Consider the following 72089-nt stretch of genomic DNA (forward strand, 5'->3'; position numbering starts at 1 on the left):
GAAGAAAGAAGCAGAGGCAGCTGATCGGATTGTCTCAATGTTATGGACAGAGAAACTCCATGTGCTCCTCACTCTTGTTGTTGGAGGGGAGGATGGAGGAGACAGGATAATGGACAGTGTTTTTATCTCCAAAACAATAAACAAAACATGTGATAGTGATTCTAACAATAAGTGAACAAACCTGTCATATTTATCATTTGTCAAGAATATTAAAATATACAACTGAAGTTCAGGTTTGAATCCCAAGTCAGTAGAGGTTGGCTCTGAATTCAAGAAAAAATAACTGGAATGAAGAATCTACTGCTTGCCATGGAACCATTGGGGATGTTTTTCTGTCATTGACAATGTCCTTCAGGGAAAGAAACCTGACAGTGGCCCATTGTATTAATCACTGCACAGTCTCAACAAAGGAATGAAACTGGATGGACCACATTACATCTACCAATGCACTGGAAAATACAACCACACAATCAGCCCTCTTGACCCTGCAACTTCTGCCTCACTGTGGGCCAACAACAGCAGAACTGCACTCCAGCCCAATCTGAAATCTCATGGCCTGATATCCCCCACTCAACCATTAACATCAAGCCAGGGTAATCAACCCTGGTTCAATGGTGAATGCAGGAGGGCATGTAAGGAACAGTACAAGGCATACCTAAAAATGAGGTGCCAACCTGGTGCAGCTACCAAACCTGCATGCCAAACAGCACAAGCAACACCAAATAGAACTAAGTGCTCCCAGAATCAACAGATTAGATCGGAGTTCTGCAGTTCTGCCACACCTAGTCAAGAATAGTGATAGACAATTAAACAACACACTGGAGGAAGCATCACAGATATCCCCACCCTTACCGATGGAGGGGTCTCGCACATTCATGCACCAGATAAGAGGACAGCATTAGCAGCGATTTTCAGCCAGCAGTGCCAAGTGGATGAGCCTTCTCCATTGGTCCCTCACATCACAGGTATGAATCGACTTGGTTGAAAACTCATTTCCAATCAGATCAAGAAATGGATAAGCGGTGTAAAGGTATGGGCCCTGCCAATATTCTGGCAATTATACTGTTGGCTGTGCTCCAGAACCTGCTGCCCAACAAGGCAAATACTGCACCAGCACTGGCACCTACTGACTTTGTGGAACATTGCTCAGGGATGTTCCAACACAACAACACAGGGCAGATCCAACTCAGCCAATTCCCCTCCATCAGTCCACACTCACTCAGCAGTGAAGTGATGGAAGGTGTCATCAACAGTGCTGTCAAGCACCTGCTCAGCAATAACCTGCCCAGCGATGCCCAGTTTGGGTTCTGCCAGGGCCACTCAGTTCCTGAGCTTGTTACAGACTTGATTCACAAACTGACAAACAGCTGAATGAGGTGAGGATGACAGGCCAGACCCACTCCAAGACCACTATTTCGACTTCAGTGATATCACCTGACCTCACCACAGTCTCAGCTCATTTGCTGAAACTCTCATTCATTCCTTTTGTTAACTCTAGATTTCATTGTCTAAACCCACTCCTGGCCAGCATCGCACATTCACCCTCCCGATAGTCTCAAGAATATTGAAAACTCTCCTGCCGAAGTGCTCACTTGTACCAAAACTTGCTGATCAAAAGACTCCCATTTGTAAGCAACAACAATTTACTTTCGCACCTTTGAATTAATTCCTGGCTGGAATCATTCCTATCTCCCTGTACCACACATCTTTTCATATCTCAATAACTCATTTTAGTTCAGACTCTCAATGATGTGTTTATTTTTGAGTTCACCTGTGTGACTGTTTCTATAGACTCCAAGGGAACATGGTCGGGAATCCTCACTCTAACCCTCTAAGATCTACTTTCTTCCTTTAAGGCATTCTTGAAAAACTGCTTATTTGGCAATGGTTTTGGTCACTGGACACAATATTCTCCATCTGTAGCCTTATGTCAAAACTTCTCAATAATATTTTTGTGAAATTAAAACTATGATGATTTGTACAGATATCTTCTACTCTTCAATATCGCTGAGTGAATAATCTGTAATGTCTCTTACCTAACCACGTTGTGGGAGCACCTTCACCATGCAAACTGCAGCAGTACAAGGCAGTCAAACATCACCCTCTCCAAAGGCAACAAGGCTTTGGGATTGATCACTGGTTTCTGTGGAAGGAGAAATACACAGTTGATGTTTCATGGAGTGCAATATGAATTACAGGGAATGAAAATGGTGCAGAATTTGACTGTCAGAAAATTGAAGGAAAATGCACTCGCGTATTGGAAAAAAAGAATTCTTGACTGTCAAAGATATTGTGGAAAAAATGACCTGATCATGGAACAGCATATGGTCAGGAGCCGGGTAGCAGTGGACAATTCATTTACATTCCTGAAGAAGGGCTTATGCCCGAAACGTTGATACTCCTGCTCCTCGGATGCTGCCTGGCCTGCTGTGTTTTTCCAGCTCTACATTTTTCAATTCATTTACAAAACAGCTGTGAAGGTAATAGTAGAATACTATACAGAGCAAAAATACACCCACGAGAGACTGAGGAAGCTAGATAATGAACAAGTGGACATCAGAGAACCCAGAGGTGAACCAGAGCAGAGTTCACTTTTATGATCCCACAGTCAAAGATGTCGAGCACAGAAATAGACTTCTTCGGTCCAACCTATGCCAACCAGATATCCTAACCTAATCTACCTAAATTAAATCCTTTTTGCCACTCCTCAGCCCATTGGCCCATCTGATCAATATCCCACTGTACTCTGAGATAACCTCCTTCATTGTCCACAATACCTCCAATTTTGGTGTCACCTGCAAACTTACTAACTATACGGCCTCTATTCACATCCAAATTATTTAAATGAATGATGAAACAAATCCAGAAAAAAAGTCCATTTCTCTGGGTTTGAATGTGCTCTGTGTAAATCCTGCCCTATGGCTCTTTTTACCAGGGAAGGCTGAACATACATCCCTCTGAACTTTGCCCCCTACAAAGCTGGCGGCCGCGCACGTGTCCAGTGACTCATTGCCCCGAATAAAGATGGCGGCGCTCACTCGGACTCAACGAGGCATATTCCCGTTTGCTGTAAAAATTGGACTGTAAGTTTCAAATTTGTATCTTCCGATGTGTACCAAATGATTGTAAAACCTCTCAGACCATACCAACACCATTTCCCTCCCGCTTCCTGCTGTTTATTTCTTTCCTTACCGACAGCTCTCCTCGCAGACATTCCGAACATCCGCGCCCACCGCGAGGATGATCACGTGGTATAGTCTAGTCCCGCCCTCATTCACTGATTGGCCGGAGGACCAACTGCCCCGCCAGGTCCTCCAGCTCCGCCCCTGCCTATGCATTGGTCCGCCGCTGACATCAATCACTTCTTCGGTCGATCCGGTTTTTGCCAACCATTTATCCTAACCTAATCTATCTAAATTAAATCCTATCTGCCACTCCTCAGCCCATTGGCCCATCTGATCAATATCCCATTGTATTCTGAGATAACCTTCTTCATTGTCCACAATACCAAATGTTGGCTGGAGCTTGCGCACTGCTTCGTGGCTTTTGTTGCTGATTCTCAATTACAAGAGTGAGCGACAAAGTTAAAATCACACAACCATTTGATGAAGGACCAGCAAAGTAGTGCTTCCAAATAAACCTGTTGGACTATAACCTGGTGTTCTGTGAATTTTAATTTTGTCCATCCTAATCCAACACCAGCATCTCCAAGTCACGAGTGAGGGAGGAATGCATAACATAAGAAGAAAAGATCTTGGAAAATAAGAAGGCCATCTTGCCCTTTGAGCCTGCTCTACCATTCGATAAGATCATGGCTGATCATTTTGTGGATGCAGAACCATTTACCCACGTTCTCACCATATTCCTTAATTAGTTATTTCTTTTTTTAAAAAAACTAACTTAGCTTTAAAAACGTTCATTGAACTAGCATCAACTACTTCCATGGGCAATGCACTCAATCGAGGTCAAGACATTCCGTCTCAATTCACTCCTAAATTTGCTTCCTCTAATCTTGTGGTGATGCCCTCTTGTCCTGGCTTCATCTGCCAGTGGAAACATCCTCTCTACTTCTATTTTATTCATTCCATTCATTATTTTATATATTTCCCATTCTTCTGAATTCCAATGAATATAATCCCATCTACTCAGTCTCTGTTAAGCCAAACCCCTCACCTCCGGAATCAACATAGTTAATCTCTTCTGCACCCCCTCTAGTGCCAGTACATCCTTGAGCACGTAAGGAGGTAAAAACTGCATGCAGTACTCCAGGTGTGGCCTCACCAGAACCCACTATAGCTAGAACATAACCTCTGCTTTTAAACACAATCCCTTAAGCAATGAAGGACAAAATTCCATTTGCCTTCGGAATTGATTGTTACACCTGGTGACCCATCCTCCTGCAGAAGGATGTTCAGGTGCCTCTGCTTAGCAAATAATGTAACTTTTTTTAAAATTCAAGTAATCATCTTTTTATTAATGTTACTCCAACCAAAGAGTATGACTTTACATTTATGAAAATAATATTCCACTTGCCAAACCAGTGCCCACTAACTCAATGTATCTATGTTCCTCTGCAAAGTTTCCCAGTCCTCTGCACACTTTGTCCTGCTACTTATCTTAGTCTCATATGCAAACTTTGACACCCTACATGTGGTCCCCAACTCCAAATCATCTGTATCAATTCTAAATAATTGCAGTCCCAACACTGATCCTTGAGGCACACTACTAGTTACTGATTGCCAGCCAGAATAAGGCTTATTTATCCCCACTCTTTGCTTCCTGTTAGTCAACCAATCTTCTATCCATGCTAATACTGTATCCCATGCACCCTTATATAATGCAACAGCCACTTGCGTGGCACCTTGTTGAAAGCCTTTTGGAAATCAAGGTACACCGCATCCACTGGGTCCCCGTTGTCCACCTTGCTTGAAATGTCTTCTTAGAATTCCAAACGATTTGTCAAGCATGACCTGCCCTTCATGAATCGATGCTCTGTCTGCCCAATGGGACAATTTCTATCGAGATTCCCTGTTATTTCTTCCCTGATCATAGACCCACGCATGTTTCCAACGACAGAGAATAAAGTAACAGGTGGAGAATTCCCTATCTTTTGTCCACCGCCGTTTCTTACAGTCCTTCCTTTTCACTGAAATATGCCTTTGCTGAGCACTTCCTAAAACGGCTTTGAAAATCTTTCACTGCTCATCAACTGTCCCACCATAAAATATTTGTTTCCAGTCTACTTTATCCAGGTTCTCCCTCATTCTACTTTAGTTCCCGTGTTCAAACACAGGACCAAGTATTAAATTTTATCTTCACACTTTCCATATGTACTCTAACTTCAACCATACAGTGATCACTTCTTCCAAAAGGATCCCTAACTCTGAGGTCATTAATTATTCCTGTCTCATTGCACGGGGGCCAGATCTTGGATAGCTTGATCCTTGTCAGTTCCATTTCATACTGTTCAAAAAAACTATCATGGATACACTTAATGAACTCCTCAAGGCTACCCTGACTGAGCTGGTTTGACCAATCTACATGTAGATTAAAATCATCCATGATAATAGCCGTACCATTTTTACAGGCATTAGTTATTTCTTTGTTTATTGTCCATTCCATTGTGATGTTATTATTTAGCCTACACACTGTGCCTATCAGTGACTTTCTTGTTAGAATTTTGAAAGCATCATTCCTGTTTCTCTTAATGTACAGCAATAACAACAACTACTTGCTTTGTATGGAATCTTTCACAATGGCAAATCTCCGAAGGTGATTCATGGATGACCAAAACATTGATTAAGGAGAATGATTTTAAAATACATCTTAACGGAGGAGAGAGAAGGTTAGGGAGGGTATTCCACAGACATCTGCCCTTGATAGCTCCAATTGTGGAGTGATGCAGGTGGGGTGGGTTGAAAAGGGAACGTGCAAAGGGGAAATGGAGGAGCGTTGCAGTACATAATTTCTTAAGGACAGAGGAGGTTCCAGACTGAGTCTGTCTGTCATAGACAGTATGGCTGCCTCATGAATTTGAAGCACCGCAATGGGCCCATGCATGTCATTTTAGTCAAGGATAGTATAACAGTGGCTGAGAGAACATTTGATGAGGACTTGTCTACTGAAGTAGTGTGGGCTGAGGTTAGAAACAGGAGAGCGGAGGTCACACTGCTTGGATTTTTTATAGGCCACCACAGAGTTCCAGGGAGGGGGAAGAGATGATTAGCAAAATTACTCTGGGTAGGAGTGAAAGTAACATGGTGGTCATTGTGGGGGACTTTAACTTCCCCAACATTGACTGGAAATAGTACATTGGATGGATCAGTTTTTGTCCAATGTGTACAGGAGGGTTTCCTGACACAGTATGTCAAAGGGCCGACAAGAGGGGAGGCCACATTGGATCTGGTGCTTGGTCATCAACCGGACTAGGTGTTTGATTTAGTTGTAGGTGAGCACTTTGGAGAGAGTGATCATAACTCAGTTATGTTTAGTTTGGCGATGAAAAGGGATAGGTACATGCCGCAGGTGAAGACTTATCGATGGGGCAGTGGCAATTATAATGCGATTCAGCAAGAATTAGGATGCATAGGATGGGGTACCGAAATACAGTGGATGCAGACAATGGAAATGTGGAGCTGGTTTAAGGAACAGATATTGCGTGTCCTTGATAGGTATGTCCCTATCAGGCAGGGAGGAAGTGATAAGGTAAGGGAACCGTGGTTTACCACGGACATTGCATCTCTTGTTAAGAAGAAGTAGGAGCTTATGTTGTGATGAGGCAAATGGTACAGATGAGGTGATGGAGACTTACAGATCAGGTAGGAAGGCTTTAAAGAGAGTTAAGAAGAACAAAGAGAGGACACGAGCAGTCTTTAGTGAATAGAATAAAGGAGAACCCTTAAGCTTTCTATCGGTATGTGAGGAATAAAGGATAGGGTAGGAATTGGGCCAATCAAAGACAGAAGTGGGAAGTTGAGTGTGGACACTGGAAATCAGGGAGGTGCGAAACGAATATTTCTCATTGGTTGTCACTCAGGAAAATTAGAATTTTGTAGATGATAATGAGGTTGAAGATGTTAGACTAGAAAGGATAGAGGTTAGTTTCGAACAGGTGTTATCAATTCTAGAAGGATTGAATGTACACAAGTCCTCTGGGCGAGATGGGATTTATCCGTAGATTGTCTGGGAAGCTAGGGAGAAGAGAGCAAAGACTTTGGCTTTGATATTGAACTGTCATTGCCTACAAGTTCAGTACCAGAGGACTGGATGATTGCAAATGTTATGCCCTTGATCAAGAAGGGCTGTAGAGATGACCCAGGTAATTATATACCAGTGACCCTTACTTCTGTTGTAGGAAAGGTTTTGGAAAGGATTATAAGAGACACTATTTGAAATCATCTGGCAAACTACAATATGATTTCAGATCATGAATACGGTTTCATCAAGGGCAGGTCATGTCTCACAAATCTCATTGAGTATTTTGAGATGGTGACCAAGCATATAGATGAGGGTAGGGCAGTTGACGTGGTATACATGGACTTCAGTAAAGCCTTTAACAAGGTTCCACATGGTAGGCTGTTAGAGAAAATGCAGTGACATGGAATTGATTTAGCAATTTGGATTAGAAACTGGCTTTCTGAAAGAAGGCAATGAGTGGTGGATGATGGAAAATAATCAGCCTCCAGTGCGGTTATTAGTGGTGTGCCACAAGGATCTGTTTTGGGACTACTGCTGTTTGTCATTTTTATAAAGGTGTTAGACGCAGGCATAGGTGGATGGATTAGTAAATTTGCAGACGACATCAAAGTCAGTGGAGTAATGGACAGTGTGGAAGAATGTTACAGGTTGCAGGAGGACTTGGATAAACTGCAGAATTGGGCTGAATGTAGCAAATGGAGTTCAATGCAGCTAAATGTAAGGTGATGCACTTTGTGAAGAATAACAGGAAGGCAGAGTACTGAGTCAATGGAAAGATTCTTGGTCGTGTAGATGTGCAGAAGGATGTTGGAGGCCATGTACATAGATGCCTGAAAGTTGCCACCAGGTGTACAGTACTGTTAAGATGGCAAACAGTGTGTTAGATTTCATTCGTAAATGGATTGAGTTCTGGAGCTGCAATATCATGCTGCAACAATCCAAAACACTGGTGCGGCCATATTTGGAATATTGTGTGCAGTTCTGATGCCCATATTTCTGGAAGGATGTGGAAGCATGGGAAAAGGCGCAGAGGATATTTACCAGGATGTTGTGTGGTCTGGAGGGAAGGTCTTATGAGGAAAGGTTGAGAGACTTGAACGTGTTCTCATTGGCAAGAAGAAGGCGAAGAGAGGATTTGATAGAGACATACCAGATGATCAGAGGCTTAGATAGGGTAGACAGTGAAAGTCTTTTTCCTAGGATTATGACATTAGTGTGTATAAGGGGTCCTATCTCCAAATCGAGGGGTGATAGATTTAAGACAGATATCACAGGCAGGTTCTTTACTCAGAGTGGTTAGGACATGGAATCCACTACCTACTAATGTAGCTAACTCAGCCACATTAGTGAGATTTAAACAATCCTTTAGATAAGCACATGGGTGATTTCAGGATAGTGTAGGGGGACGAGCTGAGAATAGTTCATAGGTTGGCGCAACGTCAAGGACCGAAGGGCCTGTTCTGCTGTATTGTTCTCTGACTATTGTGCGACAAGAGATTTTTACTGTCTTAAACAGAGTGATGGATCTTGTATTGTGGGCTTACGAAGTGTCACTGATCTCTACCAAACATGTAGAGGTGGAGAATGCTGCCTGACCTGCTGCGCTTTTCCAGCAACACATTTTTCAGCTCTGATCTCCAGCATCTGCAGTCCTCACTTTCTCCATGTACGAGGTAGAGTCAGGACAATAATAGGAGGCTGCAACAGGAGGGGGACAGGTAGCTCCATACAAAACCCGACTCCTTCTCAACAGTTTTCACCACAAAAACCGAGCGCCTTCCAGAAAAGCACCTCTATATCCCACCACAACATTTTGCCCCCACAATCGTGGTATCTGGCTGTGCACTAAGAGGCGTGCAACAGTCTGTACTGGGACCCTGAAACGCTTGGTAAAGAGTCAATCATCTGAGCATTGAGAGCCCCACCACATTGCATGCATTTTCTATTGTTTTCACTCTGTTCCCGACTTCCCTTGTTTTTCTTAATGAACTTGCTAAAACTTGTTATTACACACATCTGCACAAGCTGTGAATTGAACCCAGGCCTCTCGGTCCAAGATTCGGAATATTTTCACCGCGTCACAAAACATCGACTCGAACTTCCCTTGTCCCTTGCCTGCTCAGTCACGCCTGAATCAACTCTGCAATTGGGAGGAAGGGACGGAACAGGAGGACCGAGTAGCGGCCGGTCCTCCAACCAGAGTGAATGAGGAGAGGGGCCAAAGCATTCTCGGGAGTGAACGCTTCAAGATTGGTGGATTGATCATTCTCACGACATAGTGGAGCATTAAACCTCTCTTATAAATTAATGTGAGACTTTAAGAAATACTGTAGTTGAAATGTAAATCTGATAACGTACATATTTCCAATCGATTTACACAACTCGAGTAAGAAACTTCTTTTCAAGCTCCCAGAACAACTGGTAATTTACATACCTGGCCGTTATGGTTGATTTGGACCGGACAATCTATTTGACTGTTAGACATCTCACTGACTATAATTCGACAAAACAATTGTTAATGAATAATATTTTACCCATCAGGCGTTGCAGTTATGAATATTCTCTATGAATTCACTGATAACCTCAGACGCATGCGCAGTTTGGTTTCAATGCTGAGCATGCGCAGTGTCACATTGGTCAGGACAGGGAGAAATGGAGCTGCTTTCTCCGGCAGCGGCTGCGATCGGCTTCAGAGCCGGTGTGCGGGAGCCTCGCTGGGAGAAAGGAGCGGAGAGGATTCACAAGTCCTGGATAAAGGTTAAAAAAATCGAAAAAGTCCCTCCAGGCCCGGGTAAGGAGGTGGCGGTCTCTGATCAGGGAAGTGGTCCAGGGTCACGGCCGCCATTTGTTTGAGGGAAGAGTGAGGATGGTCAGGGCCGCCATCTTGAGAAGGTCAAGGTGCAGGTGGGCGGGGCTCTCGGGGTCTGTCGAACAATCAGAGGAAAGGGAAGACCCATTGTTATTGATTAATTCCACGAACACAGCTTCACTGGGCGATCCTGCAGGAATATCCTCTCTCAGTCCTGCTGGGATGTTTCACCCCATCAGAACCACCAGCTCTCCTCCTCTCTCAGCTCCCCTTCTGTCCTTCCTGCAGCATCTGTCCCCTGGAACATTGAGCTGCCTGTCCTGTCCCTCCCTCAGCTGTTGTTTCTGTAATACCTGTGATATCCCAATCCCATCTTAGATTACTTCACTAAAGACAGGAATGCACCCGATGGATTTTTCTTAACATCAGCAATTGTTTAATACTCACTTACCTGTTTTTAATTATATCTTTTTTGAAGCATTTAATTCACATTCAATCATTTGCAATGGCGGGATTTAAAACTGTGTCCAGAGAACGTTTGCTGAGTTTCTGGATAAATTGCTTCACAATAATGCCCCTAGGCCATAACTTCGTCTGCTCACAGGTTGCGCATCCCAGTACAACATGAATCAAAACCCTTTCTTTGTGCACAATTATTTGATGCTGAACTCTGGTGATGTCACTCAGTATCTCTCCATGTGGTATCCCTCACTGTGTGGGTCTAATTGCTGCCTCTGTCAGCGTCTCTCACTCTTGCAGCTACTCCAGATCCTGAGCCAACAGAATTCTCCACTCCAGAGAGATGAGGCAGTACAGGCCAGGAATGGAGACTGGGATTTTCCAGATCTCTGTGGGGCTCAGTGCCAATTTACATGTGTAACCCTCACAAGCATCAGTCTAATTTCCCATTCTGCCTATTTCTGTGTCTTCTACAGGTACTGAAGGAGTTACTGACTCAATAGACCTGCCAACTGCTGGTTGGGAAGATGTTTGGTCAGCCAGAGAGAAAAAGGTCAGGGAGGTCGGGAGCCTTATATAAATCCTGCCGCCAGGTAAGATTACTCACAGTGCACAGAGCAAAGAGCAATGAGAGGGCTCCAAACATCAGCTACAGGCCATGACATAGATATAGTGCTGGAGGGGGATCAGACTCGCCTCAGGCTCAATCACCACTTCTACTTTAAGTTTTATTCTACTGAGACAGCATCGGGAGTTCCCAGTTTTCAATCCAGGCGTGTGCTGTCTTGTTGAGCACCAGGACAACAGAGGGGAAAACAGGCCTGCAATGAGAGAGTGGTAATGCTGCCTGAGATCTTTCTGTTAACTATTCCCTCTCCAATACTGTATCTATGGCTCATCTTGTGGACCAGTGTCTTCAATCATTCTAACTCCTATAACAGTTCCTATCTCTGTCATCTCCTCACCTCTCACCAATTTCTTGACATATTTGAAACCTCCAGTCCAGACGACCACCCGTATCGCTGTAACTTGCTTCAGTCTCTACAAACATGCCTTGTCTCGAAAGTCTCCTCCAACAACAACTGAAGACATTGGGTCTGTTTCTGTGCTGCATTACTCTTTGTTTGATGTTTCCTAAATGGAATGAGTTGCATTTGCCTGTGTTTGGCCCATATCCCTTCCAGTCTTCTCCTCTCCATGTACCTGACCAAGTGTCATTTCCATGTTGTAATTGGACTTGATTTCACCATTTCCTCTGGCAGTCCGTTCCATCTATGCACCATCCTCTGTGGAAAATGTTGCCCCTCAGCTCCCTCTTTAAATCCTTGCTCTCTCACCACACGTTTATGGCTCTAGATTTGGACTCACCTACCCTTCGCAATTCACCTTACTTAAGCCCTACATTGTTTCATACACCTTTATAAGGTCAACCCGTGGCCACCTCTGCCCAGAAGAAATATTGACGACAATGTTATAAATATCTCCAACTCACGTACTCAATGTTCTGGCCAATGATGACAAGTGTGCCAAATGCTGCTTTCCCCTCCCTGTCCCCCTGTGATGCCACTTCCAAGGAACAATGTAACTGCACCCCTTGATCTCCCTCTGTTCGACAACACTGCGCAGGTCCCTACCATTAACTGTTTTAGTCCTCCCTGGTTTGTCTGAACTAAATCCAACACCTGAATTAAATTCCATCTTTCATTCCTTGGCCCACTGGCCCAGTTGATTAACATCCCCTTCAATAACTATATTCCCTGCCCACTCTTCCACTAATCTTGGTATCCGCAAAAATGCTAACAGGGACTGCTACCTTTTCACTCAGCTTGTTTATGTAAGTGGTGCACAACAGTGGTCCCAGCACCAATCCTTACAGCACACTGCTGGTCAGAGGCCCCAGACCGCACAACAACCCTCTCCCACCACCCTCTGTCTCCCACTGTCATCCCATTTTGTATCCAGTTGGCGAGCTCTCCCTGATCCCTTGTGACCTAACCTTACGAACCAATGTATCATGCTACACCCTGACCAAAGGTTGCTGAAGCCAGAAACAACGTCTGTTGCTCTGCCTTCATCTATCTTCAAGTCAAATTTGTGAGGCATGTATTCCCACGCACAAAGCCATACTGGCTGCTGTAATCGGTCCTTGTCGTTCCAAATACCACCTACCTCTCAGAATGACCTCCAACAACTGACGCACTCTGATGTCTGGCTCATCAGTCTGTAGTTTCCTGGCTTCCTCTTGCAGCCTTTGTTAATTAATGACACAACATTATAATCATAGTCAGAGAGTCAGATCACACTGTTCGGACAATGCTAACCATACTCGAAAACTGATCTTGTCCCACCTGCCAGTACCTTGATCCTATCCCTTCAAACCTTTCCTATTCATGTACTAATCCTAATGTCTTTTATACATTGTAATTGTCCCCACATTCACCCCTTCCTTGGGAAGTTCAGTCCACACACAATCTACCCTCTGTGTAACAATGTGACTCTCACGACTTTTTTTTTAAATGTCTCTCCTCTTACACTTAAAAATGTAGCTTCTAGTCTTGAAACTCCTCTGTCCTTGGGAAAAAAGCAGCTCCCATTAACTCTATCTATTCCCCTCATTATTTTATAAACTTCTACGAGGTCATCTGTCAACATTCAGGTTTCAATGAAAAAAATACCAACCTATTCAGCCTTTCTTTAGAACTGAAACCTTCCATACCCAACCACATTCCAGTAAATCTCATCTGAACCCTTTCGAGCTTAATAATATCCTTCCGATAACTGGGCGACCTAAACTGAACACAGTATTCCTGAAGAGGACTCACCAATGGCCTGTATAATCTCAATGCGACTTCCCAACTCCAATATCCAAAGTAATGAAAGCAAGTGTGGCAAGTCCCCTTTTTAACTATGCTGTCTCCATGTTGCAAACTTCAAAGAATTATGTACCTATACCTCGAGGTCCCTCTGTTCTACAACACGACTGAAGGTCCTACCATTAATTGGATAGGCCCTGCCTGTGTTTGTTGTACCAAATGCATTCCCTCGCATTATACAGATTGAACTCCATCTACAGTTTTTCAGCCATTCACACATTTCATCAGGATCCCTTTGCAATCTCAGAAAACCTTCTTCACTGTCCACAATGCCACCCTCCAGTCTACCTGCCTATCACACATGGTACAGATATCTCTGCTAGGGGCCCTACCATTTCTTCACCAGCTTCCCACAATGTCCTGAGATACATTTAATCAGGGCCTGGGGATTTATCTACCTTTGTGGTTTAAAACCTCCAGCACCTCCTCTTCGATAATGTGGACTCATTTCAAGACATTGAGTTATAGAGATGTACAGCACAGAAACAGATCCTTCAGACCAACTCCTGCATGATGTATCTAGTCACATTTGCCAGAATTTTGCCAATATCCCTCTAAACCCTTTTTATTCATATACCCATCATATAAAATGTATTTCTATCAGCCTGCACTATTTCCTCTGGCAGTTTATTCCATAGACTCTGCCGGAACCAGTTTTCCTTTAGGTCCCTTCGAAACATTCCCCTCGCACTTTAAAGCTGTGCCCTGTCAGTTTGGAATCCCCCAGCCTGGGAAAAAGACCTTGTCTATTGACCCTATCGATGACCACCATGATTTTAAACACCTTTATCGGTTAACTCCTCAGCCTCCCACGTTCAAGTGAAAACAGCCCCAGCTTATTCAGGCTTTTCCCTGAAGAGCAAACCCTTCAACCCTGGCAGCATCCTTGTTCATTTCTTCCGAACCTTTCATGTTCCACAACATCCTCCCGATGGCATTGTGACCAGAATTGCACACAGTATTCTAATAGTAGTCGGGACAAACACGGTTTAGTCCCCTGAGCGCCCCAGTCTTTATCCACAGGAAGTTCCAAAGTGAAATGTTTGTTTCGGATCCTGTAGTTGACCACATTGTTGGCTTCATTGATCATTATGGATACCTGTTTTGTCCCTCACTCTTCTTTTGCTCTTAATACACTTATAGAATCTCTTTCAATTCTCGTTAACTTTCTCTGCCAAAGCTATCTTATACTCCCTCTTTACGTTCCTGATTTCCATCCTAAGAGTATTTCTACAGCCCCGATGTTACTGAAGGGATTCACTTGAGTCAGCCAGTTATGTGCTCCCCTGTTTTCTTGACCAGAGCCTTGAAATTCAGCCAGTATTTCTTAATTCAGTCAGCATTGAGCTGCACACTAACAGGAACATGCTGGTGCTGAACGCTCCTTTTATCTTGGTTTTAAAATATTCCAATTTTCCAGACTTCCCTTTAGGTGCAAATAGCCTCCCAGATCTACTTTTAAAATTTATGTGTAATACTATCTTGCTCCGTGGTATAACTTGAACTTGTGGACCAGGCCTGTCCTTTTCCATCGCTATTTTCAAATTAATACAATTGTGGTGACTTTCCAAAGTGCTCCCCCACTAACACCTCAGTCCTGTTCCCTACCTTGTTTCCCAAGGGGAGGTTAGGTTTAGCCCCATTCTCCAGTTGGGCCATTTACATAATGACTGTGTACCTGTGCTGACATCTTCAGACATCCAGGGACTTGCCCACCAAGGTCCCTGTGTTCCTCAGTTCTCCAGGAGGACCTACAATTCATGATGTATACTGTTCGCTTATGAGAATCCCCACAGTGCATTACCTCACAGTGATCAGAAGTAAACTCTGTCTGCCATTCCTCTGCTCGGTTTATCATCTGATCGATATCAGACTGCAGCCTGAGACTATCCCCCTCACTGTGGACAACACTCTCACTTTTCATGTCATCGGTAAACCTACTAATGATTCCTTCTGCTTTCATATCCGAGATATTAATGTACATAATAACCAGCAATGGTTCCTGCACAGATCCCTGTTGTACATCCACTGGACAAAGGCTTCCTATCATAAAAACAATCCTCCACCAATTGTGGATACAATTTATCAACTTGCCTTGGATCCCATGGGATCTTCCCTTTTGGACCAGCCTTCCATGTGGGACCTTGTCAAAGACCTTAATGAACTCCATGTAACCCACATCATCTGCATTGCCCTCATCAAAATCAGAGGACAGTCCTCAAGCGAATCCATACAGACAATTCCTAATATATTCCTGTCCTTTCGAATGTTGATTCATCGTGTTCCTCAGAATTGTTTCCAATAATTTCCCTCCCCCTCCTATCAGACTATCTTCTCTGTAATTACCTGGCCTAGCCCTGCTGCCTTTTTTGAAGAAAGCAACCACATTAGCGATCCTCCAGTCATTCAGCACTTCACCTGTGGCCAGCAAAGTATTAAATATATCCGCCAGGGCCCCAGCAATCTGCCCCATGACCTCCCATAGCAGCTTGGGATATATTTGATTGTTACTGGGGATTTCTCCACCTTTTTGCCTGTGAAAATATTTAATGCCTCCTCCTCATTGATCTTAACATGTTCCTGAACCTCACCATCCCTGGCTTCAATGTCTTTCCCCTGTGCGAATACAGATGGGAAGTATTCATTGAAGACCTCACCTTCTTCCTCTGGCTCCATGCACTGATTGTCCCTTTGGTTTCTAACAGGCCCCACTGCTTAGTTGGGAATTCTCTTACTCTAACTGTACTTATTAAGTACTTTGTGGCTTATCCTTAACATTATTAGCTAAGGATATTTTGTGACTGTTGTTTGCCTGTTCATTTTTAAGGACTACAACCACCACCCCCTGCATCCACCCCATCCCCCCTGCCCCACACACTCTAGACATTTGAATGGCTTCGTCTGTTTTTATTGCTCTGTATTTTCTTTCTCAAACTCACAATATCGCTTGATCAGTATTTGCTAAATGTGCTGTTTGAGCCATTCACTCCTCGCAAAACACATTTGCTCTGAATTCTCACTGCATCACATTTAACATCTCCCGTGTTCCAAATAGAGACTCCAACAAGTGTAGTTCCTTGCAGTCGAGGCTTGCCAGTCTAATGATAACGTTGAATGACAGTGATAATCTCATGATAAATGGCCTCCCCAAGTTTAGATACTTAGCTTCTGCATTACCCTTATCTTTTTCCATAATGTCTTTGAAGCTAACAGTTATGGTCTCTGTGCTCAAAACAGCTCCTCATCTCTGTCATCTTGTCCAGAACCTACAGCCCACCCTGTCTCTAACATTCTCGAATCCTTACCAACCTCCCCATCTGTGCACCTTCCTCCAGCCTGGAGAGCACATGATATCACTGTAACCCTCCCCAGTCTTCACACCACTCATGCATTCACCTATTTACAATAGTGGAATTTGAACATGGCTGAGTTTCTGGATAAATAGCACAGCGATAATACCACCAGGCCATCACTTCAACTTCTCACAGGTTTCCCATCCCTGAGCACTGACACCAGAAGCAAAATGAATCAAAACCCCTTCTTTCTACGCAATGGTTTGTTACGAAATCTTCCTGCGCTCTGCTGATATCACTCAGTATCTCTCCATTTGGTATTCCTCACTGTGAGGGTTTAATTGCTGCCTCTGTCAGTGTCTCTCACTCTTCCAGCTACTCCAGATCCTGAGCCAACAGAATCCATCTATCCAGAGAGATGAAGCAGCACAGACCAGAGATGGAGATTGGGATTTTTCAGGTCAGTATGGCAATTATTACCATTCTGCATGTGTTTCCATCACCCTAATTTCAGAGACTGTCTATTTCTCTGTCTCCTGTAGGTATTTAGGAAGTTCCCGACTCAGTAGTCTTCCCAATTGCTGGGTGTCTCATCCATCACCTCATTGAAGATGGTTGGTCAGCCAGAGCGACAAAGGGCAGGGAGATCTGGAGCATTCAATAAATCCTGCAGTGAGGTAAGATCACTCACAGTGCACAGAGCAGAGAGCAATGAGATATCTCCAAACATCGGCTAACAAGACATGACACAGATACAGTGCTGGAGGGAGAGCACAGTACAGACACACCTCAGGCTTAATCACCACCCCCACTGTAAGTTTTCTTGCACTGAGACAGCATCGAGAGTTCCCAGTTTTCAGTCCAGGCCTGTGCTGCCTTGGTGAGCATCTGGACAACAGAGGGGAAAGCAGGCCTCCCACGAGAGGCTTGTAACCGTGACCAGTCTAAAGAGTCCTTGCTAACTCTGCAACCCTCAGTATTGCTAACTTCATCCAGTCTCGACAACCGAGCAGAAAGCAATGAGAAGGCTCCAAACCTCTGTTAACAAGACATGACATCGATACAGTTCTGGAGGGGGAGTACAGAATATCCCCACCTCATGCACAATCACCACCCTGGCTTTACGTTCTGTTGTACTAAGACTTGCTACTCTCCAACGCTGCATCTACGGCATGTCTTGTGGACCAGTGTCTTCAATAATTTGTAACTCCTATAACAGATCCTATCTCTGTAACCTCCTCCTATCCCAATCGTCCCTCCACATATTTGAAATGTACTGCATTCCAGACTACCATCCCTGTCGCTGTAACTTGCTTCAGTGTCTACAACATGCCTTATCTAAGTAATCTCCTCCTCCAATCACTGGAGACAGAGTCATACAGCACGGAAACCGTTCCTTTGATTCAAATAGTCCATAATGACTGGAGACCCTGAACGATTTGAGTTTCCCTGCATTTGACCCAAATCCCTTCAAACCTTCTCCTCTCCATGTACCTGCCCAAATGTCTTTTGCATGTTGTTATTGTACTTTGCTCTACCACTTCCTCTGGAAGCTCATTCCATACCTGCATCATCCTATGTGTGGAAAATGTTCTCCTCCAATCCATTTATGTCTTTCTTCGCTCCTTTCATATTTATTCCCTCTAGAACATAGAATGTGGCAGCGCAGTCCAGGCTCTTTGACTCTCGATGTTGCGCCAAGCTGTGGAACAAATTTGAAGCCCAAGTGGCTGACACTATTCCATTCTCATCCATATGATTATCCAATGACCATTTAAATGCCTTTCAGGTTAACAGATCTACTCCTGTTTCTGGCAGACCTGAGGAGAGTCAATACAGTGTGTGAATAATCCTGACACCTGAAGATAGTCAAGACTGTGTGTGAATAATCCTGGGACCTGAGAATGGTCAGTACAGTGTGTGAATACTCACGTGGCCTAAGAATATCAATACTGTGTCGCGTATGATTGCCCCAATGATGTGTGAACAATCCAGTGGCCTGAGGATGGTCAATAATGTGTGAATACCCCTGTGGCCTGAGGATAGTCAATGCTGAGTGTTAGTTATCCTTTGGCCTGAGGATTGTGAACATAGATTGTGAAAAATCCTGCGGCCTGAGAATTTCAGTACTGTGTGTAAATAATCCCGTATCCTGAGAATGGCCAATATTGTGTTTGAATGATTCTTTCCTGAGGATGGTCAATACTGTGTGCGAATAATCCTGGGAACTGAGAATGCACAATACTGTGTGTGAATATTACTGTGGCCTGAGGACGGTCAATGCTGTTTGTAAATAATCCTATGGTCTAAGAATGGTCAATATAGCGGGTGAAAAATCCTGCGGCCTGAGAACTTCAATACTGTTTGTAAATAATCCTGTAGGCTCTGGATACTTAATACTGTGTGTGAATTAATCTTACTGAGTGAAGATGGTCAATACTGTGTTTGAATAATTCTCTCTTGAGGATGGTCAATGCTGTATGTGAATAATCCTGGGAACTGAGGTTCGTCAGTGTGTGAATATTATAGTGGCTGAGGACGGTCAATGCTGTTCGTGAATAATCCTGTGGCCTGAGGATGGTCAATACTGTGTCTGACTAATCCTGTAGTCACTGAAGTGTTGTTTTTTTGATTTACAACTGGTTGATCCTCTCCTTCATATGTCCCTCCACATTGCTGCAAACCCCTCCAGCTACAGCAATCCGTACTGGCTTTGTTACACTGTTCAGGCCCTGATGACTCTCTGTAACACTCTCAGCACATTCGTCTCTCCCTGATCCTGTCGTGTCATTAAACGCTGACAATGATTCCCCTTCCCACAGCCCCCCCCCCCCTCCCCCCTGCTAGCAGACCCTTTGCAATCTCTTTAAAACTTACTCCTAAAACACACTCTCACTTTAGGATTTTAAGTACTTTTTGGTGACCTTCTCCACCTCATAATCTAATATGATCCATTTTGTTCTGAGTGAGGGACTGGTGGGAATTTCTTGCTGAGGATTTGTCTGTTTCAATGAAATGTTCTTTTGTTGAGTGTTTTACACTGTTCTTTCAAACGTTTTCCACTGTTCGTTTACAGACACATATTTCAGTCCGTTGAGCCTGTTAACCTTGGTCAGTTCTACTGTCAAACTTATGTGATTGGCTATTTTTGTTTCTAGTTGTAGCTTGGCCTTTCTGTGATTCACTGAAATGCTTTAAATTAATTTAAATTACACTTTATCGCAATTTCCCAGAGGATCTCTCCAGGTGACGTGACTCATTCACTAAGTTTCATCTCACAACTATTTATCTGAGATAGTTACATCCCTAGCCAGTTGCACAGTGTGTTATTCAAAGAAACACTGAAAAAAATCTCTTTACTCCCCTTCCAATATCACACTTATCTGTGTGATTGTCCCAGATGATGCGAATATTGAACTTTCCCAAAATTATCACAATACATTTGTTGAAAAAATTCCAATGAATTCCTGTGCAATGCAGTGATGAGCAATGAAATGCTGTTCTGTGGCTAAAACTGTTCTGCTGCTTGTGTCCTTGGCAAGTACTGGCCAGAATTTGACTACTGGCTGACTCTACTTCATGATCTGAGGCCAAATGATTTCTCCGTAATGCCGTTGTTATCCATTATTATTAGTATTGCCCATTTCGCCTGAGTTTCTGCAAGGTTGTGTATCATTGAATATTTATGTTCCATCTTTTGTTCGCCTGGAAACCATGTCTCCCTGGGTTCTAAATCTCTTTTAACTTTGGGTCACAAATCCATCTACCTTATTGATGAGACTTTGTCCATTCCAAAAAAAAATTGCTCTTTCCCACAACTTCCTGTCAAAAACCGATTCACTGTTGTGCGACTTGAGTTAAACCTTGTCACATCCTGTCCCTTTCTGCTTGTCTTCAGCCACATTCCCATGCTGTTCTGATGCGCCACCTTTTCTCTTTGGATTTGGAGAACTCCTTTCACCTGAACCTCCATCCTCTGGGTCAGTTTAAAGCCCTGTCCATAAACCTACCAACATTATTGACCAGGACACTGGTCCCAGCACAGTTCCAGTGGGACCATCCTAATGGATTATTTATTAAATCAGGTATGGGATGTGGGTGTCTCTGGCTGACCAGCCTTTCTTGCCCAACCCGAGCTGACCTTGAGTTGAGTAACTTGCTCAGCCATTTCAGAGGGTCATTGAGAGGAAAACACTTTGCTGTGAGTATGTCGTGCAGACCACGAGAGGATGGGCAGATGTCTTTCTAAAAGGACAAATGTTTGGATATTTTGTACATCAGCAATGGTTTTATACTTATTTATGGATTATTATTATTTTAAAAACTTTTGATTTCAAATGTCTCCATTTCAGATGGTGGGATTCAAATCTGCCTCCCCTGAAGATTAGTTGAGGTTTTGGATACATTGTGTAGCAATAATACCACGAGGGCATCACTTCACCTTCTCACAGGTTGCTCATCCCAGAGCACTGATACCAGGGCACCATGAAGCTAAACCCATTCTTCTGACTCAGTTGTGTGATGCGGACATCTTCCAGCAATCTTGGGCTCTTAATTGATATCGCTCCATTTTCCAGATCTCTGTGGGGCTCATTGCCATTCTCTATGTGTAACCCTCACTACATCAGTCTAATTTCCAATTGTGTCTATTCCTCTGTCTCCTCTTGGTACTCAAGAAGGTCGTGACACAATAGATTTCCCAACTGCTGGGTGTCTCGTCCATCACAACATTGACGATGTTTAGTCAGCCAGAGAGACCAAGGGCAGGGAGATGTGGAACCTTCAACAAATCCAGTAGTGAGGTAATATCACTTACAGTGCACAGAACAAACAACAACGAGAGGGCTCCAAACATTGGCTAACAAGACATGACATAGATAGTGTTGGAGTGGAGGCACAGTACAGCCACAACACATGCTCAATCACCACCCCAACTTTAAGTTTTGTTGTACTAAGACTCACTACTCTGCACAACTGTATCTATGGCATGTCTTGTGGTCCAGTGTCTTCAATAATTTGTAATTCCTATAACCGAAGCTGTCCCTGTAAACTCCTCCCTTCCTGATGGTCCCTCCACATATTTGAAACGTACTGCATTCCAAACTACCATCTCCCTATCTCAGTATCTACAACATGCCTTATCTCGGTAATCTCCTCCTCTTTAACTGGATAGAGTCATGCACCACAGAAACGGTTCATTTGATCCAACCAGTCCATGCAGACCAGAGTCCCTGAATGAGATGCGTTTCCTTGCATTTGACCCATATCCCTTCAAACCTTCTCCTCTCCATGTAATTGCCCAAATGTCTTTTACATGTTCTCATTGTACTTTTCTCTACCACTTCCCCTGGAAGCTCATTCCATACCTGCACCATCCTCTGTGTGAAAAATGTTCTCCTCCAATTTCTTTGAAGTCTTTCTCTTTCATTTCATATTTATGTCCTCTAGAACATAGAACATGACAATGCACTGCAGGCCCTTCGGCCCTCAATTTTGTGTTAATTTCTGGAACCAATCTGAAGCCCAACTAACTGACGCTATTCCAGTCTCATCCCTATGCCTATCCAGTGACCATTTAAATGCTCTTAAAGTTGGTGAGTCTACTACTGTTGTAGGCTCTGCATTCCACGCCCCTACTACTCTGAGTTAAGAGGCTACCTCTGACATCTGTCCTTCATCTATCACCCTTCAATTTAAAGCCTCTGCTCGGCATTGCCTTCCAAGGGAAAAGGCTCTCAACCCATCTTAGATTATCTTAGATGTCTCAATTAATTCGCCTCAAACATCTTCTCTCGAACGAAAACAGCTTCAAGTCCCTCAGACTTTTCTTCTAACATCTTCCCTCCAGAACAGGTAACATCCCAGTAAATCTCCTCTGAATCCTTTCCAAAGCTTACATATCCTTCCTGTAATGTAGTGACCTGAACTGTACACAATACCCCAGGTGTGGCCACCCGCGAGTTTTGTACAGCTGTGGCATGATCTCATTGTTCCGAAACTCGCTCCCTCTCCTAATAAAAGCTAACACACCAAATGCCTTCTGAACTAACTTATCAACTTGAGTGGCAATTTTCAGGGATCAGTGTACGTGGACATAGAGATCTCTCTGTTTTTCTGCCAAGAAACTTACCATTAGCCCAGTACTCTGTGTTCCAGTTACTCCTTCCAAAGTGAATCACCTCACACTTTTCTGTATTAAACTCCATTTGTGAACTTTCAGTCCAGCTGTACAGCTTATCTATGCCTCTCTCTAACCTACAACATCCTGCATCACTATTCGCAACTCTACCAACCTTTACTAACTCATCCTTCAATGCCCTCATCCAGGCCATTTATATCAATGACAAGCAACAGTGGATCCAAAACAAGATCGTGGCGTTACCCCACTAGTAACTGAATTCCAGGATGAATATTTCCCATCAACCACTACTCTCTGTCTTCGTTCATTGAGCCACGTTCTGACCCAAACTGCAAAATTACCAACAATTTTGTTCTGATTTGGAGATGCCGGTGTTGGACTGGGGTGTACAAAGTAAAAAGTCAAACAACACCAGGTTATAGTCCAACAGGTTTAACTTGAAGCACTAGCTTTTGGAGTGCCGCTCCTTCATCAGGTGATTGTTCCAATTACAATCACCTGATGAAGGAGCGTCGCTCCGAAAGCTAGTGTGCTTCCAATTAAACCTGTTGGACTATAACCTGGTGTTGTTTGATTTTCAACAATTGTGTTGGTATTGACCTCTGTATTGTCTGCAATAGCTTACCGTGGGGAACCTTAACAAATCCAAAAACACCCCATCAACTGCTTTACCCTCATCCACTTCTTTGGTCACCTTCTCAAAGAACTCAGGTTTGCGATGCACGACCTACCCTTCAGAAAACCATGTTGACTATCCCTCATCAATTTATTCATCTCCAGATGGTTATAATTCCTATCTGTTATAAGCCTTTCCAACACTTTACCCCAGAATCAAAGTAATGCTCACAGCTCTATAATTACCAGGGTTTTCTCTATTTCCCTTCTTGGACAAGGGGACAATATTTGCTATCCTCCATCCTTCTGGCACTATCTCTGTAGACAATAACAACATAAAGATCAAATCCAAAGACGTAGCAGTCGCCTCCCTGGCTTCCCAGAGAATATGAGGATAAATCCTAATAAGCCCAGGGGAGTTAGCTAGCTTTACACTTTGCAGAATTGCTAACACCTCCTTCTTCTGTAGTTCAATCCCTTCTAGTTAAGGACTCCACTACCCTGGGGTAAAGACGTTGGCTAATCAACTTACCTGTAACCATCATTGTTTTATAAACCTTTATGAGGTCACCTCTCAGCCAACTACGCCCAGTGGAAATAGAAAGAACGATGATACATGTATTTCTGTTAACGTTCCCAACACTACTTTGCCACAATGTACTGGGATACACTTGTTCAGGACCTGGGGCTTTCTCTACCTTTGTGTTTTAAGACCTCCAGTACTAGGTCTTCTGTAATGGGGACTTTGTACAAGACATCACTGTTTCTTTCCCTTTGTTTCCTAGTCTTTGTCCACAGTATGTTCTGACATGAAATATTCATTTAGGGTCTTGCCCATCTCCTGTGGTTCCATATTTGGATGGCCTCACTGATCTTTCAGGGACCCTTTTGTCTGTCCATTTGCTTTTTTGTCCTTGTGTGCTGTAGAAAATTCTTTTGCATTCTCCTTCAACTTATGTGCCAAATCTATCTCACCCTCACTCCCCTCCCCTCCCCCCAACGACACCACCCCGCCCAATGTTGTTTTCCAGCTTATCCAGCCTCTCGGATTTTGTCAAACCCTCCAGTATCAGTAACGTTTTCGTCAATCTTTGCTCCATTTACAGCATCAGTAAATGCTTCTTAAACCGCGAGGATCAGAATTCTACGCAGCGTTCCAAAGCTGTGCTGTCTATCCCTAAACAATCCTCGCCTTTGCAAATGCATGTAATTCCTGTTCAGCGGAATCGCTTCCAACAATGTATGCATCACTGACATCAAGCTAATTGGCGTTGATGTCCCTGGCTTTTCCTCACAGCCTTTCCTGAGGACTGGCAAAACATCAGCCACCCTCCAGGCTTCCAGCTCCTCAGGTGAGGTGGGTCCAAAACTAGACCACCTGGGTTTAAGTTGTGAGGGGAAACATTTAAAAGGGATCTAAATGGCAACGTTTTCAAGCTGAGTGTGACGTGTGTATGGGAGGGGCTACCAGATGAAGGAGTGGAGGCTGATAAAATCACAACATTTCAAAGGCTTCCAATTGGGTACATGAATAGGAAGGGTTTTGATAGATACAGGCCAATAGTTGGTAAATGGGAATCCATTAGTTTAGGATTCCTTGTTGGCATGGACGAATTGGACTGAAGTCTGTTTCTTTGATCTCAATAAATTAAGATGCATTCCTCTATTTTGTGGAGAGCTAGCTGAAGCACAGATAATTATCCTTGGAGCTGAGAAGGTGAAGCAGTGATTTCGATCTGAATCAGATTTGGTTCCAAGGTCTTGAATTTGCAGAGAGAGAGAGAGAGAGAGAGGAATTGTGAACATTGTCACAATTTTTAGGAACTACTTTCAAGTAATTGGCAAATAATACAAGGTGAAAATGTGAACACTATTTTACTCAGTAAGTTGTAAGCATCTGGAACAGTCTGAACGACACAGATTCAGCAGGTATTCTGAAACAGACTTAGAAATTTACTTTTTCAGGAAAAATTTGGGGGGCTATGGGCACATGGTAGAGGACTTGGGACAGATTTGCAGCATCTCCAGGGGGAGAGAGTACAGCCCCAATAGGCTGAATTGCCCCCAGGCCCTGTGCTCTGTGATACTGCCCCATTCACTGTGAATGATGAAGCTCATCCCAGGGCAGAGAGAGGGATGAGCCCTCCGCTCTCATCACAATGGGGCCCAGCTAATTGACGGCAGCTCCAGACCAATGGGAGGAGAGTCTGTGTGGTCCTGCAGCCAATGGGAGTGAATGAGGGGTGTGGCCAACAAGATGACACCTGTCCATGAGCTGTGCAGGTGCAGTGTCACTGTTTGGGGTTGGGAGAGACAGCAGAGACTGGGACAGAGGCTGTGGGACCTGAATTACAAACTCCCGGTAAATTAGAACCAAAAGAACTGTGGGAGATGGAAATCAGAAACAACAACCAGGAGGTTCTGGAAAAGCTCACCAGGTCTGGCAGTATCTGTGAAGAGAAATCAGAGTTAAAGTTTCAGACCCAGTGTCCCTTTCTCAGGACAGATGTTACTGAGAAAAAAAGTCAGTTTATGTGCAGAAGTTAGTGTGGGGGGAGGATAAAAGGAGTAAAGGATAGGTGGGGATAGAGTGAGAAGAACGGTTGGGTAAAGGAGTGGATAACGATCTGGCTGGGGGAGGGTGATTAGCTGTGAATGGAGACAGTTAGAGGCTAACCATAGGGAGTGTGTAATGGCAGGCTGTGACAACAAGGCCTGGTGTGTGGGGTAGGGGGCTACGACATGAGGTTGTTAACTTATGGTTAGCCACTAACTGTCTCCATGGTAAGCTGTTGCCCACCTTTCTCACTCCACGATTGGAGCTGCCGAGGACACAAACCTTTGGAATATCCTCCATAACTCCCTCTCTCCGCCTTAAAGATGTATCTAAAAATCGTTCTCTTTAATCAACATTTCCATCATGCGTGAAGCATTTTCGGAGATTTGTCAATGTGAAAGGCTCCATACAATGCAGGTAGTTGTTGTTGTTGTCTGATATCAGGAGAAACATGGATGACCCTCTCTCTCATACCTGATGAACAGCAGCAAAAGCAGGAAGCACTGAGCATGCTCCAGCCCACAATGAGCCTCGGATTATTGATGTCAGCGCAGGACCAATAAGAGTGGGAGAACGGGTGCGAGAGGTGCTAGTTGGTCCTTCAACCAATCGGAGTGAATGACGGGCGGGACAATACTCAACCACGTGATAAACTTCATTGGCAGCACAGGGATGTTGTGGCCAAGGCATTGGGAATGTGTGAAGGTGAAGGGCAGGGGAAAGGAAAGACATATTGAGCAGGAAGAGGAGGAAATTTTCATGGTATGGGATGAGAGGTTTTACAGAACTTAGTGCACATCGTAAAACACAAAGTTGAAAATCCCAAATTCTGCACCATTTTCCCTCCCTATAATGCATTTTGCACTCCCTGAAATATCAACTGTGTGTTTCTCCCTCCACAGATACCAGTGATCAGTGCCAAAGCCCCATTGCCTGTGGAGAAGGTGATGTTTGACTTCCTTATACAGCTGCTGTTCGTGTGTTGAAGGTGCTCGCACAGTGTGTTTGGGTAAGAGCTATTATCGATTATTCACTCAGTGACAGTAAAGAGTTGACAATGTGTGTGCAAATCAACAACAGTTTTTTTTAATCATGTTTATAATTCCACAGAAATACTATTGAGAACTTCTAACATAAGGCCACAGATGGGGATATTAAGTCAGGTGATCAAAAGAATTGCCAAATAATCAGGTTTTCAGGAGTACCTTAAAGGTGGAAAGCAGGTCTGAGGGGGTTAGGATGGGAATTCCAGAGCGCGTTGCCTTGGCAACAGTAGAAACAGCCAGACAGGTGAAGCAATGAATAAACACATCGTTGGGAGTCTGAAAGAAAATGAGTTGTTGGGTTCTCACAGGTTTTGTGGTGCAGGGAGACAGGGCTGTTCACAGTCAGGAATTACATCAATGGTGAGAATTTTAAATTGTTGCTTGTTGATCCATCAAAAGGCCCCTATTAACAAGTTTTGGTACAAGTGAGTACTTGGGCAGTAGGGTTTTAGATACTCTTGAGATTACATGTAAATTGAATGTGGGAGGCTGGCCAGGAGTGTGTTTGGATAATGAAGTCTGGAGATAACACAGGGATGGACGAGTATTTCAGTAAATGAGCTGAGACTAGGGTGGAGTTGGGTGATGTCACTGATGTAGGAATAGTGCTTTTGGAGTTGGGCTGCTCCTCCTCCTCATCACTCCCCCTCCCCATTTCACAGATATTGTTCCTTGTTCTACCTGTCTCTCTTTTCTGGTTATGTCCTTCTCTCCCATTCTTCTACAAACTAATATTTGACTCCACCGTTGTTGGAAAAACCTGCTCCATCCCAACTCTCCCTTTCCTTTCTGAATTCCTTGTACTTGGTGTCCCTTAAGGATCTCTCCTTGGTCTCTCCTGTTTCTCACCTACATACTGCCAGGAGGTGACATCGTCCAAAAGCACCGTGTTAGGTTTCACATGTACACTGACAATGCCCAGCTCTCCCTCCCCATCATCCCTCTCCATTACTCAGTTATCAAACTGCTCATCACACTCCCACTACGGGATTGGCTGCAAATTCCTGCAACGGAACGTTGCAATGTTTAAACCCATTGCCTTCAGTTGCTATTACAAATTACTTTCCCTGACTGCTGAGCCCCTCCCTCTCCCTGGGAACTATCTGAGAGAGAACCACACTCTTCACAATATTGCTGTCATATCTGACCCCAAGGTGACCTTCTGATCAGACATCTACACAATCACAAACACCAGGAATTCCAATCTCTTCAATGTTGCTCGTCTCCACCTCACACCAGCTCCATTGCTACTGAAACCCCTGACCCGTGTCGGTGTTGCATTAAAATTGACGAATCAAAAACAGGACCCCTGATTCCACGACTATCCCAGAATCTGGTTCCAGACTCCCTCATGATGGGAAACATCCTCTCAGTATTTACCCTGTCAAACTCATTAAGAATCCTACATGTTACAATGAGATCCCCTCTCATTCTTCCCAAATCCATTGAGTAGAGTCCCAACTTCTTCAGCTTTTTCTTTAAAAGATAATCCCTGCAAACCAGGGTTCATCCCAGTCAATTTTCAGTGAAATGCCTCTGATGAAATGATGTATTTCCTTAAAGGGACCAAACCTTCTGTCATTACTCCAGATGAAGTAATGTTCCTCTCAGGTATATATTCCAAACAACTCCCTTTAAACTTGCACAGATGTTGTTGGAAATGCTCAGCAGGTCATGCAGCATCTGTGAAGAAAATCAGTTAAAGTTTTTGGTCTGGTCACCCTTCCTCCGATACGTTAACTCTAATTTCTTTTCACAGATGCTGCTAGACCTGCTGAGCTTTTCCAGAAACTTCTGTTTCTCTTCCTGCTTTTCAGCATCTTCAGTTGGTTCGGTTTTCATATCCTTTAAACTTGCCATCTCTCTTCGAGAATTTGTCATTTCCACCTTGGAAAAAAGATTCACATTTGTTTGGATTCCCCTACTCTGGGGGAAAAAAAGAAACGATGGCGAGTCACCCTATCATTGCTCCTCATAATTTTATAAAGTTCAATAAAGCCACCTAAAGTGTCCAGTGCTGCAGGGAAATAGCCTCAGCCTATTCAGCCTCTCCCTATGGTTCAAATGTTCCAATACTGGCAACACCCTGGAAAAAATTTTCTGAACTCTTGCAAGTTTCCCAACATCTTTCCTTTCGCAGGGAGACTGGAATTGAAAGCAGTCTGAGGATTCCAAAAGTGGCCGAGCCAATAAACTGTGCAACCGAAACATGATCTCCCAACTCCTATACTCAATGCACTGCCCAATAACAGCTAACATACCAAACACCACCTTCACCGACCTGTCTACATTCAACGACACTTTCAAGGAACTATCAGCCCACACTGCACGGTCTGTTCGTCTGTCAACACTTCCCAGGAACTTGTCATTAAGAGGTTAAGTCCTATTCTGGTAACACCTTTCTGAAATCAGGGAGACCACAATTGAATACAGTATTCTAAAACTGGCCTCACCAATGCCCTACTCAGCCACAACGTGCCCTCCTTACCCCGATACTCAGTGACAGAATCCCTACAGTGTGGAAGCAGGCCTTTCAGCCCATGAGACCATACCAACCATCGGAACAGCATTCCACCCTAACTCTGTAACCTACCATTACCCAAAGCTCATCCAGCTAACCTGCATGGCTTTGGATTTGTGGGAGGAAATTAAGAGCACCCAGAGGAAGCCCACGCAGACACACAGGGAGAATGTTCAAACACCACACAGACAGTGGAATCGAACCAGAGTCCATTTATTGATCAGCATGTTCCATTCAATGTTCGTGTCCTAAATGCCACGTTCAGAACCTGATCTCCCTGAAACTCTACTTTCCAAGAACTACACAGTTGTTCTGAGCCCTTCAGAGGGAATTAAAGTGAGGAGGAGAAAACAGGAACAGGGTTGAGTTTTAGATCTATAAAATAACTGCCCATCTTCCCCTGCTCTGTCTGCTCCACCCCCCCCCCCCGCCTACCCCCACTCGTGTCTGACCCCCCCGTCGTCCTGTTCCCCCCGCCCCTCTGTCGGCCTGACTCATCCCTCCCCCCCCCCCCCCATCGGCCACACCCCCCCTCAACCCGTTGGCCTGTTCTCCCCCTCTGTCGGCCTGTTCCCCCTGCCCCCTCCCCCCGGTCTGTTTCCCACTTTCTGTCAGTCGCGCCCCACCCTTTGCTCCCCCTGTCTGTTCCCCTCCTCTCTAATCCCACTTTCTGTCCTCATCTGTCTCTATGCCACCCTTCTCTATCCCCCCTCTCTTTCTCCACCCATTTCAGTCCCACCCCTCTCGATCCACCCACCCCCTGTCTACCTACCTACCGTCCCTCCCAGTCCCCTAGTTCTGTACTCCCCCACTGCAGGGCAAATATCTTGTCTATTTACCCTATCCATGCCCAGCCTGATTTTAAAAATCTCTTTCAGGTCACCATTCAGCCTCTGACGCTCCAGGGAAAACAGCCTATCCAACCCTGGCAACATGCTTTAATTCTTTTCTGATCTCTTTAAAGTTTAAGAGCATCCATCTGATAGGAAGGAGAAAAGAATTCTATGGAATATTGATTCGGCAACTTTTGCAATGTCCTGTACAGCCACACTATGACCTCCCAACCCGTATACTCAATGCTCTGACCAGTAAAGACAAGCAGACCAACTGCCGCCTTCACGATCCTATCTACTTGCTCCTCTACTGTCAAGGAACTATGAACCTGCACTCCAAGGACTCTTTGTTTAGCAGCACTCCCCGGGAACTTACTATTAACTGTATAAGTCCTGCTGAAGTTTGCTTTTCCAAAATGCAGCAGCTCGCATTTTTCTAAACTGAACTCCTCAGTCCATCAACCATCTGATCCATATCCTCTTGTACTCTGAGGTAATCTTTTTTCACTGTCTACTACATCTCCCATTTTGGTGTCATCTGCTAACTTACTTACAATACCTCTTATGTTCACATCCAAATCATGGATATAAATGACGAAAAGTAGTGGATCCAACACCGATCCTTGTGAGTCTCCACTGGTCATAGGCCTCCAGCCTGAAAAGCACCTTCTACCTTCGGGCCAGTTTTGTACTCCATGCGATCTAACCCTGCTGACCAGTTTCCCATGAGGAACCTTGTCAAACACATTACTGAAGTCCATGCTCTGACCTCAGCAATCCTCTTTGTTACTACTTCAAAAAAACTGAGTCAAATTCATGAGCTATGATTTCCCATGCACAAAGCTGTTATTAGTATCCAGGATTTAAATCTGTACATTGGGGTCTGCGTTGCCCAGTTATAGGTATTAATATTCTGGATGAAGTACAAGTACACCAGCATTTTGTCAGTGAGTCTGTACTGAGTCTTGTTAATGTCACCAACACAGGTGAGTTCCTTTTGAAAGGCAGTCCCTGTACCCTTGCCCACCAGGAAATAGTGTAAGTGTCCTTACCCCTGGACTAGGAGGATCAGGCTCAGAGTTGAGTAACAGCATCTTTGAAGAGGCTGATTAGTAAACCTGCCCAAGCCACCAGGCCATACTGTCTCCCAGCTGTCCCTGCCTGAGCCTCCACACAGAACCATCCTGTAGTTTCTCTCCTGTCAGACTCTCCCATTGCTCAGTTTGTCCAGGATCCCCTCCTGCTGCTGCACTGATACTGTCCCTCACTGACCTGTCCATCCCCCAGTGTCCTCCACATTTATTCGTCGTTTACAATCCAGTTGTCCCAGTCCTCCAGTCCCACCCCCTCCACTCTATAGAGAGGGCTCAGTGGTTAGCACTGCTGCCTCACAGCACCAGGTACCCGGGTTCGATTCCGGCCACGGGCCACTGTGTGGAGTTTGTGCATTCTCCCCGTGTCTGAGGGGGTTTCCTCCCACAATCCAAAGATGTGCAGGGCAGGTGAATTGGCCATGCTAAATTGCCCATAGTATTAGTTACATTAGTTAGTGGGCATGGGTCTGTGTAAGTTACTGTTTAGAGGGACAGTATGGACTTGTTTGGCCGAGGGGCCTGTTTCCATACTGTAGGGATTCTGATATATTGGCCAGCAGCTGCTGTCAATCACCCGGACTCCTGTATGATCGGGAGCACGTGCTGTCGGAGGGGAGGCCAGTGCATGGGTGCAGTGCTGTCAACTGTGGGAGTATGTGCAGTATAGGTCAGTGCCTGGGAAGGAGGCTGTGGGTGTGAGGGATTAATCAATCATTAGCAGCTTCATCCCTCTGGGAGCAGGACCCAGGGGAATGGCCCCTTTCTTGCTACCCTGACATGTGATCAGACTATCAGTGGTGCAGCGTTTTGCAGAAAGTTATCAGAACTCTTTTGTGAAGATTCAGGGTTGTTATGGAAAGGGACAAGGATGGGCCTGCAATTAGAATTCTAATTTGGCTCATTTTAGTCAGATGGGTCTTGGCCAGAGTGTGCAGGAAGCAGTGTATGCAGGATGGTTCTCATCAGGAGCTAGGAAACTGAATTCGAAGAGAGAGTGTGTGAGAGAACTGGGTGTGGAGGAAAGGAGTGGGGGGATTGGTTTAGATCTCAGTTCACAGAAGAGAGAAATTGTGAGACTGAGGTTTAAAGCTTTGGGGGAACAAGGAAACTACAGTTTAATACTACAATTGTCTTATGAATTTCCATCCTGTATTAACAGTGGTAACTTGTGTGCTCTGTTGTATGGTACTGAAAGGGTCGATTTGCGGATGAGAAATTCAAATTGAACTTCATGTTCAGATCTGATGGTTACTTGATCCGTGCCGATTTGAATATCATTGGCCTTTTCATCTGGAAGGAAAGGTGTGCATTCTGTCCGTGGGCGAATATTTCAAATCTCAATGTGACTGCAAAAGTACTGAGACACAGCCAAGTCCATGTCAGCATGGTGAGTGTGGAGAGAGATTTCATTTGTTTTTGAAAGTCTGTTAAATCATGGCACATTTCACAGGAACAATTAAGCCACAACTTTGGTTTGTAGAAGGACAAGTCTTTAATTAACCATGCAACCAGAAAGACACAAGGATACCTGCACCATGGGAAACCTATGAAAACGGGATTGTTGTAAAGGACTTCATTCTCGATCATGGATTGTAATCCATTGGTATTGTCACGTCGGTTCCAGCATCATGGGGAAATACTGGAAATATGATGAATGTAATGTAGGTTTCAGGGTCTGAATTATAGGGAGAGGTTGGACAAGTGAGGATTTTATGTTTAGAGCAGAGGACACTGAGGGGGTTCGTTTTTAGAAGTGTATAAGACGATGAGAGGCATGGATAAGGTGAATGCGCTCAGTCTTTTTCCCAGGAACTCAAGGATTGGACGGCTTGATTGGATCAGTTTAAGGTTAGAGGAGAAAGAAAAAAGGGAAGCTGAGGGGCAACTGTTTTACACAGAGGGTGGTATGTGTATGGAATGAGCTGCCAGTGGAAGTGGTTCAGGCAGGAACACTCTCAACAGGTAAAAGACATTTGGACAAATACATGGAAAGGAAAGGGTCAGAAGCAAATGGGCCAAGTGCAGGGAAATGGGGTTAGCGTGGATGGACATTCTGATCAGCATGGGCCAGTTTGGGCCAAAGGGCCTGTCTCTGCTGCAGGATGTTATAACTCTAAATGCATTTGCTATTTCTCCCCCTAACTGAGTTGGTATCCTGGGATGTATTCCATCAGGGCAATGAGACTTGTCTACCTTTAGCTCCATTAGCTTGCCCAGCTCTAACCCTTTCACGATAATATTTATTATCGAGGTCCTCACCTTCCTTTAGTCTCCTTATCCATTACAGCCATGTTCTTCGTATCCTCCACTGTGAAGACTGACTGCTGTTCACTCACATTCCTAAACCCTGCTGGATAGGAATAACTAGGCACAGAACTCTGAGAGGTCCTCTTTGAGTCTTTATTGATGAAACATGGCAGTTACATGGATAGTGTACATACAAAACACCTTCAGGCAGCATCAGGTAACTCCCTGCCTGTCCGATGTACAGCTCCCATTCTGGTTTGGGACTTTGAATAGAGACTGTCTCTCTGTATTATCTCCATGGCAACGGCAGTTAGAAAGTCTAGTTCAGTTCAGCATTTTGTGGTTAAACCACACACCTCCTCCCACGCCCCCTCAAGGATGTGACAGGCGCTTCAGTTTCAGTGGGGTATCTATCAGGATTCTGATGTGGAGGAGCCGGTGGTGAGGTGGACAAAGTTAAAAACCACACATCACCATGTTATAGTCCAACAGGTTTATTTGGAATTACAAGCTTTTGGAGTGTGCTGTGATTTTTAACTTGATCAGAATTATCTCTGGTAACTGTTAAATGCTTCAACAATTATGTTCACCAAACAATAGGTTTCCCTCTAACAGTGTAAACTGCTATTCTGTCCCTGGGGATAGCTACTCATCACTTTTTATCCCCAATTCCATCTCGCTTTCTGTTGATCTTTAAAGTGTTTCTAATCTCCATGGTCTTTGCCAATTTGTATGCATTCTATTTCAGTTTGATAGACTCCCTTATTTCCTTAGCCACCCACGGCAGATTATTCCTTTTCCTACAGTCCTTCCTTTTCCCTGATATATACTTTTGCTGAGCATTTCAAAAAAATGCTTTGATATTCTCGTACTGTCCGTCAACTTTCCCACCATAAAGTCTTAGTTTCCAGTCTACATTAGCCAACTCCTGCCTCATCCTATTGGAGTCTCCTTTTGTTTAAGCACTGGATCTTGGGAGTAGATCTAATCTTCCAGCTTTACATCTGCGTTCTAAGTTCAACCAGACTTAGCAGAAGCCTTTCATCACATTACGAGGGGAGGCGATGTTTCCTGGGAGTTTTGGTTTTCATTGTCAGAGACCTTGGCTTTGTAATAAAGTACAGAATAGATATTCACAACAGAGTATTCTGGACGTTGTGAATGTACTACACAGTCTAAAACCATAAATCACCGTCTCCCCTTAGTTTGAAATTGCAAAATCATTATCTCCTACACGCTTCCTCACTATCTAAGCTTGGAACGTGAATCCACCTGACTATCTGTCATTTTCTGAAAATCTCCTTTGGTGAAGGTGGTGAGTTTTTGATTCAGCTTTCCAGTTATTACCGTAAGAAGATAAGCACTGGGCACTGGAGAACCAGCCCCACCAATTAATACGATGATGATTGAGCTCACATCGTTCTCAGCTAGATTTTCCTGCCTGCTCTCTCTCACCCTTCATCTCATTGCAAATTCAACATCTGTATCTCTTCATTAAATTGGCTCATTGTCCTGGCATCTACCGCATTTTGAATAGGGGATTCCACAGATTCACAACACATTGAGATAGGTACTTTCTTTATCATGATAATAGAATAGAGTCCCTCTCGTGCAGAAAGAGGGTATTCATCCATCGAGTCCACACCAACCCTATGATGAGCATCCCATTCAGACCCACTCGTTCCCTGTAACACTGCATTTCCCATGGCTAATTGTCTAACTGGCACGTGCATGGACACTATCAGCAATTTAGCATGGGCAATCCACCGAACCTGTACATCTTTGGACTGTGTGAGGAAACTGGAGAACTGTACGAAACCATGCAAACATGGGGAGAATGTGTAAACTCCACACAGTCGCCTAACGTCCCTGACGCTGTGAGGCAGCAGTGCTAGCCACTTAGCCACCTCTGCTTAAAACCTACTGCCCCTTATTAACCTCCCTATCCCCCAATTGGCTGAATCTATGTTCCTTACGTCAGAAATCAGGTTGTCTAAGCGGATGTCTCAGTAAATCCCAGTGACAGCCCACATGTCCTGTGTGTCTGAATGGGGATCCGATACACAACATCCTCCATCCCATACTTTTCATTCACGTTCCAGAGACAGGGCTCCACTGGCTGTATGAGGACTGCAACTCCCAAATTCCGAGGCAGGGACCATACGTCTGTGGGGAAACCTGGCACTGCACAAGTACAGAATGTGGGTGAGTTTTGGAGCATGTGCTTTGGGGTAACTAGTGGAAAGTATTTCACACTGTGATTGTCTGGAGTAGGAAAGTATTTGCTTGTAGTATTGATCTGTTGGAGGGTCAAAGTGTCACCACACCCACAATGGGACCAAGTTACATTCGCAACTTGTAATAACACTGGAATTGACCAATGAGAAACAAAAAAGGGTGTGACCCATTCTCCCAGACTGAAGGTTCCTCTTCTGTCCAGGATCTGCCACCTCCCTTTCTGTTTCCTTTTGTTTCATTCTGCTGTTACATTATTGACCTGCAGCAACTGAAGGGAAAGGAAGTTACACTCAGAAAGGGTGCAGAGTCTAACCAGGGACGGGAAGTGATGGCATAGATCTGTTTATCAACAACTCCATGAGAATGGGGAGGGTGTACATTAGGGGGCAGTAGAGTCAGAATGGAGGGAGAGAGTAAATGGGCTGGAGGGTTACAGCTTTGGGGGAAGAAAGGGGAAAAAGATATTCCAGAGAAACTAGAATTGTCTGTTCTGAATTTCTAATCTGTACATATTCCTTTACACTGGATGCTAGATGGTGAAGATTTGCAGACTGAAATCTCAATGTGCCGATCGTGATAAAGTATTTGAAGAACCAAAGATGGAGAATCACTCGGCCAAAATCCTGCAACACTCTCCCTCCCAGCATTGTCGGTCTATCTGTGACAAATGGACTATGAATGGTTCAAGACAGCAGCTCACTACCATCTTCTCAAGGGTAACGAGAGATGGGGAATAAATGCTGGCTGAGCCAGTGATGCCCATATCCTTGAAACGGGTTCTATCTCTCGTTGCTGAAACCCAGTTGATGTTACTGCAGGATAATGAGGAACGCTGAGTGCATCCTCCAGGAGGCAGCACCATCACATTACCCTTGCCTACACCCACACAGTAACACCACAACGCCTCTGGAACAAAAGGCAGTGAAGCCCAAGGAGGGCTTAGATATAGTTCTTCAAGGTAAAGTCATGAAAGGCGATTGGAACACAGCAGGAACAGGAGACTGAGCTGGATGGTCAGCTGTTTCCCATTGAATGGTGGAGCAGGATTGAAAGGCTGAATGGCCTCCTGCTGCTATCTCCCAGGTATGTATGTAGTCACGGAGCCTGGGTAGGAAGAGGTAAGCAGGGCAGGGATTCTCCAGGAGATTGCACCTCCACATCAGTTTTCAGTGAGGGATGGTTTGATGGATTTTATTTAACATTTGTCTTTAACACAATGTTTGTGAATTTGGTTTTAAAATATTGTAGCTGTTTATTCCACAATAAATAAAACAAAAAGAAAAGAAATGAAACTATCTGAATATAACAGTTTTTAAAAATTTCAAACGCCTTGTAAAACAAAATCCTGTCTATTCCCGGACACCATCACTTTCCAGTTACTCAAACTCCAGGGAAATATTCCCTCCCATTGGTTTGATTTAACTGCTTTTGAGTTCTCCTTCTGTGAGCTGTGAAGTGTTCTATCCCCCCATTTCTCCGACCCAGAAGTGTTAGCTTAGATTACAGATTAGATTACATTACAGTGTGGAAACAGGCCCTTCGGCCCAACAAGTCCACAACCCACCCAGACCCTTACATTTACCCCTGACCTAACACTAGGGGCAATTTAGCATGGCCAATTCACCTGACCTGCAAATCTTTGGACTGTGGGAGGAAACCGGAGTACCCGGAGGAAACCCACGCAGACATGGGGAGAACGTGCAAACTCCACACAGTCAGAATTGAACCCGGGTCTCTGACGCTGTGAGGCAGCAGTGCTAACCACTGTGCCAACCACTGTGCCACCATGCTGCCCATCACACAGCTGTGTGAGTGGGTCACATACTTCTTTGTTTCTCATTGGTTGATTCCAGTGTTATCTCTCACAGCTGAGCAACCTTCCCACGTTCATTATTACGCCATTTTGGGTTTTGTTAATATATAATCACCAGCAGTAAACCATCCATGTAACCAATTCAATAGTTACAAACAAAGCCCATTACGGGTAAAGCGAACCATTACAAATGACACAGTGGGAAGGGACCAAATCAAAGTAGAGTTAGGGGTGAGGGGGAAGCAGTGGGGGTGAAGCACTGTATCCCTTGCGATGCCCACCTCTATCTAAAGGCATCGAGAGCATTGATACATACCACATGCTCCTTCTCCAAGGACACTCTGCTGTGTAGCCTTTATCCTCAATCATAGAATAGAATCCCAAAAGTGTGGCAGGAGAGCATTGGCCCATCAAACCCGACCAACAATCCAAAGAGCATCCCACCTGGAGCACTCCATCCCTGTAACACTGCATTTCCCATGGCTGATCCACCGAGTCTGCATAATCCTGGACACTGTGGACAATTTCGCACAACTGATCCACCTAACGCACAAATATTTGAACTGTGGGAGGAAACCACAGCACCTGGAGGGGGCCACACAATCATAGGGGAATGTGCAATCTCCACACAGGCCGTTGACCAAGGCTGTACTCCAACCTTGTACCTGGTGCTGTGAAGCAGCAGTGCTATAATCCCAATTTAAATCAAAATAGATGATCCCTGCTCATTGTCACATTGCTGTTTGTGGAGACTTATTGCCTAGAGAGACATCCTGAGATTCAGAAAGAGACAATATAAATTCAGTCCACTCCATCCGAGTTAATGTGATTAACAACAACATCAATACTCCAACAGTGCCATCAGACCTCGTACTTACTCTATCATTTACGATTTTTAACCCATGGGAAGTTTGTTACCAGCTTCGATGACAGCCATAATGCTCTGACCACTTTGACGGAGCCAGTGCAAGTCAGTTCTAATAGTTATCAATAGATTGAATCTAAACAGGATGCACCACAACAGGAAGTGCTCTGACACTCAATGCCCGTAAGCCAAGGTCATTTTCCTAAAACCACTCATGTCTGGCAATACCATTAAAAATATTTTATATAGTAACCTTTCAGTGTCAATTGTCAGTTCCAGTCCATGAAGCAGCCAGTAACATGCACCAGTGAATTGAATTCTAACAGCAGCATTGCCCTGGCAGGAGAGATTGAGGAGCTTGAAGCTGTCTTCTCTGGAGGATCTAAACATGAAACACTTCAAATGAACAAAGGTCTTCAAGAGCTCGAGAGGATAGATACAGGAAGGATGTGCTCCTAGGCTGGTGTGCCTGGAATAAAATAAGCACTAACTACAGTATCTTTACCCAGCATCCCCTTTAGCTGCATCAATGTTTAAGATTTATTTGCTGCTTTAATTACACTCCCAGTTTTAACTGCTGTAAAGATGATGACTATGCAAATATATAAAATATAATTTAATCCATCCCAAAACCTCTCTGTACCTGTATCTCACTTGTGTTCACTGAGACACTCATTCAATCTGACCTCTTTACAAACCCTGCCCTGATATTTCATCAGAGAGCTCAGAATGAAATATTCACTGAATTGTTACTGCACAAAAGGAGGCTGATTGGCTCATCAGCTGTCCAAAGGATCACCTCACTGAATCTATTCTTCTCCCTTTACCCCATAAACCTTCCCATTCATCCTCTTCAAATATTACACCAGCGAGATCACAAGTAACCACAACAATTGGATTTGTTTTGTTTGTTCGTGGCATCATGGCATCACTTGCTGGGGCAGCATTTGTCATCCATTCTTACTGCCCAAGAGATGGTTCAGGGTCAACCATGTTATTCAGTGTCTAGATTCACATGTCGGCTGGACCAGGTCAGAATTAACAGTTTCTCAGACCCAATGACATGAAAGTTGATTTCTGGCCTATTATCTTTTTTCTGAAATGATAATGAATAATTTTTACAGATGAATTGAAAGTGAAAGACCAAAATGTGTTTTATTCGGATTGAGCACATCGTCCTATTTTCTCAGTTGTTATTGACGGTCTCATTCCCCTCGCACCAGAACCTGTTCCAGAGAGTGTTACAGAAAAGGCAGATGGTCACCTGACCGGTCACTTTACCCAAAGGTTCACTCTCCACAGATGCTGCCAGATCTGCTGACTTTTTCCAGCAATTTCTGTTTTTGTTCCTGATTTCACAGCATTTGCAGATGTTTCGTTTTTGAATATTGATCTTGTCTGTTGCAGAGGAGTTTATTGATGAATTTGGAGAGTTTTGAACATTGCAACTTAGGCCACAAATCAGCCATGATCTATTGAATGGTAGAGTAGGGTTGAAGGGCTGAATGGCCTCCTCCTGTTCCAATGAAAGTGATCCATCTGCAGCTTGTGGTAACACTTCCCCATCAATGCTCACTTCACATCCATGTCTAACACACTGTTACTGACTGAACAAGCCTCCTGTGTTTGAACTAAACCTGCTCATGTTCAGCGGCTCCCTCCACTGCCACCCGGGTTTAACTCTCATCATGGAATTAGATTAGATTAGATTAGATTACTTACAGTGTGGAAACAGGCCCTTCGGCCCAACAAGTCCACACCGCCCCGCCGAAGCGTACCCACCCATACCCCTACATCTACATCTACCCCTTACCTAACACTATGGGCAATTTAGCTTGGCCAATTCACCTAACCTGCACATCTTTGGACTGTGGGAGGAAACCGGAGCACCCGGAGGAAACCCACGCAGACACAGGGAGAATGCTGTCTCGTGTTACTGCGGGAATGCCCATAAGGACTAATCCTGGAGTCTGTATACCGTGAGATCCAAAAATCCCATTTATTTCCTTCGTCCTATTTCATTCTGGCATTGAACTCTCAGTTTAAATCCATTCTCCTGTCATGCTCTTCAACATGCCCATGTGGGTGGACTAGAGGCAGCTGGCATCTGAGATTGAATCTGCCTGCCCCCACAATCAGGGATTCGGGAAAACACTCAGACAATGACCTATCCATCTGACTGTTGACTCAGACAGATAGGCAGAAAGAAAGATGCACATTTAGACAGCACCTTTGATGACCCGGGGCAATGAAACATGCTTCACCCAATGATTTCAACCTCAAATCTCTGAAAACACAGACACAAAGCTTCCTACTTGTACCAGGTTGTCTCTCAGCCTCCACTTTTCTTAAGAAAAGAGTTTTAAGCTGTTATGCCTTTCCTGGTGATGATAACTTCTGTGTTTCTGTCAGATTTGTGACTGAACCTTTATTTTCCTGTTGTGAGTGGTGCTCGTAGCAGAAACAGTTCCTGACTTGTGAGGGGTTTCGGTTGGAGTATTTATATTTACACATTCATTCCCTCACATACAGTGTGAAATTGATGTAAAACAGAAGGAAAGGATTGAGTAAGCACCCACAGAAACAGAAAAGGCAGCATGTGTTCCTGAGTTGAATGAACCTGGAATTAGGAAAATGTGACAACCATCACAAGTAGTTAGAATTACAGAATACCTTAGGTGCACAAAGAGACTATTCGGTCCATCGAGTCTGCAATGACCTGCTGTCCCACCCGACCTACATAACCCCACATTTACCATGGCTAACCCAACCCACCTAACCTACACACTACAGGCCATGTTAGCACGGCCAATCCATCAAACCTGCACATCTGTGGGAGGGTCACATATTATGTCTAAGTGCTCAGGATTGTGAATGAAGGCTCACAAATACTTGACTCTGACGCAAATCCTCTTTTTGTTTCAAAATAAAATCTGGGGGAAACTGCAGCCAGGAAATTTCCAATTATCTCATGAGGAAGAGATTTCAAAACTCGTGCCACTGACCCAGGGGGCGCAGTGAAGTCACAGAGGTCTGGGAGCCATCAGAAATCTAATGAGTTGTGAGCAAGGTGTGGGTGAGACAAGGACAAAAAGACAGTCTGTTACACGGGGGAAGGCAGAAGAGATTAAATTGCAGAAATGGTAGTCCCTCAAGGCCATGGGGAATGGAGTTAGGGCTGGGAAAGAAACAAGGCAACAAGGTGAGCAGCTGTCAAAGAAATACATTGACAAAACAGAGTACGCAGTCTGAAATTGTTGCTCTCATTGGTGAGTACAGAACACTGTAAAGCCTCGGTCATTCTATTACAGCCAACACGTGCAGGATAGGCCAAGTGGCCTCGATCTGTGCTGTAACTTTCTGGTAAATTTATTCTAACGTTTAGAATTCAGGTCGGGTGATGTTCATAAATTCTCAAATTGGACTTGAGTTTAATATTCTGGAGAAATGTTAAATAAATCACAATGATCCCATTCTGCAGACTTTAGTCCACAGCCCTGCATGTTCCAGCATCTCAGTTACATCCATGTCCTTTTATTCTCATGTGAAGCTTGTTCCTACCTCTGCCACCCCATCAATGCGTTCCTGCTCCCCACCATCTCCGAGTGAAATGAATTCGCCCCTCCCCTTCTTTCTGGGAATTAGTTTCAATCTAAATCCTCCAGTTTCTGACCCTCAGTTAATGAATAGCTCCTTCCGATCCACTCGATCTGGATTCCTCAGCATTTTATCACTTCAATTAAATCTCAGCTCATCCTCCTCGGAAATCATCCCCAGCCTCTCCAACCTTTCCTCAGAGCAGAAATTTTCCAATTGTAGAAACATTCTGATCAATCTTCTGTGTACCTCTCTGGTGTGATCACATTAACCCTGGAATAAGGGGATCAGAAATGTGTGCAGTACTTTAACCACGGTCAAACAAGTGTTCCTGACATTTCCCATGTCACCTCCGTGTTCTTGTGGTTGTCGCTCACACAAGAAGTGTCCTGGCTTTCACACATGGAACTGGATGTGCACTACATAGGGCTGGGATTCCCGACCATGTGTTTATTTGTTAACTAATCCTAAATTAACTTCAGATTAAAACAACATTATCAGCTACCCACCAATCAACTTCTTCCATTATACTCAAGTCACCTTACTTTTTAAAATCTCTTTAAAAATATTACTATCTAAACACAACAGGCTTTAAGTTGCTGATCAAGTAGTCAGATGTCTCCACTGTTACAATCACTTGAAGATTATCTTTACCTTCAGCTACATTTGGTGAATTGAATACTGATTGTAAATATATGAATATCAAAAGGACTTGAGGTTTATGATAATTAATCCAGTCTGACATTCTTGTTGGTTAATATCTTGAAGAGAACTGTCCTCAGAATTCCAGCTGTGCTCTGACTTCATTCACAACTGGATTTAGTTGGACTGCAGATCTTAGATCTGTTCTGTTGTTTCCCGGATTACTTCACTCTGTCTATCACTTGCTGCTATGCTGTTAGGCACACAAGTAGTCCTCTTTGGGAACTTCATCAGGTTAACACCTCATTTTTAGGTATTCGTGCTGCTGTTACTGACATGCCCTCCTGAATTCTCTCAGTTGAATAAGGATTGATACTCTGGTTTGATAGTAAGAGCTAAGTTGGGGGATATGCTTGGCCGTGATTCTGTAAGTTTTGTTGGAGTACAATTCTACTGCTGTTGTTGGAAGGAAAGAGCTAAACTCTTACACTATTGGCCCCATATACTACATGCAGTATCATGCACACTGATAGGCCAAGACATGAAATACGAGCAGCACTGTACAATGATGCAGGATCACAATTGCAGTAAGGGGAGTTTAAGATCCAACTTGACACAGGAGTAGGGAAAGAAGCAGCTGATCAGATTGTCTCATTCATAGTCACAAAGAGACTCTATGAGGTTATTGTACTGTTGGGGGTGAGGATGGAGGAGGTTGGGGAGATGGAGAGCCCATCAAAAGAAACTAATCTGCCTGAGAGTTGTGAGATAGAATTGATTGCCATGCATTTAACAGAAAGCTAATTGAAACTGTTTTTATCCCCAAAAGATAACAAGACTGATAGTGCTTCCAATCATCACCAGAAACAAACTCCAGAATACATGGTTTGGAGATGGATTTCAATTGCCAATCATTGCCAAACATCCAACTCCTGCAATCATTGAGCAAACGTATGTGTGATTACCCAGTTCTGATGAACTAGAAAATCCCTGTTCACTCTGTGCAGATGGACAGCGATGTGAGGAAGTCTTGGCCGAGTGGTTTTGTTGTGAGACAGTTAATCTAAAACCCCAGATAGTGTTCTGGAGACCTGGGTTCAAAGCCTGCTGCAGCAGATGGGGGGAATTTGAAATCAATAAAAACAAACTTGTGAATGTAAAGTCTAATGATGACCATTAATCCATTGTCAGAAAAACCCATCTGGTTCAGTAATGCCCTTTCAGGAAGGAAGCTGCCATCCTTACCTGGTCTGGCCAACATTGTGACCTCAGACCGACAGCAATGTGGTTGAATCTTACCTGCCCTCTGGACAATTAGGGATGGGCAGTAAATGCTGCCAGGCCAGCGACACCCTCATCCTGTGAATGAATAAAGGAAAATAAAAGTCTCTACCCAGTGTGAATCTGTACATATTCAACAATGTTGTGAACATTTCCAAAGCTAAGATCTGTATGTGCACAACTTTATGAGCTGCCAAAACCATTGTTCATTCGTTGGCGTGAAAAACAGAAAAAATTCCTTCAACTGTAGCTATCAGTAAATTGACTGGTTTCTCAGCAGGATGGATGCCTGAGTGAATCCCTTCCCCCACCCCCCCCTCCACACACACACACACACACACACACACAAACACACACACACACACACACACACACACAGAGCAGGTGAACAGCTCCCCAGTCTGAGTGGTTTGGCCAGTTTCCAGGTGGGATGGGTAAAGAATTCCCTTCTGACATTCCCCACATTTTCAGAGTCGATCCCTAGTGTGGCTGCACTGGTGTTTTACCATTTCAGATAAATGCTAGCAGACTGTTACACACACCGTTAGCCCGCACACCACCCCCCCCCCCCCCCAACCACCCCCCCCCCCCCCCAAAGAACGCAGTATAAAGCAGTAACCATTATCTCCTGCTGTGGAGGGACAGCCTGTCTTGGTCTAAGTAGGAACACTGAGCAGATTTACCTCAATGACAATTTAATCAGTGACCAGAGCAAGTTAAGCAAGTCCAAATAAAATGCATTATAGCACAGAAAGAGGCCCATCAAATCCAAGCTGGCTCTCTGTAGCAGAATCCAATATTCTCATTCCCAATACGTACCCCAAACTCTGCAAGTTTATTTCCCTCAGAACTGATCTAATTGTTTTTATCAATCATTGATCTTCTCTACTTGCACCACCATAATAGGCAGCATGTTCTGCATATTTCCAGCCAATACAGTCAGCAGAGATACTTCCTCATCTCCCGCTGTCTCAGACCCTCACATCTGGTCTTAATTCTTGTGCCATCACCTATCAAATACAGATATTTTTGTCTGCTATATCTAGGTCTGTTATAATCTTATACAGCTTTATCAAAAATATATTTAACTTGTTTATTTCAAAGAAAGTAGCAATCTCTTCAAATCAATCCAGTGACTGTATTTCCTTCATCAGTGAACCACTCCAGTAAGTCTGTACTCCACACCCTGAAGATCACTCATATCCTTTCTTGTTAATGTCTGTTTTGTTCCACAAATCCAGACGACACAAGTTTTCTGTACAACAGCAGTAGCTTTATTATTGGACAGCTGGAAAGAATTTCAAAGCATCTCTAAAGTAGCTGAATGTCTACTTGTACAGACACATCTTCACGAATCTCTGCCTTACCCACAGAGACAGTACATTTAATAAGAATTAGACAAAGGCATATCAGTCACATGGGCGATTGCCATTACATAGTTTAAAGCTGGTAATTATGAATTTACAAAGCTTGATGAATACCAATGTCCTGTGATAATGTGTGATGGATTACAGAAACTGATTATCGTATTGTCCATGATTATGTGTTGATGGGAAGAGATTAAGGCAGAAGGGTTCTTCCTTCAGTAAATGGGGGATTCACTTACCTATGCTCATATGGAGGGGAGGTAAGACAATGGAAACAGGAGGCAGTTTAACAGCGTTGTGCCCAGGGCTCTCCGTCTTGTCTGGAAAGGGCAAATTGCTCTATCTGGGGTTATGGTGGAATCCACATGTGTGGCTCCAAGAGGTTCTATTTCGAAGATACGGTCTGCCTCACCCCTACTGAGGTGTTCAGTCTGTATTGGGAGAGTGCAGGCCTTGTACTCTTACAATACGGCAGGAAGACCTTTGGCAGGAGAATGTTTAACCCTTGAGTCGCCAATGCATCCTGAAAGAGAAGCAAAGTATGGAACAGGCCCCTCTGTGGTATTTTAACTTCCTCATCCTGACCAGGAATCTGTTGACCACAATTGGATGCAATGATTGACTGTGACCTAACTGGAACTTTGTCAATGATCAGCATCTTTTCCATGAGTATATTATCATTCCCTCGATAAATGAAGCCCAGCATCCTATACGTTTACTCAAAACACTTTATGTTCTCTCTCCTTTAAGGATTTGTACACATTGTCCCCCATTCCTGCTGTCCTGCTCTCTGTGTCTGTGCCATTCAAATATATATTCCCTTTCTAAATTGCATCTCTCAAAATGCATCAACTTACTGTGTGTTCGAAAGAAGAGACATATTATACTCAAAATATTATCTCTTACTCCACAGAGGAAGTGACGGCAAACAGAGGGGCAGCCGGGAAGGAGAACAGTGAGTATAAATACTCACCCTTTAATCACCAACGGTCATTTGAGTGGAAGCAGCCGTGTGAGGTTGGAGCGCATAGCTGGGCGGGAAGGTAAGTGATTAGTATTTGAGTGGGTGTGTTCTAGACCCCAGGTCCTACTTTCGTAGGGCCTCCTCTAACCTAACTTTAAAGTCCACAGGTAAGTGACTCAGGGTTATTGGCTCAGTGTTCTTGTTTTGGAGACAAAGTGTACAGTCATGGCAGCGCAGGCGGTGGAATGTTCCACCTGCAGGATGTTTGAGGTAGGGGTGACCACCGATACTCCTGCCAACTTCGTGTGCAGGAAATGCAGTCAGATCCTGCTCCTCACTGAACGAGTTAGGGAACTGGAACTGGAGTTGGATGAACTGAGGATTATTCGAGAGGCTGAGAGGGTGATTGATAGAAGCTACAGGGACATAGTTACGCCAGAGAACAGAGGTAGCTGGATAACAGTTAGAGGTGGGAAGGGGAAGAAGCAGGCAGTTCAGGGTTCCCCTGTGGTCGTTCCCCTAAAAAATAAGTATACAGCTTTGGAAACTGTTGGGGGGGACAGCCTTGCAGGTGTAAGCTGCAGTGAAGGGGTCTGTGGCTCTGAGACTCAGAAGGGAAAGGGGGAGAGGAGGAGAGCGCTAGTTATAGGAGACTCTCTAGTTAGAGGGACGGACAGGCGGTTCTGTGGACATGGGTGAGACTCTCGGATGGTTTGTTGCCTCCCGGGTGCTAGGGTCCGAGACGTCTCGGACCGTGTCTTCAGAATCCTTAAGGGGGAGGGTGTGCAGCCAGAAGTCGTGGTACACACTGGCACCAACGACATAGGTAGGAAGAGGGGTGGGGAGGTCATTCAAGAGCTCAGGGAGTTAGGCTGGAAGCTAAAAGCTAGGACAGACAGTCATCATCTCTGGGTTGTTGCCGGTGCCACGTGACAGAGAGGCAAAAAATGGGGAGAGAGTGCAGTTGAACACGTGGCTGCAAGGATGGTGTAGGAGGGAGGGCTTCAGACATTTGGACAATTGGACTGCATTCTGGGGAAGGTGGGACCTGTTCAAACAGGACGGGTTGCACCTGAACCAAAAGGGCACCAATATCCTGGGGAGTAGGTTTGCTAGCACTCTTCGGGGCGGGGGGGGGAGTTTAAACTTATTTGGCAGGGTGATGGGATCCGGACTTGTAGTCCAGCAAGTAAGCTAGCTGTGTGTCAGGATGCCCAAGACTGTAGGGAGGCTGTGGAGAAGGTAGCACTGACAGGGACTACTTGCGGACACAGAGATGGGCTCAAGTGCGTATACTTCAACACAAGGAGTATCAGAAATAAGGTGGGTGAACTTAAGGCGTGGATCGGTACCTGGGACTACGATGTTGTGGCCATCACGGAAACATGGATAGATGAGGGACAGGAATGGCTGTTGGAGGTTCATGGTTACAGATGTTTCAGTAAGATTAGGGAGGGTGGTAAAAAAGGAGGGGAGGTGGCATTGCTAATTAGAAATGGTATAACGGCTGCAGAAAGGAAGTTTGAGGGGGATCTGCCTCTGGAGGTAATATGGGCTGAAGTCAGAAATAGGAAAGGTGCAGTCACCTTGTTGGGTGTTTACTATAGGCCTCCCCAATAGCAGCAGAGATGTGGAGAAACAGATTGGGAAACAGATTTTGGAAAGGAGCAGAATCCACAGGGTCGTAGTCATGGGCGACTTCAACTTCCCAAATATTGATTGGAAGCTCTTTAGATCAAGTAGATTGGATGGGGCGGTGTTTGTGCAGTGTGTCCAGGAAGCTTTTGTAACGCAGTATGTAGATTGTCCGACCAGAGGGGAGGCCATCTTGGATATGGTACTTGGTAACGAACCGGGACAAGTGGTGGGCTTGTTAGTGGGTGAACATTTTGGTGATGGTGACCACAATTCTGTGACTTTTACCTTGGTTATGGAGAGAGATAGGTGCGCACAACAAGGTAGATTTTACAATTGGGGGAAGGGAAATTACGATGCTGTAAGACAGGATTTGAGGAGCATACGTTGGGAGCATAGGCTGTCAGGGAAGGATGTGGTGGAAATGTGGAACTTTTTCAAGGAGCAGATACGACGTGTCCTTGATATGTATGTACCTATCAGGCAGGAAAGAAATGGTCGTGTGAGGGAGCCTTGGTTGACGAGGGAGGTTGAATCTCGAGTAAAGAGGAAGAAGGAGGCTTACATAAGGTTGAGGAAACAGGGTTCAGACAGAGCAGTGGAGGGATACAGGATAGCCAGAAGGGACCTGAAGAAAGGGATTAGGAGAGCTAAGAGAGGGCATGAAAAATCCTTGGCGGATAGGATCAAGGATAACCCCAAGGCATTTTATGCGTATGTGAGAAACCTGAGAATGACAAGAACGAGGGTAGGTCCGATCAAGGACAGTAGTGGGAGACTGTGTATTGAGTCGGATGAGATAGGAGAGGTCTTGAACAAGTACTTCTCTTCAGTATTTACGAATGAGAGGGACCGTATTGTTGAAGAGGAGAGTGTGAAACGGACTGTTAAGCTAGAAGAGATACTTGTTAGTAAGGAAGATGTGTTGGACATTTTGAACAACTTGAGGATAGACAAGTCCCCGGGCCTGACGGGATATATCCTAGGATTGTGTAGGAAGCAAGAGAGGAAATTGCAGTACCGTTGGCAATGATCTTCTCGTCTTCACTGGCAACGGGGGTGGTACCAGGGGACTGGAGAGTAGCGAATGTTGTGCCCCTGTTCAAAAAAGGGAATAGGGATAACCCCGGGAATTACAGGCCAGTTAGTCTTACTTCTGTGGTAGGCAAATTAATGGAAAGGGTCCTGAGGGATAGGATTTACGAGTATCTGGAAAGACACTGCTTGATTAGGGACAGCCAGCACGGATTTGTGAAGGGTAGGTCTTGCCTTACAAGTCTTATTGAATTCTTCGAGGAGGTGACCAAGCATGTGGATGAGGGTAGAGCAGTGGATGTAGTGTACATGGATTTTAGTAAGGCATTTGATAAGGTTCCCCATGGTAGGCTTATGCGGAAAGTCTGGAGGCATGGGATAGAGGGAAATTTGGCCAATTGGATAGAAAACTGGCTAACCGGTCGAAGTCAGAGAATGGTGGTAGATGGTAAATATTCAGCCTGGAGCCCAGTTACACGTGGAGTTCCGCAGGGATCAGTTCTGTGTCCTCTGCTGTTTGTAATTTTTATTAATGACTTAGATGAGGGAGTCGAAGGGTGGGTCAGTAAATTTGCAGATGATACGAAGATCGGTGGAGTTGTGGACAGTGAGGAGGGCATTTGTCGTTTGCAAAGGGACTTAGATATGATGCAGAGCTGGGCTGAGGAGTGGCAGATGGAGTTCAACCCTGCCAAGTGTGAGGTTGTCCATTTTGGAAGAACAAATAAGAATGCGGAATACAGGGTTAATGGTAGGGTTCTTAGTCAGGTGGAGGAACAGAAAGGATCTTGGGGTCTATGTACATAGATCTTTGAAAGTTGCCACTCAGGTGGATAGAGTTTGTAAGAAGGCCTATGGAGTATTATCGTTCATTAGCAGAGAGATTGAATTCAAGAGTCGTGAAGTGATGTTGCAGCTGTACAGGACTTTAGTTAGGCCACAGTTGGAGTACTGTGTGCAGTTCTGGTCGCCTCACTTTAGGAAAGATGTGGAAGCTTTGGAGAGGGTGCAGAGAAGATTTACCAGGATGTTGCCTGGAATGGAGAATAGGTCGTATGTGGATAGGTTGAGAGTTCTCGGCCTTTTCTCGTTGGAACGGCGAAGGATGAGGGGTGACTTGATAGAGGTTTATAAGATGATCAGAGGAATAGATAGAGTAGACAGTCAGAAACATTTTTCCCCGGGTACAACAGAGTGTTACAAGGGGACATAAATTTAAGGTGAAGGGTGGAAGGTATAGGGGAGATGTCAGGGGTGGGTTCTTTACGCAGAGAGTGGTGGGGGCATGGAATGCGCTGCCCGTGGGAGTGGTAGAGTCAGAATCATTGGCGACCTTTAAGCTGCATTTGGATAGATACATGGATGGGTGCTTAATCTAGGTTAGAAGTTCGGCCCAACATTGTGGGCCGAAGGGCCTGTTCTGTGCTGTATTGTTCTATGTTCTATGTTCTACATTCTCCCCCCCCCCCCCCCCCCGCCCCGGAAAACAGATCAGTACAGCACTGGAATAATCGGCCCACCATGTCTGTGTGGATCATGATGCCATTCCAAACTGATTCCATCTGCCTGTACATGATCCATATCCCTGCCAACCCTTGCCTGCTTATCTGTCTGTCCAAATGCCTCTTAAACATTGTGATTGTTTCTGCTTTTACCATCTCTCAGGCAAGTACATTCTAGTCACTGACCACCTTCTGCATCAGAAACTTGTCTGACACTTTTAACTCCCTTTTAACTTGCACAGATGTGGTTGAAAATGCTCAGCAGGTCATTCAGCATCTGTGAAGAAAAATCAGTTAATGTTTCGGGTCCAGTCCCCCTTCCTCAGAAATGGTAACTAATTTCTCTTCACAGATGCTGCTAGAACTGCTGAGCTTTTTCAGATACTTCTGTTTTTCTTTCTGGTTTATAACATCTGCTGTTCTTTCAGTTTTCATTTCCTTTAAACTTGCCCCCTCTCCCCTTAAATCTATGGCCTATGGAATTGGTAATTTCCACTTGGAAAAAGATTCAGATTATTCACTCTCTCTGTGCCTCTCGTATCACTCCACAGCCACTGAATTTCCAAAGACAACAATCCAAGATTTTCCAACCTCTCCCAATCCAGGCAACATCCTGGTAAACCCATTTCCACCCTCTCCAAAGCCTCCACATCCTCCTTATAATGCGGTGCTCAAAACAGCCCACAATACCCCAAAGGTGGCCTAATGACAGTTTTATATTCACTCCCCTGACAGAAGAAGGCAAGCCTGCCATCCACCTCCTTCACCACTTTCAGGGAGCTGTGAGCCTTGCACCTGAAGATCCCTCTGTATATCAATGTTGCTCAGAGCACTTCCTTTTAGTGTATACATTCCTCTTACAATGAGTCTCCCAAAACGCATCACGTCACACTTGTCTGAATTAAAATCTATCTGCAATTTCTCCGCATAACCTTCCAAGTGATCTCATCCTTGATGTTTCCTTTGACAACATTCTTCACGAATCACAATTTCTTCACTTTGTGCCATCTACAAACTTGCTTATTATGTCGTTTACATTTTCAGGCTAATCATTTATATGTATTACAAAGGACAGATGTCCCAGCTCTGACCCTTGTGGAACAGAGGACTGGTCACAGACCTCCAGCCACCAACATACCCCTGCACAACTGTTACTGGGAGAAATATCAAAGAGGAGCCTTGAGTTCTGTGCTGAGCAGCACGACCAATGTTTATTCAGAGCTCCTTACTAATGCAGGATGGAAGAGTTCCCTCTCTGGAATTCTGTGACTCCCCCAGCCAAGTCCAGCATTTGAATGTGTTTCTTTCATACGTTCCACTCATATATCTCCCCTGACCTGATCTCCTGGGTTCGGGATGTCAGCTCGGATGTTTATGAGCTCCCTTTCCCAGTCTCTGATTCTCTGTCCGTCTGCAACTTCCCCTCTCAGCTCATGCAGTTGCTTTGTCTGTTCTTTCATAAATTGTTTCACTCTATCCTTGCCATTGTACATCTCCTGCCCTCCCACTACCATACCCTCTGGCAGCTGCATAGTCCATCCGGTCACTAATTCAAAGGGGGATTGCTCAGTTCCCTTTGCTGGGGTTGAAGTCGGTTTTATTAGGATTGTGGGGAGTACCCTAACCCATCCCAGCTTGTCTCTGGGAGGGCCTTAGTCAGACTAGCTTTCAGTGTCTGCTTCATTCCTTCTACTGTCCCTGAGCTCTGGGGGTGGGATGTGAGATGGGATTTCTGCTCAGTACCAAACAGGCCACAGAGCTGCTTAACTTCGTTTCCTGGAACATGTGTCCCTTGGTCAGAATCTGCAGGGGATTGCTTCCACCCACTGAGTAAACCTGTTTATTAAGACCCAGCAGGATTTCCTTCCCTGGGATTGGGATGGGGGTGTATGTAAAATCCATCTGTAATTTTTCACGTGGGCCCCTGCTGCTGCCTCCATTTTATTCTGATTGTCTTCCCTTGCTCACACTTTGTACAGACTACACCCCTTCAACAAAACCTTCTTGTTCCAGAACACCCCTGTAGTTGATCATCCGATATTGCATTTTATTCTTCTCAATATGGACCAGCCCACGATATGTTTTTCATAATGTTTGTCTTATACAGTGGCACTGCTGGATCATCCTATGTCCTATTACTGCCCCATCCTTTTCCCATTCCTGTTTCTCCTGCTATGGGACTGTTTCTGGAAATGTCTTTAAACTTTCCTTTCTCGCTTCTGTAGCTACTGCCACTGCATCCTCCTCAAATGTCTGCACTGTTTCAGTAAGTATGCTCACCCATGCTCACCAACTACCCCGTTGTTGTGGGGTTTCTACTTTCCTGTGAGCTCTAATCTTCATTAGTGCTGCTTCACTGGAAAGTTAGCTGCTTCCACTAACTCTCTGACCTGTTCTTCATGCTCAATATGGCCCCCAGACAGGGTGGTATACCTTCACCGAGCCCAGTCATGAACTATACTAAAGGCATGCTGACTGTGTGCATTTTGCCTTCCTCACCCCTGGTTAATGTCCGCGCTTCTGCCAGGGCTCATGATGGTTCTCTATTTCTGGATAATTCCTCACAAAATTCCCACAATAATTAAACAATCCTAAAGTTTGCCTGATCCCTTTACGGTGTGTGGATGGATAATTTTATGATCATAGTTTTTGTTCCCGCTGGGTCTGTTCCCTCTCCCTTCCTGATTTGATCTCCCCAATATGATGTCCCAGTTCCGTCTCTCGCTCCCTTCCCAGTTACACTCTCTGTGCATTAATTTTAAGCCTGGCCTGGCTAACCTGATCCAATACTCTGTATAATATCGAGATATGTTCTTTCTCACTGCTTCAGGTGATGAGGTGTTGGTAAGATCAGTGTGACTCAATCCATCAAACACACATCGGTGGGATATACTGGAATATTGCGGGATCCCTGAGGTAATAGTATCCTGGTGGACTGTTCTCCTCGGTCAGTAAACACCACTTTCATCTGCCATTCAATGTCCACAGGTATTGACCCAGACTATTTCCAGCTTATGTCAATCTATCACTGTCACAATTACTGCGTCTTCAGCCCCAGCTTTGATAAGATCCCATTTGTGTGGGGGATGAGAGGGCCCTCGATCTCTACAGAGTCGATAGAAAACAACCCACTTAACTGTTTGAGTTACGCACACCGCTGAGTGAGTCTGAGCTATAACCCACCAGATTCTCTGACTGTCCCATTCTCCCTCCAATGTAGCTACTCCGGAGAGGTTGCCTTTCCTACTCTTTCTGTCCCAGTCCTGGCCGGAGCATCCCCATGTTTAAATTCGGGTGTTGATGTCAATAGTTGCCATTTTAGAATAAATAGGAGCAACTCCCAGAATGGTCTCTTCTTGAGTGTCACACCTCTATATCTGCATACATTTTGTCATACTCCCGGTCTACATCGGGGCAGGTTTGCTTCATCCACCTTCCTGGGTTCCCTCTCCGACTGCTCTCATTTTAGTAATTGAGGGGGGAGGAGTAAATCCTTATCGGTAACTGACAAAAATGCTCCGGTGTTAGAATCATGCAAGTGTTGGCCCCTTAACAGCACGTCAATGAATATTCATGGGCTATGCATATACCTACATGAACACAGGCCACTCACAATATGAACACCTATCTCCCTCTCTCTGCCTACGTTCCTCGGCTATGTGCCCTTTTCTGCTTCCCTTGTAACATTGTGGGTCTGGTTACCCTCCCTACACTGCAGCTATTCCCCAGTGTTTCTCCGTTTGCCTCAGCTCTCATTGCCCAATTCAGAATGGGGTTAGAATTATCTCCCACTGGGAGTCCCATGTTTATAATTACAGTTAAATAGGGTCCCATGTTATCTTTTAAATGCATCAAACCTATTTCATTATCACAGATTTGCGTTTGGTAATCCCCCGTGGTCCTTACACACCTCAGGCTTCCTCTCTGTATGATCCTCGATATTACCCTTGGTTCCCTGAGACACCAAGGTTATTTTAGCCCATTCAGCCTGTCCCGTCCCCAGTGTGTCCCTGTAATATCTGTAAATGCCTGGAGCCACTGATCGGCTGTGCATTGGGGGAACCGACTCACACCCTCACCATCTCATTGCAGAGACAGATTCTGTTGTACACGTCAGGGCATCTTGGCCCGAGGGAGGGTCCGTACATCATCATCGGTGAGACTGTGTACCTCTACTAATTCATCGATATTGTCCCAATAAGGCCCATTATTACCATTTCTCTATCAGGCTGGGTGTTCATTCACCAACATCCGTCGTTCAGCTGGATAAACGGTTCAGGTTTCGTTTGTCAGTTCCCCTTGTTGCTCCCTACTGTCTGTCCAAGTTTGAGTTTTGATGTACAGTGGAGCCATAGACAGGGCCTTCTGGGCCTTATCGGGCGGTGGGTCATCCCACCCATTGTCTTCCCTCTGTCCATACGTGGGTGCTTCACCATCTAACCCGTTCCAGTCAGTGTCACCATCCTCACTGCCTTCTGAGGAGAGCGGGGCACTAGGTACCTCCCCCCCCCCCCCACTGTAACTACCACCTGGCCCTTTGGCTTTAAGGCCTCACGTCTGAGAGCCACCACCTTCACTTGTTCCTGTTTCCCATAATAATGTAACACATCCTGTCATTCCTGGAATAAAACAGAGCAAAATGTAAATTTATATTTACTTGAAATATTAATAATTTGACATTCACTTTGACATATCTATAGAGGTGAGAATTGTACTGTGATTATTTAAGTGAATTTAACGTGATCATACAATAAAAATAACTCTGATAATCAACAACAATGAATGAACTGAATAATATGTGATTATTTGTACCAGTTCTTGCATTGGAAATTCAATTTTATTTTAATGCTTGTCACCCAATACACCGTGGGCATTGGTATTAGGGAATAAAGTAATGGAAGGATATCAGAGAAAATAAAAAGACTTTAATTTTAGCTTCACTGCAATAATGAACCAAAACAATATTTGGAAATATGGTTAAACTACATAACAAAGTTTCCAGTGTCATTATTGACATGAAAACTATTTTAGTTTGCAAGTTACTTTGCTCTAAGAATAATTGGAAATGAATTGTGATTATGAATTGACCATTTAAAATATATTTTGAAGAGAATAGTCAGATATATATTTTTGGAGGAAACTTAGGAAAGGAAATAAATATATACACATTGGTATTAATAATTTTAAAATGTTTGGAAGTTGACTAGAATTATTTGATCGAGAGAGGCTGCATAATAATTTATACTAATTCACCTTTTTCATTTCATTGTTGGTTTCACTAGAATCTGTTATGGTCTAAGCTCTTATTGTGTGCAATGTACTGTCACTAATAGCTTAATTAACCGGCGAGTCTCAGATCAGGTCTCCATTGTAAGTCAGTCTGTAAGTGCGCGACACACCTGCTTTTCTGAGGGGAAACAGATTCTTTTCGAAGGAAATAAGTGGCAGTTCTCACTGAGAATGGTTTCTCCCACACACCATAAACAGGGAAGTGTTTTTCTGAAGAATTTCATTGTCTATCTATAAACTGATGGTACCTGTGTTTTTCAGTTTGTGGAGGATTCATCACCTTTGTTTTGAGCTGGTTTTATACAAGCAGTTGGTTCATTCTGTCTTTGCCAAGAATGTTGTTTACTTTCCCCTTTTACTGTGATTTTGCAGGTTAGAATATTCTGAGAGTCATTAATATTCAATAACTGAACGTTGAATGATTTTGACTCTAACAGAGCAGTGGCTTTGTTTTCAGCTAATTATTCACTTTCCATTTCCTGGTTGTGTTGAATGTTACAGAAACAGGCTCTGAGCAATGTTTCCATTCACTTGTGTTGGAGTCACTGACAGCCACGTGGTCAGTCAGTTTCAGGCTGATGGATCAGTTTCTCTGTCCTATTAGATGGTGGTCACTTGCTCAGTTTCCGATGGCTCACCTGAGCATCAGTCCATCAGCTGCTGAAACCCTCCATCCACCATTTGTTCCCTGTCACCGTGACTACTCCAATACAGTCCCAGCTTGTCTCCCACATTCACCTCCACATCCTCATGATCACCTCAGATTCTACTGTCTGTGTCCTTGCAGCAAGTTGTGTAAGACACCCACTTCAGTTTTAACCTGATCTATATTATGTTCAGAAAGATCATTTCAAAATGTGGTCCACTGCTTTTAAACCTACCCGTGACTTCACCCTGTCCTCCCAGCGTAGTTCCACCCCTCCCTGAGGTATCTGCATTTATCCAATTCCAGCTGTGTGTCAGTGTTTCTTCTTTTATTCTCCTCCCTGTCGGTGGCTTTAGTTTCTAGCTGCCTTGAACCTAAACTTGGTCATTCTCTTTCCCCATTTCCTTCAATTCTCCTCCATTCTATCAGCTCTCCTTAATTTCTACCTGTTTGATCAAGGATTTGGTTTCCACCCTTAACACTGTCCCTTTGTAGCTCCATAACAGCCCCGTGGTATCATTGCCGAACTGTTAATCCAGAGACCCAGGTAATATTCTGGGAACCCTGATTCAAATCCCATCACAGCAGCTGTGGAATTTGATTTCAATACAAATCTAGAATTATAAGCCTATTGATGAAATTATTCTCAATTGTGGGGCTGTATCTATGAAGGTCTTTAAACTTGCCTTACTCACTTCTGCAGTTACTGCCACTGCCACTTCCCCAAATATCTGCCCTGTTTCAGTCAGTATTTCACTCGCCTTACCCACATACTTACTGCCCCGTTGGTGTGGGGTTTCTACTCCCCTGTGAGCTCTAATCTTCATTATTGCTGCTTCACTGTGATAGTTAGCTGCTCCCACTAACTCTCTGACCTGTACTTCATGCTCTATGTGTCCCCCAGACAGGGTGATATACCCTCACTGAGCACAGGCCAACACATGGTCATGAACAATACCAAAGGCATGCTGACTGTACATGTGTACACGTTGACTCCCTGACCCCTGGCTAATGTCCGTGCTTCTGTCAGGGCTTGTGATGGTTCCGGCCTATCACCCTCACCTTGACCTCCCTCCACCTATCGCATTCCCAACACCCCTCCCCCAAGTCCCTCCTCTCTACCTTTTAACTTAGCCTCCTGGACACACTTTCCTCATTCCTGAAGAAGGGCTAATGTCTGAAACGTCAATTCTGCTGTTTCTTGGATGCTGCCTGACCTGCTGCGCTTTTCCAGCAACACATTTTCAGCTTGTGATGGTTCTGCCAATTCTGGAGAATTCTCCACAAAATTCCCACAGTAATTAAACAATCCTAAAGTTTGCCTTACCTCCTTTACGGTGTGGGGGTGGATAGTTTTGAAATCATGGTCTATCGTTCCGCTGGGATTGTCCCCTCTTCCTTCCTGATTTGATCTCCCTGATGTGATGTCCCAGGTACATCTCTCCCTACCTTCCCACTCTCTGTGGGTTAATTTTAAGCCCGGCCTGCCTGACCTGACCCTATATTCTGTTTAATATCTGAGGTAATGAGGTGTTGGAAAGATCAATGTGACTAACTCCATCAGCCATATATCGGTGGGATATGGTGGAATATTGTGGGATCCCTGAGGTAACTGGATCCAGGAGTACTGTTTTCCTCAGTCAGTAAACGCCAGCCTATTCTGGGATTCCAGGTGCACAGGTATGGACCAGAACCCATTCACAATATCAAGGACTGAGACTATATCCTGTTGCGATTTCAATCCATTAAATACAGTGGTGTGGTTCGCTAATGTAGGATACTCTTTAGTGGCGGATTCACTGAGGGACGTATACTCAATAGTGAGGTGGGATGAGCTGTCCGGCTTCTGTGAGTTAGTCTGGGATACTGTTGGTCTGACTATTCACTGCTTTTGTCAATCTGATACTGTCACAATTACTGCCTCCTCAGCTTTAATGGGATCCGGTTTGTGTGGGGAGTGAGAGGGCCCTTGATCTTTACAGGATCTACAAATAATAACCCACATTCCTGTTTGAGTTACCCACACTGCTGCTTGGGTCCTAGCTATAACTCCCCAGATTCCCTGACTGTTCCAGTCTCCCTGCAAGGTAACTACTCTGGAGATGTCGACTCTCCTTTGCTTCCTGTCCCAGGCCTGTTCAGGTTGTTCCCATATTACAGTTTGTGTCTCTACATCAATAGTTGTTCCTAACTGTTCGAAACGGACAACTCCCAGAGTGGTCCCTTCCTCAGTTTCCCACAGGCCACATCTGAATATATTTTGCCATATGCATGATCTGCATCGGGAGAAGTTTATTTCATCCAGCTTCCTTGATTCCTTCTCCGACTGCTCTCATTTTAGTAATTGAGGTGGCAAGGGACAAATCCATATCAGTCATTGATATAGATGCTCCTGTATTAATATTTGTTCTGCTGGTTCCCAAACACAGCATCAGTGAATATTCATGTGCCTACGTGAACACATGCACACACAATGTGAACATCTAACTCCCTCTCTCTGCCTACGTTCCTTGGCTATGTGCCATTTCTTGCTTCTCTTGTAACATTGCCAGTCTGGTTACACTCTCTGTACTGCAGCTATTCCCTTGTGTTTCTGAGTTTGCCCCGCTCTCCTCAGAAGGCAGTGAGGATGGTGACACTGACTAGAATGGGTTGGATGGTGAAGCACCCACGTATGGACAGAGGGAACACAATGGGTGGGATGACCCACCGCCCTATAAGGCCCAGAAGGCCCTGTCTATGGCTCCACTGTGCATCAAAGCTCAAACTTGGACAGACAGTAGGGAGCAACAAAGGGAACTGACAGAAACGAAACCTGAACCAGCTGAACGACGGATGTTGGTGAATGAACACCCAGCCTGATAGAGAAATGGTAATAGTGGGCCTTATTGGGACAATATGGATGAATTAGTAGAGGTACACAGTCTCACCGATGATGATGTACAGACCCTCCCTCGGCCCAAGATGCCCTGACGTGTACAGCAGAATCTGTCCCTGCAATGAGAGGGTGAGGGTGTGAGTCGGTTCCCCCAATGCACAGCCGATCAGTGGCTCCAGGCATTTACAGATATTACAGGAACACACTGGGGACGGGACAGGCTGAATGGGCTAAAATAACCTTGGTGTCTCAGGGAACCAAGGGTAAAATCGAGGATCATACAGAGAGGAAGCCTGAGGTGTGTAAGGACCACGGGGATTACCAAACCCAAATTTGTGATAATGAAATAGGTTTGATGCATTCAAAAGATGACATGGGAACGGATTTAACTGTAATTATAAACATGGGACTCCCAGTGGGAGATAATTCTAACCACATTCTGAATTGGGCAATGAGAGCTGAGGCAAACACAGAAACACAGGGGAATAGCTGCAGTGCAGGGAGGGTAATCAGACCCACAATGTTACAAGGGAAGCAGAAAAGGGCACATAGCCGAGGAACGTAGGCAGAGAGAGGGAGATAGGTGTTCATATTGTGAGTGGCCTGTGTTCATGTAGGTATATGCATAGCCCATGAATATTCATTGACGTGCTGTTAAGGGGCCAACACTTGCATGATTCTAACACCGGAGCCTCTTTGTCAGTTACCGATAAGGAATTACCCCTCCCCCCCCTCAATTACTAAAATGAGAGCAGTTGGAGAGGGAACCTAGGAAGGTGGATGAAGCAAACCTGCCCCGATGTAGACCGGGAGTATGACAAAACGTATTCAGATATGGAGGTGTGACACTCAAGAGGGACCATTCTGGGAGTTGCTCCGATTGATTCTAAAATGGCAACTATTGACATCAACATCCGAATTTAAACATGGGGATGCTCCGGCCAGGACTGGGACAGAAAGAAAAGGAGAGGAAACCTCTCCGGAGTAGCTACATTGGAGGGAGAATGGGACAGTCAGAGAATCTGGTGGGTTATAGCTCAAACTCACTCAGTGGTGTGCGTAAATCAAACAGGAAAGTGGGTTGTTATCTATCGACTCTGTAGAGATTGAGGGCCCTCTCACTCCCCACACAAATGGGATCTCATCAAAGCTGGGGCTGAAGACGCAGTAATTGTGACAGTGATAGATTGACATAAGCTGGAAATAGTCTGGGTCAATACCTGTGGACATTGAATGGCAGAAGAGAGTGGTGTTTACTGACCGAGGAGAACAGTCCACCAGGATACGATTACCTCAGGGATCCCGCAATATTCCGGTATATCCCACTGATGTGTGTTTGATGGATTGAGTCACACTGATCTTACCAACACCTCATCACCTCAAGCAGTGAGAAAGAACATATCGATATTATACAGAGTATTGGATCAGATTAGCCAGGCCAGGCTTAAAATTAATGCACAGAGAGTGTAACTGGGAAGGTAGGGAGAGACGGAACTGGGACATCATATTGGGGAGATCAAATCAGGAAGGGAGAGGGGACAGTCCCAGCGGGAACAAAAACTATGATTATAAAATTATGTACCCACACACCGTAAAGGGATCAGGCAAACTTTAGGATTGTTTAATTATTGTGGGAATTTTGTGAGGAATTTATCCAGAAATAGAGAACCATCACGAGCCCTGGCAGAAGCGCAGACATTAACCAGGGGTGAGGGAGGCAAAATGCACACAGTCAGCATGCCTTTGGCATAGTTCATGACTGGGCTCGGTGAAGGTATATCACGCTGTCTGGGGGCCACATTGAGCATGAAGAACAGGTCAGAGAGTTAGTGGAAGCAGCTAACTTTCCCAGTGAAGCAGCACTAATGAAGATTAGAGCTCACAGGAAAGTAGAAACCCCACAACAACGGGGTAGTTGGTGAGCATGGGTGAGCATACTTACTGAAACAGTGCAGACATTTGAGGAGGATGCAGTGGCAGTAGCTACAGAAGCAAGAAAGGAAAGTTTAAAGACATTTCCAGAAACAGTCCCATAGCAGGAGAAACAGGAATGGGAAAAGGGTGGGGCAGTAATAGGACATAGGATGATCCAGCAGTGCCACTGTATAAGACAAACATTATGAAAAACATATCATGGGCTGGCCCATATTGAGCAGGATAAAATGCAATATCGGATGAACAACTACAGGGGTGTTCTGGAACAAGAAGGTTTTTTCGAAGGGGTGTAGTCTGTACACAGTGTGAGCCAGGGAAAACAATCAGGACAAAATGGAGACAGCCGCAGGGACCACGTGAAAAATTACAGATGGATTTTATTTACACCCCCATCCCAATCCCAGGGAAGGAAATCCTTCTGGGTTTAATAAACAGGTTTACTCAGTGAGTGGAAGCATTCCCCTGCAGATTCTGACCAAGGGACACATGTTCCAGGAAACGAAGTTAAGCAGCTCTGTGGCCTGTTTGGTACTGAGCAGAAACTCCATCTCACATCCCACCCCCAGAGCTCAAGGACAGTGGAAAGAATGAAGCAGACACTGAAAGCTAGTCTGACTAAGGCCCTGACAGAGACAGGCCGGGATGGGTTAGTGTACTCCCCACGATCCTAATAAAACCGACGTCAACCCCAGCAAAGGGAACTGAGCAATCCCCCTTTGAATTAGTGACCGGATGGACTATGCAGCTGCCAGAGGGTATGGTAGTGGGAGGGCAGGAGATGTACAATGGCAAGGATAGAGTGAAACAATTTATGAAAGAGCTGACAAAGCAACTGCATGAGCTGAGAGGGGCTGTTGCAGACAGACAGAGAATCAGAGACTGGGAAAGGGAGCTCATAAACATCCGAGCTGACATCCCGAACCCAGGAGATCGGGTCAGGGGGGGAAATATTAGTGGAACGTATGAAAGAAACACATCCAAAATGCTGGACTTGGCTGGGGGAGTCACAGAATTCCAGAGAGGGAACTTTTCCATCCTGCATTCGTAAGGAGCTCTGAATAAACATTGGTCGTGCTGCTCAGCACAGAACTCAAGGCTCCTCTTTGATATTTCTCCCAGTAACAGTTGTGCAGGGGTATGTTGGTGGCTGGAGGTCTGTGACCAGTGCCTCTGTTCCACAAGGGTCAGAGCTGGGACATCTGTCCTTTGTAATACATATAAATGATTACCCTGAAAATGTAAACGACATAATTAGCAAGTTTGTAGATGGCACAAAGTGAAGAAATTGTGAATCATGAAGAATGTTGTCAAAGGAAACATCAAGGATGAGATCAGTTGGAAGGTTATGCGGGGAAATTGCAGATAGATTTTAATTCAGACAAGTGTGACGTGATGTGTTTTGGGCGGCTCATTGTAAGAGGAATGTATACACTAAAAGGAAGTGCCCTGAGCAGCATTGATATACAGAGGGATCTTCAGGTGCAAATTCACAGCTCCCTGAATGTGGTGAAGGAGGTGGATGGCAGGCTTGCCTTCTTCTGTCAGGGGACTGAATATAAAACTGTCATTAGGCCACCTTTGGGGTATTGTGTGCTGTTTTGAGCACCGCATTATAAGGACGATGTGGAGGCTTTGGAGAGGGTGGAAATGGGTTTACCAGGATGTTGCCTGGATTGGGAGAGGTTGGAAAATCTTGGATTGTTGTCTTTGGAAAGTCAATGGCTGTGGAGTGATCGAGAAGCACAGACAGAGTGAATAATCTGAATCTTTTTCCCAGTGGAAATGACCAATTCCACAGGCCATAGATTTAAGGGGAGACGGGGCAAGTTTAAAGGCAATGAAAACCAAAAGAACAGCAGATGTTTTAAACCAGAAAGAAAAACAGAAGTTTCTGAAAAAGCTCAGCAGTTCTAGCAGCATCTGTGAAGAAAATTAGTTAACATTTCTGAGGAAGGGGGACTGGACCCGAAACATTAACTGATTTTTCTTCACAGATGCTGAATGACCTGCTGAGCATTTTCAACCAAATCTGTGCAAGTTAAAAGGGAGTTGTGTCAGACAAGTTTCTGATGCAGAAGGTGGTCAATGACTAGAATATACTTGCCTGAGAGATGGTAAAAGCAGAAACAATCAGAATGTTTAAGAGGTATTTGGACAGACAGATAAGCAGGCATGGATTGGCAGGGATATGGATCATGTACAGGCAGATGGAATCAGTTTGGAATGGCATCATGATCCACACAGACATGGTGGGCCGATTATTCCAATACTGTACTCTTCTGTTTTCCGGGGGTTGGTGGGGGGGGGAAGGAAATGTGTGGAGTAAGAGATAATATTTTGAGTATAATATGTCTCTTCTTTAGAACACACAGTGAGTTGATGCATTTTGAGAGACGCAATGTAGAAAGGGAATATATATTTGAATGGCACAGACACAGAGAGCAGGACAGCAGGAATGGGGGACAATGTGTACAAATCCTTAAAGGAGAGAGAACATAACGTGTTTTGAGTAAATGTATAGGATGCTGGGCTTCATTAATAGAGGGAATGATAACATCCTCATGGAAAAGATGCTGATCATTGACAAAGTTCTGGTTAGGTCACAGTCAATCATTGCATCCAATTGTGGTCAACAGATTCCTGGTCAGGATGAGGAAGTTAAAATACCACAGAGGGGCCTGTTCCATACTTTGCTTCTCTTTCAGGATGCATTGGCGACTCAAGGGTTAAACATTCTCCTGCCAAAGATTTTACTGCCGTATTGTAAGAGTACAAGGCCTGTACTCTTCCAATACAGACTGAACACCTCAGTAGGGGTGAGGCAGACCGTATCTTCGAAATAGAACCTCTTGGAGCCACACATGTGGATTCCACCATAACCCCAGATGGAGCAATTTGCCCTTTCCAGACAAGACGGAGAGCTCTGGACACAACCCTGTTAAACTGCCTCCTGCTCCCATTCTCTTACCTCCCCTTCATATGAGCATAGGTAAGTGAATTCCCCATTTACTGAAGGAAGAACCCTTCTGCCTTAATTTCTTCCCATCAACACATAATCATGGACAATACGATAATCGGTTTCTGTCATCCATCAAACATTACCACAGGACATTGGCATTCATCAAGCTTTGTAAATTCATAATTACCAGCTTTAACCTATGTAATTGAAATCATTCATGTGACTGATATGACTTTGTCTAATTCTTATTAAATATACTGTCTCTGTGGGTAAGGCAGAGATTCGTGAAGATGTGTCTGTACAAGTAGACACTCAGCTACTTTAGAGATGCTTTGAAATTCTTTCCAGCTGTCCAATAATAAAGCTACAGCTGTTGTACAGAAAACTTGTGTCGTCTGGATTTGTGGAACAAAACAGACATTAACAAGGAAGGATATGAGTGATCTTCAGGGTGTGGAGTACAGACTTACTGGAGTGGTTCACTGATGAAGAAAATACAGTCACTGGATTGATTTGAAGAAATTGCTATTTTCTTTGAAGTGAAGAAGTAGAATATATTTTTGATAAAGCTGTATAAGATTATAACAGACCTAGGTATAGCAGACAAAAATATCTGTATTTGATAGGTGATGGCACAAGAATTAAGACCAGATGTAAGGTTTTGAGACAGTGGGAGATGAGGAAGTATCTCTGCTGACTGTATTGGCTGGAAATATGCAGAACATGTTGCCTATTATGGTGGTGCAAGTAGAGAAGATCAATGATTGATATAAACAATTAGATCAGTTCTGAGGGAAATAAACTTGCAGAGTTTGGGGGACGAAGGGGGAATGAGAATATTGGATTCTACTACAGAGAGCCAGCTTGGATTTGATGGGCCTCTTTCTGTGCTATAATGCATTTTATTTGGACTTGCTTAACTTGCTCTGGTCACTGATTAAATTGTTATTTAGGTAAATCTGCACAGTATTCCTACTCAGACCAAGACAGGCTGTCCCTCCACAGCAGGAGATAATGGTAACTGCTTTATACTGCGTTCTTTAGGGGGTGGGGGGGAGGGAGGGTGGGGGGTGGGGGGTGCGGGCTAACGGTGTGTGTAACAGTCTGCTAGCATTTATCTGAAATGGTAAAACGCCAGTGTAGCCACACGAGGGATCGACTCTGGAAATGTGGGGAATGTCAGAAGGGAATTCTTTACCCATTCCCACCTGGAAACTGGCCAAACCAGTCAGACCGGGGAGCTGTTCACCTGCTCTGTGTGTGTGTGTGTATGTGTGTGTGTGGCGGGGGGAGGGGAGGGGGTGGGGAGGAAGGGATTCACTCAGGCATCCATCCTGCAGAGAAACCAGTCAATTTACTGATAGCTACAGTTGAAGGAATTTTTTCTGTTTTTCACGCCAACTAATGAACAATGGTTTTGACAGCTCATAAAGTTGTGCACATAGAGATCTTAGCTTTGGAAATGTTCACAACATTGTTGAACATGTACAGATTCACACTGGGTAGAGACTTTTATTTTCCTTTATTCATTCACAGGATGAGGGTGTCGCTGGCCCGGCAGCATTTACTGCCCATCCCTAATTGCCCAGAGGGCAGGTAAGAGTCAACCACATTGCTGTGGGTCTGAGGTCACAATGTTGGCCAGACCAGGTAAGGATGGCAGCTTCCTTCCTGAAAGGGCATTAGTGATCCAGATGGGTTTTTCTGACAATCGATTAATGGTCATCATTAGACTCTACATTCACAAGTTTGTTTTTATTGAATTCAAATTCCCCCCTTCTGCTGCAGCAGGCTTTAAACCCAGGTCTCCAGAACACTATCTGGGGTTTTAGATTAACTGTCTCACAACAATACCACTCAGCCAATACTTCCCCACATCGCTGTCCATCTGCACAGAGTGAACAGGGATTTTCTGGTTCATCAGAACTGGGTAATCACACATACGTTTGCTCAATGATTACAGGAGTTGGATGTTGATTGGCAATTGAAATCCATCTCCGAACCATGTATTCTGGGGTTTGTTTCTGGTGATGATTGGAAGCATCATCAGTCTTGTTATCTTTTGAGGATAAAAACAGTTTCAATTAGCTTTCTGTTAAATGCATGGCAATCAATTCTATCTCACAACTCTCAGGCAGATTAGTTTCTCCATCTCCCCAACCTCCTCCATCCTCACCCCCAACAGTACAATAACTTCATAGAGTCTCTTTGTGACTATAAATGAGACAATCTGATCTGCTGCTTCTTTCCCAACTCCTGTGTCAAGTTGGAACTTAAACTCCCCTTACTGCAATTGTGATTCCGCATCATTGTACAGTGCTGCTCGTATTTCATGTCTTGGCCTATCAGTGTGCATGATACTGCATGTAGTATATGGGGCCAATAGTGTAAGAGTTTAGCTCTTTCCTTCCAACAACAGCAGTAGAATTGTACTCCAACAAAACTTACAGAATCACGGCCAAGCATACCCCCCAACTTACCTCTTACCATCAAACCAGAGTATCAATCCTTATTCAACTGAGAGAATTCAGGAGGGCATGTCAGTAACAGCAGCACGAATACCTAAAATTGAGGTGTTAACCTGATGAAGTTCCCAAAGAGGACTACTTGTGTGCCTAACAGCATAGCAGCAAGTGATAGACAGAGTGAAGTAATCCGGGAAACAACAGAACAGATCTAAGATCTGTCGTCCAACTAAATCCAGTTGTGAATGAAGTCAGAACACAGCTGGAATTCTGAGGACAGTTCTCTTCAAGATATTAACCAACAAGAATGTCAGACTGGATTAATTATCATAAACCTCAAGTCTGTTTGATATTCATATATTTACAATCAGTGTTCAATTCACCAAATGTAGCTGAAGGTAAAGATAATCTTCAAGTGATTGTAACAGTGGAGACATCTTAAGACTTGATCAGCAAATTAAAGCCTGTTGTGTTTCGATAGTAATATTTTAAAAGAGATTTTAAAAAGTAAGGTGACTTGTGTATAATGGAAGAAGTTGATTGGTGGGGAGCTGATAATCTTGTTTTAATCTGAACTTAATTTAGGATTAGTTAACAAATAAACACATGGTAGGGAATTCCAGCCCCATGGAGTGCACATCCAATTCCATATGGGAAAACCAGGACACTTCTTGTGTGAGCGACAACCACAAGAACACGGAGGTGACATGGGAAATGTCAGGTACACTCGTTTGACTGCGGTTAAAGTACTGCACACATTTCTGATCCCCTTATTCCAGGGTTGATGTGATCACACCAGAGAGGGTACAGAGGAGATTGATCAGAATGTTTCTACAATTGGAAAATTTCTGCTCTGAGGAAAGGTCGGATAGGCTGGGGATGATTTCCGAGGAGGATGAGCTGAGATTTAATTGAAGTGATAAAATGCTGAGGAATCCAGATCGAGTGGATAGGAAGGAGCTATTCATTAACTGAGAGGTCAAAAACTGGAGGATTTAGATTGAAACTAATTCCCAGAAAGAAGGGGAGGGGAGAATTCATTTCACTCGGAGATGGTGGGGAGCAGGAACTCATTGATGTGTGGCAGAGGCAGTAACCAACATCACATTAGAATAAAAGGACATGGATGTAACTGAGCTGCTGGAACATGCAGGGCTGCGGACTAAAGTCTGCAGAATGGGATCATTGTGATTTATTTAACATTTCTCCAGAATATTAAACTCAAGTCCAATTTGAGAATTTATGAACATCACCCAACCTGAATTCCAAATGTCAGAATAAATTTATCAGAAAGTTACAGCACAGATCGAGGCCACTTGGCCTATCCTGCACGTGTTGGCTGTAATAGAATGACCTAGGCTTAACAGTGTTCTGTACTCACCAATGAGAGCAACAATTTCAGACTGCATACTCTGTTTTGTCAATGTATTTCTTTGACAGCTGCTCACCTTGTTTCCTGGTTTATTTCCCAGCCCTAACTCCATTCCCCATGGCCTTGAGGGACTACCATTTCTGCAATTTAATCTCTTCTGCCTTCCCCCGTGTTACAGACTGTCTTTTTGTCCTTGTCCCACCCCCACCTTGCTCACAACTCATTAGATTTCTGATGGCTCCCAGATCTCTGTGACTTCACTGCGCCCCCTGGGTCAGTGGCACGAGTTTTGAAATCTCTTCCTCATGAGATAATTGGAAATCTTCCTGGCTGCAGTTTCCCCCAGATTTTATTTTGAAAAAAAAGAGGATTTGCGTCAGAGTCAAGTATTTGTGAGCCTTCATTCACAATCCTGAGCACTTAAGACATAATATGTGACCCTCCCACAGATGTGCAGGTTTGATGGATTGGCCGTGTTAACATGACCTGTAGTGTGTCGGTTAGGTGGGTTGGGTTAGCCATGGTAAATGTGTGGTTATGGAGGTAGGGTGGGACAGCAGGCCATTGCAGACACGATGGACCGAATAGTCTCTTTGTGCGCCTAAGGGATTCTGTAATTCTAACTACTTGTGATGGTTGTCACATTGTCCTAATTCCAGGTTCATTCACCTCAGGTACATATGCTGCCTTTTGTGTTTTTGTGGGTGCTCACTCAATCCTTTCCTTCTGTTTTACATCAATTTCACACTGTATGTGAGGGAATGAATGTGTAATTATAAATACTCCAACCGAAACCCCTCACAAGTCAGGAACTGTTTCTGCTACTAGCATCACTCACAACAGGAAAATAAAGGTACAGTTACAAATCTGACAGAAACACAGAGGTTATAATCACCAGGAAAGGCTTAACAGCTTAAAACTCTTAAGAAAAGAGGAGGCTGAGAGACAACCTGGTACATGCAGGAAGCTTTGTGTCTGTGTTTTCAGAGATTTGAGGTTGAAATCATTGGGTGAAGCATGTTTCATTACCCCAGGTCATCAAAGGTGCTATCTAAATGTGCACCTTTCTTTCTGCCTATCTGTCTGAGTCAACAATCAGATGGATAGGTCATTGTCTGAGTGTTTTCCCGAATCCCTGATTGTGGGGGGAGGCAGATTCAATCTCAGGTGGCAGCTGCCTCTAGTCCACCCACATGGGCAAGTTTAACAGCATGACAGGAGAATGGATTTAAACTGAGAGTTCAATGCCAGAATGAAATAGGACGAAGGAAATAAATGGGATTTTTGGATCCCACGGGATACAGACTCCAGGATTAGTCCTTATGGGCATTCCCGCAGTAACACGAGACAGCATTCCATGATGAGAGTTAAATCCGAGTGGCAGTGGAGGGAGCCACTGAACATTAGCAGGTTTAGTTCAAACACAGGAGGTTTGTTCAGTCAGTAACAGTGTGTTAGACATGGATGTGAAGTGAGCATTGATGGGGAAATGTTACCACAAGCTGCAGATGGATAACTTTCATTGGAACAGGAGGAGGCCATTCAGCCCTTCAACCCTACTCTGCCATTCAATAGATCATGGCAGATTTGTGGCCTAAGTTGCAATGTTCAAAACTCTCCAAAATCATCAATAAACTCCTCTGCAACAGACAAGATCAATGTTCAAAAACGAAACATCTGCAAATGCTGGGAAATCAGGAACAAAAACAGAAATTGCTGGAAAAAGTCAGCAGATCTGGCAGCATCTGTGGAGAGTGAACCTTTGGGTAAAGTGACGGGTCAGGTGACCATCTGCCTTTTCTGTAACACTCTCTGGAACAGGTTCTGGTGCGAGGGGAATGCGACCATCAATAACAACTGAGAAAATAGGAGGATGTGCTCAATCAGAATAAAACACATTTTGGTCTTTCACTTTCAATTCAACTGTAAAAATTATTCATTATCATTTCAGAAAAAAAGATAATGAGCCAGAAATCAACTTTCATGTCATTGAGTCTGAGAAACTGTTAATTCTGACCTGGTGCAGCCGACATGTGAATCTAGACACTGAATAACATGGTTGACTCTGAACCATCTCTTGGGCAGTAAGAATGGATGACAAATGCTGCCCCAGCAAGTGATGCCATGATGCCACGAACAAACAAAACAAGTCCAATTGTTGTGGTTACTTGTGATCTCGCTGGTGTAATATTTGAAGAGGATGAATGGGAAGGTTTATGGGGTAAAGGGAGAAGAATAGCATTCAGTGAGGTGATCCTTTGGACAGCTGATGAGCCAATCAGCCTCCTTTTGTGCAGTAACAATTCAGTGAATATTTCATTCTGAGCCATCTGAGGAAATATCAGGGCAGGGTTTGTAAAGAGGTCAGATTGAATGAGTGTCTCAGTGAACACAAGTGAGATACAGGTACAGAGAGGTTTTGGGATGGATTAAATTATATTTTATACATTTGCATAGTCATCAATATGACAGCAGTTAAAACTGGGAGTGTAATTAAAGCAGCAAATAAAACTTAAACATTGATGCAGCTAAAGGGGATGCTGGGTAAAGATACCTGAGTTAGTGTTTATTTTATTCCAGGCACACCAGCCTAGGAGCACATCCTTTCTGTATCTATCCTCTCAAGTTCTTGAAGATCTTTGTTCATTTGAAGTGTTTCATGTTTAGATACTCCAGAGAAGACAGCTTCAAGCTCCTCAATCTCTCCTGCCAGGGCAATGCTGCTGTTAGAATTCAATTCACTGGTGCACGTTACTGGCTGCTTCATGGACTGGAACTGGCAATTGAGACTGAAAGGTTACTGTATAAAATATCTTCAATGGTATTGCCAGACGTGAGTGGTTTTAGGAAAATGACCTTGGCTTACAGGCATTGAGTGTCAGAGCACTTCCTGTTGTGGGGCATCCTGTTTAGATTCAATCCATTGATAACTATTAGAACTGACTTGCACTGGCTCCGTCAAAGTGGTCAGAGCATTATGGCTGTCATCGAAGCTGGTAACAAACTTCCCATGGGTTGAAAATCATAAATGATAGAGTAGGTATGAGGTCTGATGGCACTGTTGGAGTATTGATGTTGTTGTTAATCACATTAACTCGGATGGAGTTGACTGAATTTAGATTGTCTCTTTCTGAATCTCAGGATGTCTCTCTAGGCAATAAGTCTCCACAAACAGCAATGTGACAATGAGCAGGGATCATCTGTTTTGATTCAAATTGGGATTATAGCACTGCTGCTTCACAGCACAGGTACAAGGTTGGAGTACAGCCTTGGTCAACGGCCTGTGTGGAGATTGCACATTCCCCTATGATTGTGTGGGCCCCCTCCAGGTACTCTGGTTTCCTCCCACAGTTCAAATATTTGTGCGTTAGGTGGATCAGTTGTGCGAAATTGTCTACAGTGTCCAGGATCGTGCAGACTCGGTGGATCAGCCATGGGAAATGCAGTGTTACAAGGATGGAGTGCTCCAGGTGGGATGCTCTTTGGATGGTTGGTGGGGTTTGATGGGCCAATGCTCTCCTGCCACACTTATGGGATTCTATTGTATGATTGAGGATAAAGGCTACACAGCAGGGTGTCCTTGGAGAAGGAGCATGTGGTATGTATCAATGCTCTTGATACCTTTAGATAGAGGTGGCCATTGCAGGGGATACAGTGCTTCACCCCCACTGCTTCCCCCTCACCCCTAACTCGACTTTGATTTGGTCCCTTCCCACTGTGTCATTTGTAATGGTTTGCTTTACCCGCAATGGGCTTTGTTTGTAAATATTGAATTGGTTACATGGATGGTTTACTGCTGGTGATGATATATTAACAAAACCCAAAATGGCGTAATAATGAACGTGGGAAGGTTGCTCAGCTGTGAGAGATAACACTTCACAGCTCACAGAAGGAGAACTCAAAAGCAGTTAAATCAAACCAAT

At 44.4% G+C, this 72089-nt stretch overlaps 1 long non-coding RNA gene across 1 annotated transcript; it reads left to right on the forward strand.

Annotated features, from left to right (window-relative positions):
• Positions 1-10933: 10933 nt before the first annotated feature.
• LOC140492414 (uncharacterized) lies at positions 10934-26898 on the forward strand. The gene is made up of 3 exons (XR_011963573.1): positions 10934-11058; positions 17007-17308; positions 26845-26898. It is a non-coding gene; the product is annotated as an uncharacterized lncRNA (long non-coding RNA).
• Positions 26899-72089: the final 45191 nt, after the last annotated feature.

Source organism: Chiloscyllium punctatum, chromosome 21, assembly GCF_047496795.1.
Source record: "Chiloscyllium punctatum isolate Juve2018m chromosome 21, sChiPun1.3, whole genome shotgun sequence".
Taxonomy (NCBI): Eukaryota; Metazoa; Chordata; class Chondrichthyes; order Orectolobiformes; family Hemiscylliidae; genus Chiloscyllium; species Chiloscyllium punctatum.